Genomic DNA, 72,089 nt, shown 5'->3' on the forward strand with positions numbered 1-72,089 from the left:
TTTAAGTAATTGCAGTCAACCCCGTGTTCTTTTTAAAACAATTGGTTCTGTTCTGAACCCTAATCCATCCACTACACTGGAGATGACGCGGGACACTTGTGAGAAATTCCTATCTTTTTTTAATAGTAAGGTTGAGGATATTAGAGCTAATTTATCTACTCTGTCTCTTTCTTCTAACCTCACCATAACAACTCAGTGCTCAAATGTTTTTAGTCAGTTTGAGCCTGTGTCTTTGTCTGTGCTTACAGGGATAGTGAATAAACTTAAACCATCCTCCTGTCCCACAGACCCAGTCCCACCTCGGTTCTTTAAAGAGGTTTGGGGAACTATTGGAAATTTTGTTAAAGAGATTGTTAACAGCAGTCTGTATTCTGGTGTTGTTCCTTCTTTTTGTAAAAAAGCTGTTGTTGAGCCTTTGATCAAAAAACCTGGTCTTGACCCTACAATTTTATCTAATTATCGACCAATTTCTAAACTCCCTTTAGTGTCGAAAATTTTAGAAAAAACTGTCATTGCACAGCTGCAGCCTTTCCTAGATGCAAACGGAACTTTGGACACTTTCCAGTCAGGCTATAAAGCGTTTCACAGCACAGAGTCTGCACTTTTAAAGGTTTTAAATGACCTGCTTTTAATGACAGACTCTGGTAATTCTGCCATTTTAGTGCTTTTAGACCTGACTGCAGCTTTTGACACAGTTGACCACTCAACTCTTTTAAACCGTCTTGAATATTGTGTGGGTGTCAGGGGGACTGCCCTGGACTGGTTTAGGTCGTACCTAACAGGGCGGTCCTTCACAGTCAGGCTGGGGGACTCTACCTCATCCTTCACCCCACTTGTGAGCGGAGTCCCCCAAGGTTCAATTCTGGGGCCTATTCTTTTTGCACTTTATCTTCTCCCGCTTGCGGACATTTTTAAAAGACATGGCCTTTTATATCATTTTTACGCAGATGATTGCCAGATTTATTTACCAATTTCTAAAAAAGACTACTGCTCCCTGACACCCCTACTCGACTGTCTATGTGACGTCAAGGCTTGGTTGGCCCAAAACTTTTTAAAATTGAATGAAGCAAAGACCGAGGTTATACTGTTTGGCTCTGGCAGTGCCCTCACGGATGTGGGACCTCTTCAAAATTATGTGCGTCCCACAGTCACCAACCTTGGCGTCACCATAGACAGCGATTTTAAATTTGACAAGCATATTAATGGCGTTTTAAAATCTAGTTTTTATCATCTGCGGCTTTTATCCAAAGTCAAACCATTTTTATCTTTTAAACTTTTTGAACAAGTCGTGCACGCTTTTATTTCTTCGCGCCTGGACTACTGCAATGCACTTTATTCTGGCATTTCGCAAAACTCGCTTTACCGACTGCAGTTAGTCCAAAACTCTGCTGCACGACTTTTAACAGGAACCAAAAAACACGATCATATCTCACCAATTCTTGCGTCTTTGCACTGGCTTCCTGTTAATTTTAGAGTTGATTTTAAGATTTTATTGTTTGTTTTTAAAGCTTTGAATGGTCTGGCCCCAGATTACATCTCGGACCTCATCAAAATTTACATCCCGGTGCGCGCTCTGAGGTCTGAGGGCCAGCTCCAGCTCGTGGTCCCTAAGACCAGACTTAAAACCAGAGGGGACAGGGCCTTTTCTGTGGTTGGACCTAAACTGTGGAACGCCCTGCCCCCCCACGTTCAAACAGCTCCCACTGTAGAGTGTTTTAAGTCTCGTCTTAAGACCCACTTTTATGCTCTGGCTTTTAACACCGCGTGAGTTGTGTGGTCCTCTGTGTTTTTCTTTTCTTTTATTTCTTTTATTTATTTTTATGTGTTTTATTGATTTTATTGATTTTATTTTTTTTATGTCACTTTGTCTCTGTGCAGCACTTTGGAAACAATTTGTTTATGAAATGTGCTATATAAATAAAGTGGATTGGATTGGATTGGTTTGATTGAAAGCGTTGCGAAGCGCCTGTCCCCTGCTAAACCCGTGGTGCAGTGGTGTAATTGTGAATAAAGATTAAAGATTACAGACAGCAGCACGTGTGTTACATTTCAAGGGCGTTTTTCTAGTACTTATATGACCAGTCTTCTATAAATAGTACCTTTCTCGGTGAGCTATAAGGATGTAAACTCATTGTACCTACTGTCCAAACAAGGTCATAAATGGATATACTGTTAACTGTTTACAGGAAGGTAGAATATGTCACTAAAAGATGGTCACAGTCATTGAAAAGACATATTAGAAGACCTCTCGTCAACCTGAACATGAAGAGCTGTGTCATGTGACGAAAGTAACCGGTTCCAGTGTCGATATTTTAAAATAAATGTGTCGCAAGTTCACCTCAATGTTTAAAACACAAGGTTTAAGAGTAAAACAAATAAAACAAAAATCATGCTTTCAGACGGGAAGAGGCGTTACCTTCGACAGCATCACTCCTGATTGGCTCTTTGGTTGCTATGGTACTCACGTTCGGATTTCCAAATATGAAACTCGGCTCCAAATTAGCCGCTATAACTGCTAGCCTTGATGAACGGACGCTGTGGGTGACGTCACACTCACTCAGTCCACTTCTTTACACAGTTTATAATCAGATGAACAGACATTATTTACGGTATATAACAAAGTAAAGTGACTATACCGTAGTCAGTTCACTCAATAAGTCTATATTTTTGTGTTTTTCATCTACAAATGTTCGAGTACTGCACATTACAACCTCTCCGGGGCTAAAAACACTCTGTACCACCTCGTGACATCATCAAAAAGTGTCCACAAACCTTCACAGACTCAGATTTCCTTCACTAAAACACAACTGAAGTTTGCCCACAAGCTGCTTTTGTTTTTCCGCCTTTACCCCAAAACTTTAACAAATTTGTCGCTAAGCCGCTGTGGTTTTCAGACGACTTTGTTCCAAACTCTGAAATGGCTCACAGGCTCGCACTTGAGGATTACACGAGGAGCCATTTTGCGCAGGGCAGCGGGGCACAGTCGCCGCTTCTTTTGGGCCTTTCTGGGTTTGATTTGAGCCAAAGAGCTGCAGGATGTGAGGAAAAGGCATTCGTCTTGTGAGCGGTCAGCAGTTTGAAGTGACAAAGTTCTTTAGTGACAGAGGAAGTTAGGAAACAACAGGCTGAGGCTAACTACAAACACATTATGTAAAACTGCCATGGGATCAAGTGAGAGTTTTCAGTGTTTCTCAGAACTATAGAGTTACACGTTTGGGCTCGGACCGCGCTAACGTCGTCTATGGATGCAGCCACATGCAACTGATTTTATGTGAAGAGGAGCCGTTAACGCAAATACGAGTCCTGTATGTATTTACACATTTATGAAATACACATGTGGAAAGAACAAAACTGCCATAGTGAGTTTGGGAGTGAACTGTGTCTCTGCTAAAGCCACGGAACAAATGTAAAAAGATGAATGTGGTATTTTTAATGGAGACAAATACACTTTTCTGATCTGTTCTAATGTTTCCTCATCACAAACAGACCTGGAGTTGTGTTCGTTTTTGTGTGTTAAACATGTGCGAATGAAAAAAAACGCTCTGTTCCACCTTGTGATGTCATCATGTGGTGATACAGGAAGTGCTTCACCGTGTTTTTAAACCCCACACACCTTCATTTCTAGAATCATTTGGATCATTTCAGCTCCTGGAATTGCCACTTATCTCGACTGAACTAAAGGTAAAACCACCACTTGATGACATCACAAGGTGGAACAGAGCGTTTTGAGCTTTGGAGATGTTACAGACTAATAATAAAGTGTTGACTTAGAACAGGACTTAAAGCTAAAAGAGTTAATTTTGTGTAATATAGGACGTTTAAGACTATTGAAAAGGTAGATTTTACAAATGTTTGCTTTGCACACAGCGAATTGCAAAAGCTAATCACATAAATAGTGTAAAAAGTGCACGTATAACCAGTTTTAAACAGGTTCACAATAATAAGATGAGGGCCATTTTGTTTTATTGTCATTTATGTCATTGTTTTTATTCACTGATCCAATCATTTCTATGACCAATACTGACACTTCAAGTCTCTACGATTCTCACGTAGAGGCTAAAACTGACTTTGATTTCCTTAAAACAACACATGCGAATGAAACAAAACACAACTCCAGTCTGTTTTTGAGGAGGTAACAAGACAAGAGTCCATTTTGCGTAATAAAGGACATTTACGTTGGCTAATTTCATGGATCACTACTTTCTACTTGACTCCAAACTAGGACTTTTGACAATTTCAAGCCAAAAATGCGTTGTCCCACTATTATTCCCATTTTTAAAAGTCCAAAATGTAATAAACCTTCATCAGCTCACAAAAAAACATGCCAAAAACACAGGACTATTGCGGAGAACTCTCCAGGTGCAGCAGCGTGAATGAAACAAAACACAACTCCAGGTTTGTTTTTGAGGAGGAAACAGTGTTAGAACATGGATTAACGCTCACAAGAGTCGGTTTTGTGTAATTTAGGACTTTTAAATCATCACTGTACTCACAAATATGGTTTAAAATGACATGTAGACAAAAATTCAAAAATGAAATAAAGCCCAATTTCTGCAGTTTTGAAAAGGATGTGAAAAGTCCCATTTTTATGATCAGAAACGCTCTCGATCAGCGGCAAACGTGTTTATATCATAATTTGGTTCATAATTTGGTTCAAAGGCTTCATTTGGGGCGCACTTCCTGTTTGCGCTCCTCTGACGGACTCCATGTACGTCCTAATGTGATGTAATTGTGCTGCGGGTGAAACCTTTGAAGGCTCAGTTTGCGTTGCGACTGAAGTAATGAAGATTAGAGCTTGTTCACGTGTCAAGAGAGTTTAAGTGAACGGCCATTTTGAAAAACAGACACGGATTTAGATGAATTCTTTCACTTTTTTGGAGAGTACGCCCAAGAGCAGCAACCCATGACGAGGATTTAAGCTCGTACGAGGAACTCAATGTGCGGACGTATTTCAGGATTTCTCCCGAGGTGACAGAAATATCCCCAAACCCGACTGGACTGGTGTGAGCCCCGGGCGTGAGAGGCAGGGCACTCCGCCACATGATATACATTAGCAGTGTTAATGAGCGCACACATTTCTTCTGCCGTTTGATCTCCACGGCACAAATGGATCCAAGGTGAAGAATACGGCGTAATTATGATTGATGATGACAGGAAGAGGAAGTGATTTGTGCCTTGGGTCAGTAGAAAACTTCAAACTGTGGACTCAAACTGTGGACTTGTGAGTACAGTAGTCAGTGGAAAAGGGAAGTAGCAGATTGTTTTATTTGTGAGTTGGGCTGAGTGTGAGCCGCAATATCACATTTATCAAATTTGTATGTGAACAAACTATAAGCTACTGTTTATTTTTACTGTTTTATGCAGATGTGAGACAGGCCTCTCCTCTGATAATGTTTAAATTCAGGCTCAAACGGTTCTGTTTAGCTTAAATTTATGATTATTATTTAAGTTCTGACTTGCTGTATTGTGTTTTTAACGTCTTTCTTATTCTGTAAAACACTTAAAATTACTTTGAGTACCAATTGTGTCATATAAATAAACTTGCCTTGCCACTGTAGACGTATAATTGTCTATAAGGAGCTTTATCTAAGACGCATGATCCATCCATTTTCTTTTGTTTATCAGGGACTTTTATCAGACTTCCCTCACCCCAGACGCTCCCTCCAGCTTCTCCCGTGGGACCCCAAAACGTTCCCAGGCCAGACGAGAGACACAGTCCCTCCAGTGTGTCCTAGGTGAGGGTAGGAACGTAGATTGATCCGTAAATTGAGAGCATTGCCTTTTGACGCAACTCTTTCTTTACCAAAACCATCTGAGACACGTGAAAACAAAATAAAACATACTATTATACACATATACACTATTAAAATGTGTTTGGTACGAGTGTAATGTGCTCTGTTGACCTATTTATATGATGTTTATTGTTTTTTTTTACTTGTTTTTAATGTTGTAAAGCCCTTTGGTCGGCTTTGATTGTTGGAAGGTGCTATAGAAATAAAGTTTGATTGATTGATTGATGGTTCCACCCACTTCAAAGATCCAGACGTTCTTTTTCCAGTAATTTTCCAATTTGTCCAGTTGACAGATTTAAACATCGTCTTTTGCTACGGATCAGACCTGGACGACTGAGGGATTACGCAGGTTTCCCTTTAGTTTTTACTTTTATAAAATCTAATATTAACACTTTAAAGACACAACGGAGCTAAACAGTTCTGTGGATACTAATGTTTAACCTATGTGCTCTGATTTAAGTGCATGTCTTTGTGAATAGTCATGGTCATATTTTTATATTTAGCGCTAAAAATTGCACCGCCAACCTGTGGGTCAGTGGACACTCTACCAACTGAGCCACCGTCACCCCGACTTTGTACCTTTTATATCGTTTTTAATATTTTATTGAGCATGTTAATACCTTTGGGCCTCTAACAACACACTATAAATATTCATAATCTTGTGTTTATAGTTGTATACTGTATAAAGACGCCACCGAACATCAGATATTTCTAAAAACAAATTTGAAAATATTACAGAACTTGTACATAAACTATAAAACTTACTTTAAAAAGGTTCGCAGGGGACGCAAACTGACTCTTGTGAGGTTTAAGTCATGTTTTAATGCTGCTAACATGTCAAAAACAGACCTGGAGTTGTGTTTGTTTCATTCACACATGTTTGAGTGACACTTTATTAGATCTGTCTACATCTACAAATCTCAAAACGCTCTGTTCCACCTTGTGATGTCATCAAGTGGTAGTTTTCAAGTTAACAGCTCCTTTTAGCTTTAGTTCAGTAAAGATAAGTGACAATTCTAGAGCTGTAATGATTCTAGAAATGAAGGTGTGTGGAGTACTTCCGGTATTGCCACATGATGACATCACAAGGTGGAACAGAGTGTTTTGAGCTTTGGAGATGTAGACACATAGGTAAATTGACTGACAGGAGCAGACGTCGACATCGCCTCAGCCTGTTCAGTGAATCCCCACAGACGACAGTGTCAGCTTGTTCCACCATCGGCCTCGATTGAGCCGAAGGATTGTGAAGCGGCGGCGCATCTGTGACCTCGTCTACAACAGCTCGTTAAATTAAGTATAAAACCAATCTGCTCTGGTTTCACTCAGCGCACTTTTCCCTCTGTGCAGTCGCCGCGGCAACGCTCAATGCATTTCACATGAAGGCTCCACGCCCCACTGCCTCCGGAGCGCTCGACCGAAACGTGTTCCACTTGAAAAACGTGAATTTTGTATTTTTAATGAGCGGCTGATGACTGGGGCCTGAGGAGCACTTACAGAGAGATGTGATGGTCTGGAAAAGACCCATGAATTTGATCAACGTCAGAACGAACGGTCCTAAAAAGAGAAAAAAAAACGATAATTTTTTTAGCAGTTCTGTGTTGGTTCAGCTGAATGGTGTAAAATACAACAATAAAAATGAAATGAGATCTGGTTGTGCTAAATTTTATGATGAGAAAACTGCTCTATGGTCAGGCACACTCACTTTTCCCCGCCCACTTCTACTGGACGTGGTCTGAGTGAGTGACCTGACCATGGCAAGAGACAAGATTCAGATAAGATAAGATTCCATTGAATGAGAGGATGTGTACGCACTTTAGACTGGAAGTGTGTGTTAATTAAATCATTTCTTGCCATTTTTGAACTTTTAAATGTTGATTTCAATTACAATTTCTCTTGTTTTTAACCACGTGCCTCCATTTTGGTTCTATCTGCCAATGTAAACTAACGTAAACTCCAAAGGAAACATGCAACTGCCCAAATATCAGTATTAAATCAGTTTTAGGTCATTTTGAGCTTTCAATTCTTCCATTAATAAGCGTCTTTTCCTGAGATAGACTGACAGAGGTTGACCGATATTTGCCCTTTTAAGTGAATGGGCTATCAGCCTTAAATCTTGATATTTAGTTTTGGTCGAGCTGCTGCCTAAAGAGTACACACAAAGCTTCATTTGAACACCTCAGTGCAAAGAGATAACTGCACAAAACAGAACTACACAGCTCTCTCATTGGTCTGTAGGAAAAACAAGGACTGTGGAGGAGTTGAGTAAATTTGAATGACGTAATTTGGGGAAAATAATAAAAATTTGTCCATAAATATCGGCAGAGTTTATCGGCAATTAGTTTCTCTGGAGTCTAAAGAATCAGTATCGGCATCAACCATGGAAAAACTCGGTCAATCTCTAATCTCTTCTTGTTAAAGTCTGTGAAAAGCCATAGAAAAAATATTTGATGGAACCAATATGGCTCCAACTGCCCCGATGTGAAGGAATGAACACGTTTTTTTAAATATACAGTGGTCCCTCGTTTATCTCGGGGGTTACGTTCTAAAAAAACCCCGCAACAGGCGAAATTCGTGAAGTATCAACTTTATTTTTTACATTATTCTCTATATTTTTTGCTGTAAAACCCCTCACCACACACTTTATACACTTTTCTCACACAGGCCTTAACATTTTCTCACATTTCTCTCTCGTTTAAACTCTCTCAAAGTTCAAACCTTCGTAGGCGTCTTTGTCGGTGCAGAACGTTTCATCGACATTGTGGGTTTTGTCGGGGAGAAAACAAATTGCAAACGTACAGCACTTCAGAGTCACACTGAGATCCAACGTTTATGTAAATTTGTCTGAACACATTCTGTACTGGACAGGAGACACGGCACGGAGGAGACTGATGGACAATGGTCTACAGTCCAACAGCCAATCAGGACGCACAACACAATGGTCTACAGTCCAACAGCCAATCAGGACGCACAACACAATGCACGCTCATACACTGTAAAAAAAAACTACAAAAAATGCAATATTGCACACAAAAAAAAAAAATCTACGAAGCAGCGAGACCACAAAACCACAAAAAAACACATTAACCTGGACTTTAAAAACTCATATTACAAACTAGTGTTGTCACATTTCAAAAACCTAAATTTCTATACAAAGGAATAGACTTGATGCTTGATACTGATATCACTATAATAATAAAAACACTTTATAGACAATATACTGTGATTTTCCACCTTAAATGTTCGTACTTTGTCTCTGCCCGTGTGTTATGTGTGTGTAATCCCTCAGTCGTCCAGTAGGTTCATAGTGGTCCATGAGTGTGTACTAGCCTATATGTTTTAAACTTGTTCTGATACAGCTCAAGATCATTCTAAAGCTTCAGAAAAAGTTCATTTCTGTCCTGTAGATGTGACTTTTTAGTATCGATACCTGCTCAAAACGAGTATCTGATTTCGCTAGTTTTATCATCGATTAATGTCTGATTTCCCCATACTTCTGGACCAGGTCTAAACTTGAACCCTTCCTGAAACTTTAGAATGATCTTGAGACCTGGTTTAGTTCATTTCTGTCCCGTAGATGTCACTTTTTAGTATCGGTACCTGCTCAAACGAGTATCTGATTTCGATACTAGTTTCATCATCGCTTAGTGGCTGATTTCCGATACTTCTGACAGCCCTACATCAGACGGAAACGGCTCTAAAATCATCTCAAAAACAAATATACCAGCGTTTCACGGCAGCACGCTCACGCTAACGAGTTAATTACGCATAGTGATGTGCATCTGATCTGTGAGCGTTTATTCTTATCCAAAGAGATCTGCCGTGAACAGAGCTAATTATGTGATGATGAATGGTTTATGGCGTGGGCCCATTCCTCCGCGCTCTTTAAACACAGTACAGATACGGCAGATAAACGCTCCGAGCTCTTGCTAACCGGCCGTGGCTATGCTAAATTTGGCAGCAAGTGTCAGGCCAAATCAATACACGCTTCCCAGAATTCCTTTGGCTCCATAATCCGGTCTGTGGTGGGCACTGACCCCGGGGAGGCCGTAGTAGTCCCTGTTTTTTCAAGTGTTTTCTCCAGATCCGTGCACTTATCAATATGACAGCTCTGAACCCAAGCTAATTACTTTAAAAATGGTGAGTTTGTGCCGTAATCCTCTTAATCCACGTCTGAACTAACACTGGACCGCCCTTTTGACCTTTGGGGAGAGAAAAGTGAAGTGAAATTTGAGATGACCTGCAGCTCAAATGCTTTGCTCGGTTAGAGTCTGAGGTGGATGTGAGATTTATGTGTCAAACGCTCCCTTTAGACGCACACGTTTGGTCAACTGTATCAGCTCACAGTTCACTGGGAAATTTGTGTGTGAGCCCCCTGGTGTTTTGTGGCTGATTACACACGTCAGGGAAGCTATTTTACAAAAAAAAAAAAAAAATCTTATACTAAGAGGGTGTGAAAGTGGAATATTTAAATCCCAGTTTTCTTTGAGCCTTTTAATTTAACCATAATTAATGTAAAAATATATCTTTTAAGATTAGAATTAGTGAATGTTTTTGTCAGACAAGACTGATTCACATGTCTCACTAGCCTTTTTAACAAGCATCATGTGATGGCGTAGAGATGGCGTAGTGATGGTGTAGTGATGGCGTAGTGATGGCATAGAGTAGTCATGGTGTTGTGATGGTGCAGTAGTGATTAGTGTTGTGATGGTGTAGTGATGGTGTAGTAGTGATTAGTGTTGTGATGGTGTAGTGATGGTGCAGTGTTGTGATGGTGTAGTGATGGTGCAGTAGTCATGGTGTAGTAGTCATGGTGTAGTGATGGTGCAGTGTTGTGATGGTGTAGTGATGGTGCAGTAGTGATGGTGTAGTAGTCATGGTGCAGTAGTCATGGTGTAGTAGTCATGGTGTAGTGATGGTGCAGTGTTGTGATGGTGTTGTGATGGTGCAGTAGTGATTAGTGTTGTGATGGTGCAGTAGTGATTAGTGTTGTGATGGTGCAGTAGTGATTAGTGTTGTGATGGTGTAGTGATGGTGTAGTGATGGTGTAGTGATGGTGTAGTAGTGATTAGTGTTGTGATGGTGTAGTGATGGTGCAGTAGTCATGGTGTAGTAGTCATGGTGTAGTGATGGTGCAGTGTTGTGATGGTGTAGTGATGGTGCAGTAGTCATGGTGTGGTAGTCATGGTGTAGTGATTAGTGTTGTGATGGTGTAGTGTTGTTGTAGTGATGGTGTAGTGTTGTTGTAGTGACGGTGCAGTGTTGTTGTAGTGACGGTGCAGTGTTGTGATGATGTAGTGACTGTGTAGTGTAGCAACAGTGTAGTGATGGTGCAGTGATGTGATGATGGTGTAGTAGTGATTAGTGTAGTGATGGTGCAGTGATGTGATGATGTAGTGACGGTGTAGCGTAGCAACAGTGTAGTGATGATGCAGTGACTGTGCTGTGATGTAGTGACAGTGAAGCTTACGCCCCCTAGTGTCTGACATCTTCTCCAGGACTGTATCCATGTGTGTGATCAGGTGTATGCTCCCTCGTCCCGGTTCATGCTCTGTGGACCTCGGTGGCCTCTCTGATCGAGTGTTGGTGTTTGTTCCCTTCAGCACAGATGACCCTGGCCTTGGAGGTGCTTTTGTCAGGTTTGGGTGATTTCAGATTTTCCTGCTCCGTTTGTTCTTTTATTGCTCTTGTTTGTCTGGTGTTAGACAGTAGGGGGCGTACATTAACCCTACTGTGTGGAAAAAAGTAAAGCAGCTTATAAGATATGTCAAAACACCATCACTACAACACATCAGTATCACTACACCATCATGTGACGCGTGTTTTGGCTACTTCCTGTATCTTCTTCACATGTACAGCAGGTAAACAAACATGTCTGACAAAAAGTTTAAAACTCAAGACAGAATGAACCTTCACCAAAGATCTGCCATTGTGTTTTGTCAGTATGAAAACTACACCAGTAAAACATGGATTTTCCTGAAAAGAGCATAAAATATTATTCCAGTTGTCAAGCGAAGTGCTACTAATTTGATCTATTTTTTAAAAGCGTTTGTTTGACCAGTTTGTCTAGAAGGTCAAATGTTTTTTTCTGTAGTCTCCTGAAGAAGAACACCATCTCATCATTACAGATAAACTCAAAACTGGTATGGGATGTCGGCATTGATACTGAAAAATTTGCTGGATCTGATATCAGCTTCCAAATATTGGTTCGATCGATATCCTGTTTGGACGTATAAACTGACGTAATAAGACTGGTTATATTTTTCTGATCGTAGTCGCTCAAAAAGTCTCATAATGTTTGAACATTTATTCATACAAAGCTGTTCTGTCGTTACTTCACAATAAAAACAGCTACATAACACATTTAGGTCAGTTTTGTCTTATTTTAAGGAAATAAATGCTGTTTTCGGTTATCCGCAGATACTTAAAGCTACAGTATCGTATCAGAACTTAAAGAGCTGAACTGGTGCATCTATAGTCCTCAGACAAACTGTGTATTTATGTTTAATCCAGCTGTAAAATAGATCGTAACAGTTTAGGTCACTGCACCACTTCACTGGGCAAAGACCAACTCCAAATATGAGCGAGGAGTCACCCCACACTTTAGCCACAAGCCTCCGTCGCCTCTGAGTGGGCAAATGCCGTCTTACTGCCCCTCTGCCCTCTTCACCCTTCGGTCTGACTCTTTCTGCAGCAAATATCAAAGTCTTGCCCCTTTCACAACACTCGACTGCATCAAGCGTCTTCTCTTGTGTTCTGATTCCTTGGGCATGAGTTGTGGCTTCATAACGCATCATCATCTGCATTTGTGTCAGCTACAAGTGCATTCTGGGAAATACAGAGTGCAAAATGTGCGTGGACAGCTTCACAGTCGCCAGGGGTGTTTTTCTAAGATCAGGCTTGAATCAGAAGTTTTGTCGGTTTCAGTTAACCAGGGCGCTGCTAAAAGGCTTAAGCCAAGCATCAGTGCACCCAGAGCCGGCTCACACAGATACAGAGCCTGACAGCTAAAGTACCCCAGTGCATCATGGGCGTGTTCTCAGCTCCAAGGCCGCGGGCTTTTCACTTCTTCATGACTGACTTTTAAGTGTTTTATCCCCGGGACACGGCAGTAATGTGCATTAAGATCAAGAACACTTATTCGCTCAATGTTTTATTCTGACCTTAAATTTGGCTCCGTCTAGACTCGGATGAGAACTGGTCACACGGGACGAAACCTGAGACACAGACTTAAAAAACGATAAAAAAAACTCATCTCAAAACAATATTAAAATGGTAAATAGTCACATTTTAGCATAGCGCTTTTCCAGCTTCAAGGCTCAAAACGGTTTACGTCAAAAAAATAACTCACCCATTCAAATGCACATTCATACACCGGGTTAAGTGTCTTGCCCAAGGACACAACCACAGCATTCATCTGTAGGAGCTGGAATCACACCGCCAACCTGTGGGTCAGTGGATCAGGCCGCGCTACCAATGATATTTTTCTGATTTGTTTTGTTTTTTTAAGTCAAGAGTGGGATTCAAACCTTCTGATCTGTGGACAAACGCTCTACCAACAGAGATAGAATCATGGAGCACAAATAATAAATAAATAAATGGATAAAAAAATTAATGAATTAATTAATTAAATGAATAAATAAATAAATTGATTAATAAAAGAATAAATAAATTGATAAATAAATACATGAATGAATAAATATATACATACACACACAACGGTCCAGGCCTTCTAAAATGTAGCACAACCCAATCTATTGCAAAACGTTTGTGTATTTTTTTATTTTTTTTTAACAGTTGCTGCCATATTAATAACTTGTTCCATAAAACACATTTATATTATTTTGTATCCTAAAATAATAAACACCAGCAGCTTAAGTGTGAGTTTTTTGTTACTCTATAAGAAAAAGAGCGTGTCTCGCGCACACTGTGGCGTACCTTGATCACGTGGTCTGTCCCCCGTGGGCGCGTGCACTTTCACCGCGTGCGTCCAGAACAGGTGCGTCACAGCTGCACGTGACCGGAAGAATCAAGCACTGTAAACAAATAACTTCTCAGCACATTTATGAAGGTACGTTTTACATAAATTTACAATTACAAATATCCTTTTACGCTTAAAACTTTGTAATTTTACACGTACAAATCTGAATATTACCCTCTCATGAGTTTTGACACATTCGTTGCGCAGAGTTTGTCTCAAAAAGATCCATGAGCAGCAGGGGGCGGGGCTAGAGGGGCCGGGGTTACTGTGGCAACGGCTAATCTGGTTTTTATACTGTAAACTGTACAGATTTACTAGTTTACAAATCAACATTTACGCGGTCAACTTTTTGGAACAATTGTACTTTCAAAAGGTCGAAAAGGTGCATCTGCGCATGTGCAGCTAATGCAGGCTACGTGACCAAAACAGGAGGATGCTAACAGCTAGCATCTCCGTTAATATTTATGTTAATGAGGCTGCAGTAAACGAGAATGATGGTTTGACGTTGATGCTACAGAAAATGTTTATACTATTATTATTAGTAGTAGTAGTAGTATCATCATTATCATTATTATTATTTTTATTATTCAGAAATTGAAAACGTACCTTTCCGCTTCTGTCTCTACTTCCTGGATTGAAGGAGCCCGCCAAAGCTTCAACCAATCAGAACGCACTATTTATTCTAAAGGCCCGCCTACCGGAAATCGAGGTTGTATCGTTCTCAAAACGCTTTTTATTTTATTATTCATGTGTTGAATATTAATGCCACTTGTAAATTGTTAATAACTTTTCTTGTTCTTCAACTTTTCTTGTCATTTAAATATTCTAGTTGTACAGTTAAATGCACTCGAGCGCTTACAGTAGGAGGATGTTTGAGGCGGGATTGAAAGTTTTACAGTTAATGTGATTTTGACTGTGGTTAGAGCTCCTCATGAGCAGAATGTAATTTATGACTCCAGCCTCAACCAGCCTCATCCATCAGAGCTGACATTAACAAGCAAACACTGGACACGGCTGTGGACTGGACACAGATGAACAACACGATACAGTACTGCATTCTGAATACTCTGAATACTTTTACATTGAGTCACATTCAATTTATAGAGTAAAAACACAACATAGGATTACAAACAGCTTTATTTTTGTTTCACTGTTTGTTCTGTTTCCATCACTTTAACAATGTGCTGCTATATTCCTTTGATTTCAGATAATTAACTGTAATCTGAATACCACCAAATGAAAGAGTAACTGTACCAGATTACAATTACTCATAATGTGTATTTTGAACACATATTCTTGGTGCATCTGTTCAGTTACTTCCCAAAACTGAGGACACTACGGCCGTGTCCCAGTTCGACGGTTTCACACTTCATCGGCTGCATTTGAAGGGCGCGAACGCCACTTCCGGCGCAACAAGGCCTGTCTCATTAATGTAACCAAAAAACGTGCCCTGCGTTACCAGTGTTTCCATGGAGATCGGCCATGAGTGAAGCGTCCATCCGAGCAGACTTCGCACACCGCTATATCCCATCATGCACCACGCGTCACTTCTTCTACAGGAGAAACAAGGTATATTTTCTTAAAGTTATGTAATACTCTCTACAATTGGGAAAAAATCACCTTGAACGTTATATTTGTCTGTTGATATTCAAAGGGAAAGATTAATTCCTCACTTCATTCAATCTAAACAGAAATAAACGGCTGCGATGACAACACCTTGACTCTTCTTCTATGAAATAATAAAGAATTAAAAATAAAACTGTAATTATCTCGGTGCCATTTTACACATTTAGCTCATTAGTCAGCGGTCGTCACTGTTGCAAGGCGATGTAACGTAAGCGCACAGACATCGGTTGACGTACAGTCCATGGTGTAGGCCTGTCCCATTTCAGCACGGCCTTTGCGGTCGATGGAGCACCCTTCGTCGGCTGGGTACTTTGAACTGTACATCGAAGTGTGCAACCATCAAATTGAGTCAAAAGTTTGGACACACCCTCTCATTCAGTGTTTTTTACTCTTTACTTTATACATTTTATTTACAAACAGCAGACACCAAATATATGAAGTAAGATCTATGGAAATCTTATATATTTTATAATCAAATCCTCAAAATGGCCGTCGTTTGTTGAAAAATATTTAGTATTAGAGTTATTTCACTTTTTTCCTTACTACATAATTCTGTGTATATCTTGCTTCATATATCTGATGTGTTCTGTGTGTAAATAAAATGTAGAAAGTAGTAAAAAAAAATAAAAAAAAACATTGAATGAAAGGGCATGTCTGTATAACGCTGTGTGAAATAAACATATGACTAATTTGGCTAACGTTTTTTTGTCATGTGTCTTTTTCCTCCACAGTAAACTCTACAAAAGCCGAGCTGAAGCCTTCACTGTTTATATTTGAGCCACAGGAGTTACCAACCATGTCCCGTGCCCTTCTGACCCGGGGGAAGCGGATGCCCCCCGCTGGTCGCCCTCTGTAAACGCGCATCAGAGCATTTCCGAGGTGAGTCCAAACAAACGAACACAGCTAAAGTTCAGACGACAGGTGTCAGCAAACATCTCATGTGGATCTTATTCCTCTTTATGTGTCCCCCCTGTTCGCCCGGTGACCCCTGCCCGTTCTGCAGCCTGAGAAACCCCAAATAAACCAACAAAGAGAGCGCCCCAATCCCAAAATGCCCCATAAACAGCAGAAGTGAAGCGAGCAGTGACTTTATCAAAGAGCTGCCGGTTCGTCCATTGTTTCGTCCGTGTTGTGATTACAGATCTGCCACACTAGTGAAGCCGGTCCACCTTGACCCACTTGGGCCGGCTCTGGTCACAGCTGAGGGGGTTTCTACAGCCTCGTGCGGGGCGGGGGGTTGTGTACGCTCGCGCTCCACTGCAACGATTATCTCCGCTCCACGTGCTCCTTCCCAAGTTTGTCCAGGCTCCGTCACAAAGGCCAAAGTGGTTTATTATCGGTGAGAAAAACTGACGTGAGGTTCGTGAACGAGCCGGCTCTTTTGAATGGCTCTTTAACGTGAATTTTTTAAAAGAACCTAATCTTTTTCTTTCTAATTTTTATGCATTTTTATCCCGATTAAAGCTGAATTAACACAAGAATCAGAACAGAAGCAGAGGAAGTGACACGAGTGAGACATTTGTGCAAAAAAACCCAGCCTATAACACTTTTATTATTATTATTATTGTCGTATTTTCCGCACTTTTTTGTCTTTTCATAGTTTGTCCATGGGTGCGACTTATACTCAGATGCGACTTACATGTGAAATATAAGTCGCATGTAGAATATATAATTTCACATCTTCATTACGGTCGCACTGAAAACCTGACAACCGCGTTTTTTCTTCATTATTATGCAACAGTTGTACTTTTCCTTTGGACCCTGGGCCTTTTGTGTCATCAGATTCTCAGAGAACTTTAAACTGACTCACTCTTCACATCAGTAATGTCTCCGTGCAGGATCAGAACATCCAGAGTTACATATACATATAGTTTGCAGATAGTTTTGGGAAATAACTAAACACATGAACATACTCAGAATACTAACTATGAGTAACTCTATTGTGGCACAGTTACTTTTTCATTTAGTATATAAACCAAAGGAGTACGCTGTAGTATTTGACGATGTGATTTAGGCTCAAACTGCTCAGAATCAGTGTTAAAAATATAAACTGAGCTGTTGTGGTGAGGCAGGTGTGATTTGAACTTCTGTCGTTAAAGTGAAACAAACATGAAGCAGTTTTATTTAATCCTATGTCGTTTTTGTCGCTTAAATGTAACTCAATGTAAAAGTATTCAGAGTATTCAGAATGTAGTACTCTGACTGGAACATGTACCAGAACACACAACAAAACACATTTTAATGCAGTATTCAGAGTTCAATATTCTTCCCGTCGCTGTAAACAGAACAAAAATACAAAAATACAAAACACCATTTCCTTTTTAGGGTTTGTGAAGTTTGGACTCATCCTTTTATTCAATGTTTTTTCTTAGTTTTTTCTACTTTCTACATTTTATACACACAGAGAACGCATCAGATATATGAAGTCAGATATATGGAATTATGTAGTAAAGGAAAAAAAAGTGAAATAACTCTACTAAATATTTTTCGGCGAAGCAAAGAGCAGATACTGTGAGGATTTGAATATAAAATGAGTTACTTACCTTTTTCTCTGCTACATAACCACATACACACTAAATTTTGTTACTTAAAAGCACAGTTACCAGGGCAAAAAATACTAAATAGTAAAAGTAAAAGTATCACAGAAAAAAGCAACTTCAGTAAAAGTATTAAAGAACCTGTTTAAAAATGTGCATAAAGAGTAAAAAGATAAAGTATTTTGTGTTTATTTTGAGTCTATAAAAAGCTTCAAATGTGGATTTTGATAAAGATTTGAGCTGAATTTTGTTTTCTATCTGTTTTTATTTGTATTTTTTTATTAGTTTTTTTAAATTATGAACATGTTAAAATAAACCCTCAGCCTTTTCAGCAGGTCTCAGGCAATAATAAAAAATACTTTTACTTTTCAGTCCTTTTCAAAAATGTAGTGGAGTAGAAAGAACGGATACTGCTCTCAAATGTACTGACGTAAAAGTTAAAAGTACACACTGTAAAATGTACTAAAGTAAAACATTTTAGGTATATTTTTTCCAGCACTTCTTCTGTGTCTTTAAAATGTAGAAAGTAGGAAAAATAAACAAAAAAACCTTTGTCTGGAGGTGTGTTGTGTCATAGTGAAGTGAAAACTGTTGTGTTACGAAAAAAATTGACACGAAAAATCTGAAGCAAGATTCCTCCAAAAACGGTTATATATTTACAGTTTAATATACAGTTTTATTAACGAACCTGAGCTGCAAGAAATAAACAAAACACTCAGCTCTCTACAGCTCAGGTCTGATCATAAAACTGAAAAAAAATCATCGACTTCCTCCTGGTGCAAAGTAAAATCCCCTCGATAAAACAGAGACTGCTCCACGTGTCACGTCCAGAACATCACGTCCACTCCACCTTTTATGTGACAGGCCTCGTTTCAAGATCCACAAATGTTTCCGTTTACAAACTGAGGCGGAGGAGCGGCTCTGTGGAGCTGTGAGCCCTCTGCTCACAGCTCCACAGAGCCGCTCCCTGCTCCTCGTCAGCCTCGTGATGATGCTGATCCAAGATGGCAGCTCGGGGCGGCTCTCTGGCTCTTTCTCAGCCTCGGAGAGTAATTGGTGACCGGTTGTTGGGTCACAGATTATTCTCAGAGAGCACCTGACGCTAAAGAGAACGGGCCCAAGCGGAACTAAGACACACGAGGCTCCAACCGTCTGTATAAAAGATGTTTGTATAAAAATAGTGCAGGGGACTCGTTTGGTTGTTATTTATGGATAATGAATCGTCTGCATTGATCTGAAGGTTGGTGGTTCGATTCTGTGTCATCTGGTGTATGAATGTGTGAGTGGTTCCTTCATATAAAGCGTTTTGAGTGACTTGAAGGTGGAAAAGCGCTTTATGAAATGTGTGTGATTGGCCGACGCAACAGACAAAGTGTTAAAATAATTCGATGGTAAATACGACATAAGTTTTGTCGAAAGTCTCTGGTCTGTGTGAAGTTTTCCTTTTACAAACTCGTAATGTGCATCTTTTACTTATTTTGTGTAGAATTATGATATATTTCCTCACTGTGGGGGCAGTTAAAGTCGGGCTGGGAGCAGGGGAGTCGAGAAGAAAAGGGTAAAGGGTCTGATGTCTCGGGGCCCAGGGTTTTAGGGGCCAGAAGTGGAATTAGAGCAGGGCCCATATGTAAGTCTGTCACTATAATGACCATATCAACAAATCATTCATTATATTATAAATGGAACAAACATTTGTGGGGGTTAGTATTTATCATGGGACTTTTTCTTTGTGGTAGTGAAATCTTTTGGTTATTTTTTCTTCAGTATGATCAGATTTGAGCTGGAGAAGGTTATTAACTAAACTTACTCAAACTAATGCCTTCCGTGTTGCTGTTCATTTATGCAGCTCAACAATATATCGCACTTCAAACTGTGTTATCATGACAAAAACACAACACATAAACATATGAGCCTTTCTGCCAACGGCCCTGGCTGTGAGATACGCCACATATTTACATTTTTTTTCCTATTGATGAATCTCGATTTTTTTAAAAAACATTTTATTACTTCTTGTTTGAATAAATGTGACTTTTAATGTGAACATAGAAAACAGAGACTTTTAAATGCATCAAGTGAAATTTAACACATAAAACTATCAAGACTTAAGACAGAACAGAACATCCAGAACACTGCTGCTCGAGTCAGGACTAGAACCAGGAAGTACTTCACACATGTGTCCTGTGGCTCAGGTCTGTGGCTCCTGTGGCTCAGAGACTTTAAAGCAGCTCAGTGTGAACAAGTCTCTCCATGGACCAGCACCAAAGAGCACCACATGTTAGAACCAGTCCTGGTTTAGTTCTGCTTTAGTTCTGCTTTAGTCCCAGCCCCCTGCTGGAGTCCAGAGTCTAAACTAAACCAGGACTAAACTCAGGCCTCGACTTTGACTATGTTTAAATCCAGACTTAGTTCTGTTTATCTGCTGTGACAGAAAAAGAGTTTTATTCTGCCTCTTCTCTTTATGTTTAATAATTATTAATATTTTTGATTTGTGATTTTTATGTTTTATGTTCTTATTCTGTAAAACACTTTGAATTACTTCGATAATGTCTCTGCTCAAAAGAACCTGTTTTTGTGTCTGGAGACCTGCCCGTTTGAAACACTGGGCCAAAATCCCAGTCTGTGAGTGATAAAGTGTAAATGCCCCAGTTCTGTTCCTCGTCCAGTTTTTTTTTTTGAGTGTTTTGTTGTTTGACGATGAGCAGCTCTGTGTAATGGCTCCTCTGTGTCACTGTTCACTGTTTTACTCCACATGTTTGTGTTTTGTAAATCCTGAGATCTACAAGTCTGGTACTTTTATACTTTATACTTGGACAGTGATGGATGAAGTACAACATTGTGTTACTTAAGTAAAAGTACAGATCCACAGGTAAAAATTACTGAAGTAAAAGTATCACATGAAAAAATCTACTTAAGTAAAAGTATTGTTTATTTGTTTGTAAGTGTGAATGTAAAGCTATTGATTCAAAAAGACACAACAATACCAACCAGTTTCATAATTTTTCTGATGAATTTTGTGTATTTATTTTTGCTCAAATCTGAAGCTCAAACTCTTAAACTTTAATCAGGATGTTTGCACGAACACGGTAAAAATAACCCCTCAAATCATATGAAAAGTACTTTTTACTTTCAGTCCTGTTCAAAAATGTAGTGCAGTAGAAAGTACAGATACTGCTCTCAAATGTACTGAAGTAAAAGTAAAAAGTACACACTGTAAAATATACTTAAGTAAAGTACAGATACATGGTCCTTTGTTCTTATGGCAGACTCGATTTTGGAGTTTACTTCATGATTTTTTTTTCAAATTGTAATTATATATATGTTGTCGTTGGTGTTGTTGTTGTAGGTAGCGTTGTTGGTGTTGTTGTAGTTGGTGTTGTTGTATTTGGTGGTGTTGTAGTTGGTGTTGTTGTTGTAGTTAGTGTTGTTGGCGTTGTAGATAGTGTTGGCGTTGTTGTTCTGGTTGTAGTTAGTGTTGTTGGTGTTCTTGTTGGTATTGTTAGTGTTGTTGGTGTTGTTGTTGTATTTAGTGTTGTTGCCGTTGTAGTTAGTGTTGTTGTAGTTGTTGTTCTGGTTGTAGTTAGTGTTGTTGGTGTTGTTGTTGTAGTTAGTGTTGTTGGTGTTGTTGTTCTGGTTGTAGTTAGTGTTGTTGTTGGTGTTGTTCTTGTTGTAGTTAGTGTTGTTGTTCTTGTCAGGGTTGTTAGTGTTAGTGTTGTCTGCCCTCTAGTGACAGCCCTGACACATTGCACCTCATAAATGTTTAAATTCATCTCAAAATCACGTCCTCACGCTCTCAGCTCATATAAAAGCTCTTTAATAAAACATAACAGTAAAATACTTTAAAAATATTTATGTCACAATACTGGATCATAGGCCTGTCACGATAATCACTATATCCAACTATTTTTTTGATCATTTTTTTGTCTGTATGATGATATTTAAGCTGTAAAAAGTTAAATTAATAACATCTAGACGCAAACTATTGACTTAAGTGTTTCATTTATTGCAGCTCATGATTTTTAACAATATTTTAGATGCAGAAGTGTAGTTTTTGTGGTTTAAATCTGCTCTCGGGTTTCAATATGATAATTTATCATGTATATTTACTTCAGCGATCTACGGTACTTCAAACTGCGTTATCGTGACAGGCCTTCTCGATTATACTTTTGGTCGTGTACAGTAAAAACGCCGCTCCTCGTCTTGTGTACTGGTTTAAAAAGCTGTGTGGATACCGCTCTCCCTCTGCGGGTCTATAGTTTGAGTAGCCACGTCGGAGGAGGTCCACCTGGCATCGTGAAGTAGCTCCACCACCAGGGCTTGTCCACTCTCTCCTCCCGCGCCTGCGCTGCCTCCGCTGGCCTGGAGGTGTAGCGCTGGTACTGGTTGTAGGGGTCAAAGCGCTCGTACGTGCCCATCGAGGGGAGAGAGTCGTCGTCCTCCGGCGCGCTCGTCTCGGGTCCCGACCGCTGCAGAGTGAAGTCCACGCGTCCGGCCGTGTGCATGTTCGGGGGCAGGTGGACTTTCTTCAGGGAGCGGGCAAAACCGGGAGCGTGGGCCGAGACGATGTGGATCCCCGGGGTCAGGAGGCGCCAGTAATCTCCATCTTCAGCTGAAACGTTTGGCAAAAAGTGAAGTTTAAAAGATTAATTCAGGAGTCAGAGTCATAAAAAAACAAGTGGATAATAACGTCCAGCTTGACCTTGTTCATTTATCTTAGTATTTGTTTTCAGGATAATAAAAAAACAGTTTTATTTAAAGTGATTTTAGTTTTTTTATGTAGAGTATTTGCACATTTGCTCCACATCATGATGCTCATCTGTGATCTGACTCTGGCCTCATGTGGAACTGTTTTATTTAGTTTAAAAAAAATAAAATAAAACGTTCAAGCCATAAAAAAAAGATTTGGAAAAAAAATAAATAAATCTTCATCTAAAAATCTAAAATCTTGTTCCACAGCATTTTGAATTTGAATAATATTTGTTTAGGTCATAATTGAAAAGACTTTTAAATCCAACGATAAACACGACCGGACAGTTTGACACACTGCTCATTCTGGGTTTTGTTTTTTTGTTGTTTTTTTTATTTTTACAACTTTCTACATTTTATAAACACAGAAGACATCAGATATATTAAATAAGATATATGGAATTATGTAGCAAAGAAAAAAAAACAACTACTAAATAAAAAATAAAAAAATAAAAAAAACAATTATATTCAAATCCTCAAAGTGTCTCGTTTTTGCTTCTCTCAAAAAATGTTTGGTTGACTAATTTAACTTTTTTTCTTTGCTACATAATTCCATATATGTTACTTCATATATCTGACGTGTGTAAGTAAAATGTAAAAAGTAGTAAAAAAAAAAAAAAAAAAAACATGAATGAGGGTCGTTCCTCGTTCAGTGATGTTCATCTGGTCTGAAACTGTTTGAACTGATGATAAAAAAAACTCACGTCTGGAAAAAAGAATCTTTAAAATAAATATAAAGTTCATGTCTTATATTTTTATTTAAATCTTAATTTCTTAAATGTATAATCTTCATTTTTGGCACATTATACGTCTGTTTTTATAGCAAAGACCTGACAAAAACTGGTTATTCTGATGTGATTTTTACATCATTAAATATATTAAACTGACAGAGAAATGTGTCCTGACTCTGAAATAAAACACGTCTAGAGTCTGTAGATCTGTCACATGATCAGTGTGAGGAAGAAACTGAGACATGAGCCGAGAAAACACACTCTGAATACTCTGAATACTCACTATGTGTAACTGTAATCTGGTACAGTTACTCTTTCAGATTACAGTTACTTTACTAAACCAAAGGAGCAGAAGTGATTTAAGCTCAAACTCAACAGAATCAGTGAGAAATAAACAAAAATGAAACAAACATGAAGCTGTTTTTAATCCTATGTTCAGTGTTTTTACTTAAAATTTAAATGTGACTCAAAATAAAAGTATTCAGAGTATTTAGAATGTAGTACTCTGACTGGAACATGTAAGAGAATGAAGTAGCTCATAGTCATAGTATTGTAGTTTAAAGAAGTCCACAGTAGTAGTACTGCAGTGAAAGTACCTGTCGTGACGTCATGCCTGATTCCTCGCACTGAAATCCGAGCTCCTTTGACGGCGTTTCCCTCCTCGTCTGTGACGGTGCCTTTGATCCCACGATGGGCCTGAAAAACAAAGAGTTTAGAGTCGACGAAGCAACGAGTAAAACACCAACGAGCAAAACGCCAATGAGCAAAACACCAACGAGCGAAACGCCAACGAATAAAACGCCAATGAGTAAAACACCAACGAGTAAAACATGTAAAACTCAAAACACACAGCAAAGAATCGATTCCCTGGCCCACGCTGCCTCTGGAGTCATTTCACACATATGGAGTTTATGTGTAAATTCTGATAAAATGAGTAAAATAAATAAAATTAAATAGTTTCACTGCGACATGAACCTGTCTCTGTTACATCATAAGATCCACTGCAGTAAATGAGACGGAAATGTGGATCTGGAGACATTTGTCAGGGCCAGAGGTGGAAAAAATATTCAAGTAAAAGTAAAAATATCAGATGAATAAAAGTATTAAATAAAAAAAATTATTACCTGTTTAAAAATGTAATTAAAGAGTAAAAAGCAGAAGTATTTTACGCAGATTTTGAGTCTTATAAATCTTCAAATGTCATGATTTTGATAAAGATTTTAGTTGAAATTTGTTCAACAGAAACAAATGAATCTATATTTTTTCTCTCTGTTTTTATTTGTATATTTTTGTTTTGATCAAATTATGTTAAAAATAAACCCTCAGTCATTTCAGCAGGTAATATAATAAATAATATAAATAAATAATATAAATAAATAAAATTAATAATAATAATAATAATAATAATAATAATAATAATGCATACATACTTTTACTTTTCAGTCCTGTTCATAAATGTAGTGGAGTAGAAAGTACAGATACTGCTCTCAATTGTACTGAAGTAAAAGTATTAAGTTTAAAATGTACTTAAGCAAAGTACAGATATCTAAAATTTATACTTAAGGACATTACTTCATTACTTTTACTTCATTATGCTCCACTTCTGATCTTTCTTTGCAGTAATTGTCGTTATTATAGTTTCAATATTAACATTTCTCTCCTGTATTTTCTTTTTCTTTCAAACTGTTTATTGTGACAGAAACACAAAACTAAACTAACACTTGGATATCAGGGACTTACTGCTTCTACAAACGCGAGTAAAGCCTCTGCGTTTTCGTGCCAGACGTTAAAAAGTTCCTCTTCAGGTGGAAACTTGTCACAGCCGAGCGACACCTTCACCTCAAAGCAGTTTGTGTGGAGATAGTTAAAGTCCTGCATCCCTGAACACAACAAAACACAAAACACACAGTCAGAGCTGAAGTGTGAGGCTGTACTGCCCTCTAGTGGTTACAGCTCATATCACACTCTCAGTCAATAGTGTTTCTAAACAAAAAACTCACTGGAAAATGTTTAATATGACATAATAATAATAATAGTTCTAGTTTAGTCCTGGTTTAGTTCAAATTTTGGTTAGTAATTAATGCCAGTTTACTCCCAGTTTTGATGTAATGAGGTTTTATCTGTATACACCATAGACTGTTTATATAAATGGACATAGTTAACCTGCTCCATCGACTTTGGCTCTAGTTCACTTTCTATTGAAAAACTGTGTCCTCTCTCTGTCTCTGCTGCTGTCAGACTCATTCTGGTCTTAAATGTTCATATTAACCCGCTCTACATGATTCTGGGGTTCATTTTTTTTTAGTTATTTTGTGTTGTTTTTGTTTGTTTGTTTTGTTTTTTGGTTTTTTTTTTGTTTTGTTTTTTGTTTGTTTGTTTTTTTAGTTTTTAGGGGGGGGGTTTAGTGTTTTTTTTTTTTTGTTATTGGGGTTTTTTTTAAGTTATTTTTTATTTATTTTTTTGTTGTTTTGAGAGTTTTTTTTTGTTTATTTTATTTATTTATTTATTTATTTTTAGGGTTTTTTTGTTTTTTTTGCTATTTTGAGTTTTTTTGTTATTTTTATTATAGCTTTTTTATTATTTTAAGTTTTTTTGAAAATTTATTTTCTTAAATTTTATTTATTTTGAGGGTTTTTTTGTTTTAGTTTTTTTTGTTATTTTGAGGGGGTTTTTTTGTTGTTGTTTTTTTTGTTATTTTGAGTTTATTTTTCTTTTTTTTTTCTAAACCTGTATCGGATCAAAAACACGTCGTTACGCTCTTACCTCCTGCTGAACTGGACCACTGCGCTCCGTTTATCGTCCCCGCTTTACTTCCCGATCGAGAGGACCCACACTGCGCGTTCTCGTTGGACATGCTTTCGTGAGACGTGGCGTAGATTTTAGAAATAAACTTAAAAACCTGGACGCAAACACACGATTATCACGTTAGTTTTGTTATTAGTATCGTGTTTGCGTGATGTTTTTAGACCCACCTTGTCGTCAGGCGTGGGGGAGAGCATGTTGACCTCCAGGGGGTGTTTGGAGAGGTCGTAGGGGTATGAAACCACCAGGTCGCCGCTGTGGAAGCTCGCAGAAAGAACGAACGGGATGGAGCGGACCCACTTCATGACGGCGTAGGTCTCCGGCGCCACCTGAGTTTGCGACGATCCAAACGTTAAAGATCGCAAAACGAAAACCTGTGGAGAATTCGATTTGTCTACAAGCATGTACAAGGTGTCATACTGTACCTTACCAAACCAGTAAAAGTCTGGGATAGGGATGTGGTCAGTGCGGTATCTCTTGTTTCTACGGCGACGGTACGCGATGGACGTCAGGTCGGGGAAGTTTCGGTTGAGGTCGACGTTTTGGGCGTTGGTTCGACCCACGTTCCAGTTTTCACTCGCGACCTGGTCCTAAGAGAAACAAACAGCAGAGTTAGACGAACGCAGACGGAGCTGTTCCCGCGCGCACCTCCAGAGGGCAGCGTCTCGGCGAAACAACGGGCGGCCATGTTGGAATCGGTTTGGAAATGTCAGGATTCGAAGCGACAATCTTCAGATCGGTGGACAAACACAAACTGTTTTTAAGAGACTCATTCGATCTAAAGAGGCGTAAGACTTTGACCGTCTCGCTCGTCGTTTTCGCCGTGTTTCGGAAAGCGCGGGTTGTTTTATTTTGTACGGAGCTGCCGATCTTGGGACTACAGAGCCGTTTTGAAGCTTCCAGAGAATCGGTGCAGTGTCGACTTGTTGTTGCACAGAAACATTGAACATTTGACACAAACTAAACAACTTTATATCATATTTTAGCGACGAAACTTTTCCCAAATTCTCTATAGAAAGGAACGGGATTTCCACTTAAAAGGAAGTGCTGCTACAAAGAAAGAGTTTTTCAGTTGCAATTACGGAAAAAGAAGTGGGCGGGGCGGAATAAGGCCATTAGAAACCTCTTTAACGTTCTTCTTTCACATGAATTTGTTTCCTTGGTCGATCTCAGTCAAAACTCCTGAAAATGCTGCAAATATCTGACTGACCAGTGGGTTTAGTGTTCGTCCAGTTCTTAATGTTCTCGTAAAAACAAACGTAAATGGAAGTCGCCGTTATAAGTCGCCGTTTCTATTTCTGCTAATGCAAACGTCGGTCCAGTGTTGACTCTTTATCCATTTGGAAACCCACGTAATTTCTTCTTTTTTTGTTTGGAAACTGAAACTCTAAATTAGTATCATATTAGCATTAGTATTTTCTGGACATATCTTTAGTCACTTCCAAATTCTACGCATCTTTTCATTGGTTTCAGAGTCAAAACATTCACATCGTTGCGAAATTAATCAACGATTCAACAAAAAAAAGATGTTAAATGGTGAAAAGTTCTCAAAATGGCGCCTATAAACAGAAATGTATTTGCCTGAGAACACACACTTCTTCAACACTTTACAAAGATGTGAGCCTAATGATTGACAGGTGGATTAGCCAATCAGGGACAGGCACGGTCTGTCCTAATTGGAAATAAAAAAGTAAAAAAAATATCACAAAAACATGGTGGATTTCTGTAGAAACGAACAGCGAAACACTAAACACACGGGTGACCAATGAGCTGCTTCGTTTCACACGTGTCACTCAAATAATGGATCTGATTGGACGATCACGTTTGACCGGGGCTTGAGACGCAGTAGATGTGTCGGTCATTCATAACACAACAGTGAACATTGTACCTCATCATCGTCATAGCGACTGTCCTGCCGGCCCGCGGCGGCGGCCTCGTACCCGTCGGGGTTGAGTGACGGCAGGATGTGGATGCGCGTGCTGTTGACCAGGGCCTGGACGCGCTGGTTTCCCTGGAGATACTCGGAACACAAGGACTGGGCCAAGTAGATGAGCAGCTGTCGTCCCGTCGCCTCGTCGCCGTGAATGTTCCCCACGTACTTCACCTCGGGCTCCACTGCAAACAAAACACACAGGACTTTTTATATCAAACATGTGGCCGCTCTGTGAACTTTGATCAGAGCTGCAGAGAATATTTACTTCAGACGCTTTGGAAACACAGAGTAGTTTTCAAACGGCACTACAGTACTTAACTAGAGGGTAAAAGTACTCTTACTCGAGTAAAAGTTTAGGTTCCTCTTCCCACCGTGAGTAAATCTACAACGGACAAAAGCATCATGTAACGGAACATTTAACACCAGGTCACATGACTGTATGAGTCTAAGAACGAGCTGCAACAAAGAGATGAGAAAGAAGGATTTTTTTAACTGTTCTGCTTCACAAAAATGAAACAGACTCCAATGAAAAGCAAAACTGGAGACTTTGGAGACGCAATCGGAATTTAATAATCTGATAATGAACTTTTGTACCCACACCTGCTCCTGTTTTTAATGTTTTATATGGACTTGTTTGTTTTGTTTTTTCTGTTTGTGTTGTATTTTAAACAGGGCCCCATGAAAAAGAGTCCAAGTGTCTCATCGGGCTCCTCTGGATAAATAAAGTTAAATAAATAAATGTCGACGGTTTGATCATCTGTTTTCCTGCACTGCTCCTTTTCCTGTTTTTGTGTTTTTTTTCTTGTTTTTTTTTTTTTTCTTGTTTTCTGATCTATCTTTTAAACGGTTTTCTGCATTATTTTGTGTCCTATCTGTGCATCATCTTCTTCCACTTATCCCAGACTTCCCTCACCCCAGACACTTCCTCAGCTCCTCCAGTGGGACCCTAAGGTGTTCCCAATCCCTCCAGCGTGTCCAAGGTCTTCCCTGGACAGTGGGACATACACGGGACACCTCTCCAGGGAGTCTGACCCTCCTCAGCTGCTCCTCACGACATGGAGGAGCAGCGGCTCTACTCCAAGCTCTTGCCATGTGACTGAGCTATTTTATGTTCTGTCTGTTAAATTATAAATCCGATGTTACGTCCAGACAGCACCACTACTTTATACTTCTACTTGAGTAATATTTTAACTCGTCTGTCTGGAATTCTGACCGTGAGTGTCATAGCAACCAAAGAGCCAATGAGGAGCGAGGCTGTTGAAGGTCACGCCCCTTCCTGCCCACACCGCTTAGCAACACTGTCGATCAAACCTGGGGGAAAGAAATTGTCTGATTCGTGTCTTTTAGACGTTCTTATCTTGATTTACAGACAAAATAGTGAAATAAAAAATAAAAACCACAGGTTTAAGAAAATAAACTTTAAAAAACTCAAAATAATAAAAAAAAACTATAATAAAAATTACAAAAAAAACTCAAAATAACAAAAAAAAACTCAAAATAGCTGGGCATGTCCCACTGGGAGGAGGCCCCGGGGAAGTCCCAGGACACGCTGGAGGGACTATGTCTCTCAGTTGGCCTGGGAACGCCTTGGGGTCCCACCGGAGGAGCTGGAGGACGTGTCTGGGGTGTGGGAAGTCTGGGAGTCCCTGCTTAGACTGCTGCCCCCGCGACCCGGCCCCGGATAAGCGGAAGAAAATGGATGGATGGATGGAATTAAAAAAAATAAACAAAAAAACCCTCAAAATAATAAAAAAAAAAAAAAAAAAAAAAACTCAAAATAAATAAAGAAAATACATTTTTAAAAAACTCAAAATAACAAAAAAAATATATATATTTACAGACAAAATAGTGGGGAAAAAAAGCCCACAGAGAGAGGGGACACACTCAAAAAAAAAAAAAAAAAAAAAAAACACTAAAAAAAACCAACCCTCAAAATAACAAAAAAAATTAAGAAAAGAAACAAAAAAACTCAAAATAATAAAAAAGCTATAATAGAAATAACAAAAAAAAAAAGATTTACAGACAAAATAGTGAAATAAAAACAGGATCATGTAGAGCGGGTTAATACGCGCAGAGTTGATGGAACAGGAAGTGCGCCCATGATCACTTCCTGTTTCCCAGGTTAACTCCATGTCCATTTATATAAACAGTATTATCTGTACTTACGCAGCTCATGTCGTCCCGGGTTGTTTGAGAACTCGATGACCAGCAGCTCCCGTCCCTCTGTGCTCTGTCCGATGCTGTACGTCTTGGCGATGTCGGGACACCGCTCCTCAGTTCTCTTTAAGATGTTGTTCATTTGTGTGTAGGACTGATACAAGAACTGCATCTTTGTGGACGGGTCTTCGGACAGAGCCATCTCCACGCTGTCGTTCTGGGCCTCGAGCTGCTGCTGGCCTGTAAACGAGGAAACATTTGTAAACGGGGCAGACTGGAGCGTTATTCATCAGAGATATGAGCCTCAGATCTGCGCGCCGGGCTTTAAATAGGAGTGTAGAGTTGTGTTTACAGCAGCGTGCGCGCGGAGTGAGACATCCATCACGGAGAAAATATGTTAGAGTCACTGTGAATCTGCTGAGGTCGGCTCCTGCAATAAAACACACGGCTCACGCTGTTTATAGAGACGCACAGACAAAAGGAGCACAGATATCTGCAGTGGAACAAGACACTGAACGTTTATGTATCTGTGTTTTACTCTAGTACATTTTACAGCGTGTACTTTTTACCTCTGTACATTTGAGAGCAGTATCTGTACTTTCTACTCCACTGCATTTTCGAGCAGGACTGAAAAGTAAAAAGTACTTTTCTTATGATTTGACTGGTTATTTTTACCGTGTTCATGGAAACATCCTGACTAAAGTTTAAGAGTTCAAGCTCTGGATTTGAGCAAAACAAAAATAAAAACAAAAAATTCATGAGAAAAATGAAGAAACAATGAACAAAATGAACAAAATATGTCATTTTGAATCAGTATCACTACATTTTACACTTAATGAACAAAACGTGTGAAATACTTCTACTTTTTACTCTGAAAGTACATTTTTAAACAGGTACTTAAATACTTTTACGTAAGCAGATTTTTTCATGTGATACTTTTACCTGAGAAACTTTTTAATTCTGTATCTGTACTTTTACTTAAGTAACACTGAACCTGATGTGATTATACTAAATAAACGTGATGCAATGGTTTAGAAATCAGACTTTTTAAAAAAAAAAAGTAAACAAAATGAAATTAAAATAAATAAATATCACATTCAAAGAAATCTGACAACAATCTGTTATTAATGTTCTTGAGATGATAAAATATGAATGTGGCTCATAATTAAAGCTCCTATATTACGCAAAAATGACTCCACTGAGGTTTAAGTCATGATCTACTGCTGTTTCCTCCGCAAAAAACAGACCCGGAGTTGCTCAAAACGCGCTGTTCCACCTTGTGATGTCATCAAGTGGTAGTTTTTTCAAGTGAACAGCTCCTTTTACCTTTAGTTCAGTCGAGATAAGTGACAATTCCAGAGCTGAAATGATCTAAATGATTCTAGAAATGAAGTTGTGTGGAGTTTAAAAACACAGTGGAGCACTTCCTGTATCACCACATGATGACATCACAAGGTGGAACAGAGTGTTTTCAGTTTGAGAGAAGAACTCAGCCTAAATCTGCAGGGTTTTTTGTGTGTTAAACATGTGCGAATGAAACAAAACAAAACATCCAGGAAACATTTGCCACATATTCATAGCTGAGAGAGTTTGAGAAGACGGAAAAGTTTGACCTTTTTATGTCAAAAGACGACAAACCGAGAGAAAAATGTTGAACTTAAAACTGCATAAATATGGAAAAACACCTCGAGCCAAGGCATTTTTGATACTGCTGCAGATTTGAATAGAGCTCGTCTTTTCAGTTTGACATTTACGACGAGAATCAAACACAAAACCCCCACTGTTTACATCTGCGTCTTTTTTTAAACCCTCCGTCTCTTTTTTAAAGCCTCCGTTTACATCTCCGTCTCTTTTAAAGCCCCTGTTTACATCTCCGTCTCTTTTTAAAGCCTCCGTTTACATCTGTCTCTTATTAAAGCCCCCATTTATATCTCTGTCTTTCTTTAAAGTCCCCGTTTACATCTCCGTCTCTTTTTTAAAGCCCTAGTTTACGCCTCTGTCTTTGTTTAAGGCCCCATTTACATCTATCTCTTTTTAAAGCCTCCGTCTCTTTTAAAGCCTCTGTTTACATCTCCGTCTCTTTTTAAAGCCTCCGTCTCTTTTAAAGCCTCTGTTTACATCTCCGTCTCTTTTTAAAGCCTCTGTTTACATCTCCGTCTCTTTTTAAAGCCTCTGTTTACATCTCCATCTCTTTTTAAAGCCTCTGTTTACATCTCCGTCTCTTTTTAAAGCCTCCGTCTCTTTTAAAGCCTCTGTTTACATCTCCGTCTCTTTTTAAAGCCTCTGTTTACATCTCCGTCTCTTTTTAAAGCCTCCGTCTCTTTTAAAGCCTCTGTTTACATCTCAGTCTCTTTTAAAGCCTCTGTTTACATCTCCGTCTCTTTTAAAGCCTCTGTTTACATCTCCGTCTCTTTTAAAGCCTCTGTTTACATCTCCATCTCTTTTTAAAGCCTCTGTTTACATCTCCGTCTCTTTTTAAAGCCTCCGTCTCTTTTAAAGCCTCTGTTTACATCTCCGCCTCTTTTAAAGCCTCCGTCTCTTTTAAAGCCTCTGTTTACATCTCCGTCTCTTTTAAAGCCTCTGTTTACATCTCCGTCTCTTTTTAAAGCCTCTGTTTACATCTCCGTCTCTTTTAAAGCCTCTGTTTACATCTCCGTCTCTTTTAAAGCCTCTGTTTACATCTCCGTCTCTTTTTAAAGCCTCCGTCTCTTTTTAAAGCCTCTGTTTACATCTCCGTTTCTCTTTCCAGCCTGTTCCGGAGCTTCCTGATGTTCTTCAGATCATATGGTTCACACATGAGGCGCCTGGAACACGTTGGCTTTTGTTTTTTCCACTATCGTAATCTTCACTTGAGGAATTCACAGTTGTTTTTACAAAATACTTGCAGACATCAGTGGCTCGTCTGCGGTTTACTTTACGAGTCGGTTTTAAGACGGGCTCCCGCTGAAACGGCCCGAGGAGCGAGCGTGAGGATGGACTCGCTCGGATAAGGCCTGATCCGTGTTGTCTCGAGGGGAACCACATGTGTAAAACAAAAACTGCAAGAAAGTTTAAGGATTAGAGCTGCTGTCGGTCTCACGTCATTAGAAACATTCACAATTTACAGTGCGAGCGTTTTCCCAGATTTCCTGAGACGTTGGTCAGACTGACGCTCGGAAATATTTATGGAATGGCACCAACTCCTGCGGCAACGGTCAAGTTTTTATCACCGACTGAGTGTGACAAGGCGAGCGGTTATAGAGGACGATTTAGGGCCGATTTACGTATTTGGAATTTCTACCACGAGTGTCATAGCAACCAAAGAGCCAATCAGGAGCGAGGCTGTTGAAGGTAACGACCCTTCCCGTCCACAATAACGAAATAAAAACCACAGGATCATGTAGAGCGGGTTAATATGAACATTTAAGACCAAAATGACGAGTCTGACAGCAGCAGGTACAGAGAGAGGAGACAGTTTTTCAATAGAAAGTGAATTGGAGCCAGAATCGATGGAGCAGGAAGTGCGCTCATGATCACTTCCTGTTTGGAACGCGGTGGCTATAAACAGTCTATGGTTTTTACACAGCACTTTTCCACCTTCAGGGCTCAAAGTGCTTTACATCAAGAAACTGCTTCACACACACACATTCATACACACATATACCACGGGGCGAGGTGCGTTAAGTGTCTTGCCCAAGGACACAACAACAGCGTTCGTCTGTCGGAGCTGGAATTGCACCGACAACCTGTGCGTAAGTAAATCTGACCGCTCGACCAATCATGTTTTTTTATGTTGAGAACTGTATGTACTGTCACTCATTAGAGGTTATTTGTTTATATAAATGGACATAGCTAACCTGCTAGCCGCCGCCGCGTTACAAACAGGAAGTGAGCATGGGCGCACTTCCTGTTCCATCGGCTCCATTTCACTTTCTATTGAAAATCTGTGTCCTCTCTCTGTACCTGCTGCTGTCAGACTCATTTTGGTCTTAAATGTTCGTATTAACCCTCTACATGATCCTGGGGTTCTTTTTTTTTTTTTTTTTTTTTTTTTTTTTTTTATGAGTTTTTTTGGGGGGGTTTGGGTTTTGTTTTTTTGGGTTTAGTTTTTTTGTTAATTCGATTTTTTGTGGGGGGGTTTTTTGTTGGGGTTTTTTTTAGTTTTTTTTTTTTTAGGTGTTTTTTTTCTTATTTCTATTTTCTTTTTTGTTATTTTGAGTTTTTTTGTGTTTTTTTTTTTTTTTTTTTTTTTGTTATTTTGAGTTTATTTTTTGTCGCTTGATGAACAGGACAACATCCCGTCTCTGGTGTTTTATTATCATCCTTAAACTCACAACCTGCAAACTCTAAACTTCTACAAAAATCTGAAATATGTGTGATTCTTACTTTATTTAACTGTTGATAAATCCTTTTTTAGCATCTACAGACCTGGCAGAAGAATAAACAGCTGACTGACCATGTACACAGTGGTGCAGAGGTAAAGCCGCCTCACAACAGGAGGCTCTCAGGTTTGATTCAGTGTCTGTGATTTACATGTGGTTTATTTAATCCAGTAGAGCTCAGTCTGTTATTTCACTGCCGAAAAACACCAAAACGTAACATCACAAGTGTAAAATCCTCAAAGTTAAAGCAACGCGTGGATTTGAACTTGTTTGTCTCGAGTTACAGGTCAGATCTGTGGAGAGGTGACCCTGCTCACAGCAAAAGTGCAAGTTTATTTTAATAGATTCTTTGTCCAGATTAAGGTTTTGTTTGTTTTCATCCCTCACAGTTTGTTCTGCTCTCTAGCGCCTCACAGTGGTCACGTGACGCTGCTGCGACAGGTTTGGGCGCTGTCTTTCTATCAGTGGAGGCAGGACGACAGCGCCACCTACAGTCCGACTTCTCCAGGACCATATCTCGGGTGTGTGCGAGTAGAAACGCCCCCTCGTCCCGGTTTGTCGTCCTTTGTCCTGATGTTTTTTGCTCCGTCCCGGGTCATAATGTGGTTCTCTCTTTTACAGCGATCAGAAACATTTTACGGTCACACACCTGAAGAAGTCGGACTGCAGATGGCGCTGTCGTCCCGCCTTTAACGGTAGAAAGACAGCAGCATCATGTGACCACTGTGAGGCGCTAGAGAGAAAAACAAACTAAACCTTTGACTGAAAAATAAATCTATTAAAATAAATGATCAGGAAAAAGAGACGAACCTCACTGGATTTTTAATGAACTGACCCTTTTTTTTAACTGATTAACTGTAATAATCGTGGCTCAGTTGGTAGAGCGTTTGCCCATTGATCTGCAGGTTGGTGTCTGGTGCGTAAATGTGTGGAAAGTTTCTTGCTGTAAAACTCTTTGAGCCTTGAAGGTGAAAATCGCTGTATAAAAATGTGACCGTTTACCATTTTTATGAAACTAAACCTTTAGTCTGGAAATAGAATCTATTAAAATCCATTATCAGACGAGCAGATGGACCTCGTTGGACTAAGAATGTTTCTGAGGTTTTCTCCCGCAAGATAAAACATCTGTGGTTCATTAAATACTAGACAGATCAGTTTAATGCCATACTGTAGAACATTCCAGGCAGAGCAGCACCAGCGTCATTAGAGAAGTGCAAAACATCCATTTAATGATGCAGTATCGATATCATGAGCTGCCGTATCGATATATCGTGAGTCGAGAGGTTTATTTTTTGTATATTTTACCAAATTATTACGTCAGAGCTACAATTATGTGGTTTGTTTAGAGGAAAAAGACTCATTTATGCAGAACATTTGACATTTTCTTCAGCGCTTTGTTGATTAAAACAGGTGTATCTCATATTATTTTGCACAGATACTCATTTAACAAAGTCTTTTAGTATCACAGTTGTGTTTTAGTCGATATGTTTGATCCTTCAGAGACATTAAACTGCACATGACTCTGTGTAAATGTAAATGTGGAGCTCGTACAAACTGTGAATGAATCATATGGATCGATGAAACAGCCTGATGTGTTTTTGTAGATCAGAGGGGCCCAAACTTTTTTTTTTAATCAAGGGCCAAATCTCACAACATGTTCGAAACAGAGAGCCACATACGGTGATCAGTGCGGAGCTTTGACTGAGCCGCTGTGTGTTAAGTCTTAAAACACATTCATTTTAGGTCTGTATCACACTGCAATGTCATATTTAAGGTTGTAGTGGTAGAAATAGTCTAATTTGCTGTTAAAAGTTCTGCTCATGATCAATTGGGCCGGTTCAGCAGGAGGCCTGAGGACCGATAAAAACTGGTCTGAGGGCCACATTTAGCCCCCCCAGGCCTGAGTTTGGACAGCCCTGTTCTAGTGAGTCACATGCACAAAACAAAATGCACTTTATGTTCATTCATCTTCAAAAAATGGAAGATAAATTTCTTAAAATGCATAAAATTAATGTTCATTTTTTGTGAAAACGAGGTTGATCATTAAGTGTCTCAGGAGTCTTTATTTTTCATGGAATCGATTTGAAATATCATACCGTATTGTAACAAATCGACAAATTTATATCCTATGTATTGAGGTTTGTATCGTATCAGCAATTTCGTAATGAAACTCGGGCTTAATCGTCATGGAGACAAGCAGGTGGTAGATCCCAAACAGAGAAGTTACATAGTGCACCTTTATATCGCGGTTCACCTTTCATGGTCTCGCTGTTTCGCAGATTTTTTGTGTGTCCATGTCCTATGTCCATTTATATATAGTTGAGCGTGCATTGTGTCGTGCGTCCTGATTGGCTGTTGGACTGTAGACCATTGTCCATCAGTCTCCTCCGTGCCGTGTCTCCTGTCCAGTACAGAATGTGTTCAGACAAATTTACATAAACGTTGGATCTCAGTGTGACTCTGAAGTGCTGTACGTTTGCAATTTGTTTTCTCCCCGACAAAACCCACAATGTCGATGAAACGTTCTGCACCGACAAAGACGCCGACGAAGGTTTGAACTTTGAGAGAGTTTAAACGAGAGAGAAATGTGAGAAAATGTTAACGCCTGTGTGAGAAAAGTGTATAAAGTGTGTGGTGAGGGGTTTACAGACAAAAACAGAGAGAATAATGTAAAAAATAAAGCTGATACTTCGCGGATTTCACTTATTGTGAGTTAGTTTTAGAACGTGACCCCCGCGATGAACCAGGGACATATACACTTACCTGCGAGTCCTTCCAGCGGGTTGTAGCATCCCTCTTCTTCACTGGTGAAGTAGCGGTCACAGTCGAGGAAGTAGGGCCAGGCCATGCGGATGTCGTCGAAGGCGGGCGTGCACCTGGACCGCACCGCCTCGCACGTGGACCTGCAGGGCCTCAGGACGTTTCCACCGTCGCAGCGGGGGGCCACCACGGAACAGCCCAGCATCCGGATCTCCGGGTTGCACTCCCCCCCGAGCAGAGACTCCACCACGCTCATGAGGAGGTACTCCGCCCCGGACTCGGCGTCGTGTCGGGTTTTGTGGCCGAGGAGATTGGGGAACATGGTTTTGGTGTAGGACATATCGTCGCAATAAGACAGTAACACATCTGTGCATTTGGCTGAAGAAAACACAAATCATTTTCAGGCTGGAAGTCAAAACGTGATGATTCCCAGGACCAGGATCGAGTCGACTTATCTGTTTGGAGACGTACAATTTCCTTTTGTCGAGCGTTTTAAAAATGAGCATGCCGCGTCTATTATCTCAGGAAATTAGAATTTGAATATTTTATAAAGTCATTGATCATCTAAAAATACAGGATGGTTTTAGGGCAGATTTTTCATTAAGAACGTCTGCTCTAAATCATGAGCTCATGCACTTGGCCAGAAGTACAAACCCTCAAATGAAACTGATCCTCAAACCAAATCCAACTATTAAAACTATTACTACAGACAGGCGCGATGATGGGGATTTGGGGGCCCAGGGCAGGAAGGTTCACATGGGCCCCCCTCGAATGTAAATTTATAGGTAGAGGTTTGGATTCTGGGTTTTTAAGACGCTGGGGCCCGGGATAAAAGACCCTCCCCCTGTTTACTCAAATGATTATAGAAACAAAAGACTGAATCTGTGAGAGTCAAGAGCTGAAAACATGTTTTTCCCGTTCGTTGGGCTGTAAAAAGTGAGTGTCTTGGCTTTTATTTTGATCAAAGTCAGTGGTGGAAGGTAATGAAGTACACGCAGTAAAGTCCTGTACTTAAGTAGTATTTTTAGGTATCTGTACTCAAGTACATTTTACAGTGGATTTTTTTTACTTTTACTTCACTACATTTGAGCGCAGTATCTTCTTATGAACAGGACTGAAAAGTAAAAGTACTTTTCAGATGATTTGAGTTGTTATTTTTACCGTGTTTGTGGAAAAACCTGACTAAAGTTTAAGAGTTCAAGCTTCAACTTTGAGCAAAACACAAATAAACACACAAAATTCAGAAAAAAAACAAAAAAACATTGATTCATTTTGTTCCTGTGACCAAAATATGTCACATTTTTTATCAATATCACTACATTTACACTTTATCTCAGGCTTCAGGGTCTTAAAAGCTCAGAATCCAAACCTCTACTTATTAATTTATATTCTAGGGGGGGCCCACGTGAAACTTTTTGCCCCGGGCCCCCAAATTCCTGTGACCGCACCTGTTCATAGTAATAGTTTTAACAGCACTTTTACTTTTTACTCTTTCTTTATTTCTTTATTATTTATTTGTCAGGAACCACGTACAAAAACATTAATCTTACAAAAGGAGAGGTGATACTTAAATACTTTTACTTAAGTCTATTTTTTCACGTGCTACTTTTACTTTTGAGTAACTTTTTACTGCTGTATCTGTACTTTTACTTAACTAACAAAGATGGATACTTCTTCCACCACTGATCAAATCCAAAATCACACATAAACCTGGATTATTATTTTGCGAGGAGCCGAATGTTTGTGTTTTTTGGGGCGTCACAAAGGTCAAAGGTTTTTATTCATCCTGGTTCTTCTCGGTTCAGTCCAGATCAGTTTAATTCTGGGAGTGACACTGTTCTAGATTACACAACAGCTCTAAAAAGTTTGAAAACAATACTCACGTTTATCCTCCACTATGATCGGCCTGCAGTGCCCTGGAAACACAACACAGTCCCTTTTACAGCCGCTAGAGGGCAGAGTGGCTGCACTAAACCCCCATTGAGCCATGTAGTACAATCCCCTCACTTTAAAATGTTTATTCTACACAATCTAACCATTATACCACGTTCAAATGTTTATAATCTTTATTTAAACTTATGTGTACAGCTCTTTAGTTTATCCAGAGCGAAGGGAAAGACTCTGACACTTAAAAACATCATGTAAAGTTTGTTTTATAGTTATTTTTTTTATAAGTAGCACATTCTTCCTGCACAGCACAGTTAAAAGTGTGTCATAGGCAAGTTCAGAGTTGGTAAAGTCACGTTTCTTGCAGGTAAAACATAAATAAAACGTGTCGAATCAGGTGTTAATAAAAGTTTACCTCGGACTTGTGGGTCGCAGCGCGGAGAGCCCAGAACCAGAGCCCAAAAAGAGACTAAAACCAGCAGCGCGGAGCTCATCTCTGTGTCTCTGCGATGTGGCACGTCCTGCGCGCGTCTTCAGAGTCCTGCGCTTCAAGGAAAACTGTGGGATTATTCCAAACACCCCGCTCAAATATCAGATTACGCACGAGGACGGTTTGGATGAGCGGCTCCAGGCTCGTGCGTAAAAACGTCACAAATGGAGAGTTTTACGCGCGGACCTGTGGCTTCTCCAGGAAACTGCAGGGGTTATTTGTGATTAGGCCAAGTTAAAGTGTCTAAAGTACAACAAGAAAAACGCACGAAGGTCACGTGAGGGGGGTCTGAGGAGTGACATCACTAATTAAAGCTTTAATCAGGTCTTTACATGGATCCACTTTAACTCAGCACATTATAGACCATTTTAACTCGCTTTTTCTTATTTTTAAGCCATAAAAGTCATGTTAAAGGAGGTATCAGCCTGTTCTTTTGCACTTTTTTACTTTTTTCACACAAGTACCTCTATTTTACACCTCTATCCATCCTTATTTTAGCTTTAATGCCTCAGATAAGTGCGTAATATCAGTTTAACCCTTGTGTCGTCCTGGGGTAATTTATGACCCCCAAAAAATAACTCACTCACAGCGGAACTTGGACATTTCTTCATCAAATAGGCTGAAAATTGGGCCACTTGAAAAAATGTCGATTGTATAATAAGAAATGTCTGAAAAACAAGTTACGTTAAAGTTCAATTTGACCCCAATTTGTTTCTCTTATACCTCAGATCAACTTAATTTCCACCTCTGCACTCGACAAACACAGGACAGTGATGGAAATGAAGAGTTGCAGGAGATTTTGACGTCCAAAAATGCACGATCTTTACTAAAATACGGCCTATTAACCCAAAAAAAAAAGAAAAGAAAAGTATGTTATTTTATGGCTGAGTTATAAGACAAATAAATTGGGGTCAAACTGATCTCAGAGGAACTTCAATGTAACTTTACTGGGAGGAACACACAAGGATTAAACGTGCACTTTATAGGTTTATGTGACTTTCCTGTGTCCACCACCTGTTTGTCTCAGTGGAGAATGTCCCACAGTTTGGCATTAAGCCTCAACATCATTCTCTGGGCCAGTCATGTTTAACACACATGGGGCAGATACACTGATGCTGTTAAAAGTCAGATTTTTGTTGTTGTAAAGCCACTTCTGGAGTTTAGATGGGAATAAAAATGTTTGTGAATTTACCTTTTGGATGTTTCAGGATAAAGTGCAGCGTCATCATGAGGAAAAACTGGCTCTTGGCTCCGTCCGAGAGTCTGACATCATGTATCTCAGCGGTGAAAAGGCCAAGTTACAAGTCAAAACTGTGGAGAGGCGAGATACTGACAGTAAGAATGAAGGTGTAAAGGAAATGAAAATGTTGTGTGATTATTTTATCTTTTAAAAATCACTTGGTCTGTAACTAAAACTCATTTGGTTTGGTTTTAAAGACAGTGTTTGGAGAACCTTTCATGTAAAACCTTTTGTTCCTTTTGGTTGTTACGATGTGTTTGAAATGTAAGTGAAGACAGACGCAATCAGACCAAACTGCTGCTTTCAGATCTCTCTCCTTTGACTTTGTATCACACCTTGTATTGTTTTACCTCCACATGTTACATCCTGAGGTCATCCAGCTCATGAACATCTCCAGGAGCCTCCAGGAACCACCAGGAACCACCAGGAGCTCGTCTGACCACACTTCAGTCGGAGCGTCACATCTGTACATCCTCAAGTTCATCTCAAACCACATAAACTTGGTGATTTTCATTATTCGGGGTCTAATTTTGGGGGAAATGCTGTTAGCAACTCGGTTTGACCTGTTTTTTTGTGAGAAATAAACTCTTCGTCTTTGCTTCAACGTTCATCCGAGCCAAGAAAAGGAGTCTTAGTTCCACAACAGCAGGTTTTTTTGACCATTAAAACCTTGTAATGGAAAAAAAAGACAAAACTGGAGAAGTATAAATTCTGGATTCCTGGCGAGTTTAATGCTACAGCACCAGGAAGTACCACGAGAAAAGTTCCACAGTGCACCTGAGACCTGTTAAATAGGCCTCGGGTTGTGGTGTAAATATTGTTTTTGTGTTCCTGTGCTCTCGCTCTGCCCTCGCGAGCCTTAGCTGAGGTGTTCACTTTGCGTCTAACTCCACTAATGTCTGCGGACGCTGTAGTAAATCTTGTCACGGCCGCCTGACTCTGCTGGTGTTGTACCTTTTGAACTCATTACTGCGCCCTCTGCTTCTACGAGCTGTTCAAATTAAAATTAGCACGAGGCTGTGAATATTCATCATGGCGCCGGGCAGCAGCCTCGGGTCCTCAGAGGGAAAGCGGACTGTGCCAGCGCTTAAGGCACAACGAAGAGGAACTACAGGCAGAACACAGAAGAACTACAGGCAGAACAGAGAAGAACTACAGGCAGAAGAACTATGATCAGAACAGAGTAGAACTACAGGCAGAACAGAGAAGAACTACAGGCAGAACACAGAAGAACCACAGGCAGAAGAACTACAGGCAGAACAGAGAAGAACTACAGGCAGAATAACTACGATCAGAACAGAGTAGAACTACAGGCAGAAGAACTACAGGCAGAACACAGAAGAACCACAGGCAGAACAGAGAAGAACTACAGGCAGAAGAACTACAGGCAGAACAGAGAAGAACTACAGGCAGAAGTACAGTCAGAAAACAGAAGAACCACAGGCAGAAGAACTACAGGCAGAACACAGAAGTACTACAGGAAGAAGAACTACAGGCAGAACACAGAAGAACTACAGTCGGAACAGAGAAGAACTACAGGCAGAACACAGAAGAACTACAGGCAGAAGAACTACGGTCAGAACACAGAAGAACTACGGTCAGAACAGAGAAGAACTACAGTCAGAAGAACTACGGTCAGAACACAGAAGAACTACAGGCAGAATAGAGAAGAACTACAGTCAGAAGAATCTGTTCTTTTTTCTTCCATCTGTGGCTGATTTAGTGAAATAATTCGCTCTGTGTTTTTGTTACAGATCCAGGTTACACAGTTCAAAGTTCTTGTGTCTGTCCCAAACCTGGATAAACAACAGAAGGAGCCTCAGTTGTGGAATTTGACCCCAAACGAATTTCAAATCAATAAATCCCAAATCAATGAGGTGAATGATTCTCTGCAGTCGTCCCTGAACATGAAAACCTCAGTGTGATAAAAGCTCAGCCTCTGTTGTTCTTATATAATCCTGTTTACCTGCTTCAGACGCTCTCATTAAATCCTTGTAACGATGCCATAATTACAACTGTGTGTAGAGGCGTCGGGAAAAAAGCTGCATTCTAGAGCAGGTCAGGGCCTCCGCACATGTGTCAGTTTGATCTGGATTTGAAGAGTCCAGGGGTTCGGCCATTTTGGAACTTTTGAAATCGACTTTTACTCTGCCGCGCAGTTTAATGTGACGCTCAACCAATGATGTTTATGTCGATTTGAGCCGTTCACCTTCAGAATAAACACCATGGACTGTTTATATAAAGGGAAATAGCTAACCTGCTAGCATCGACTCTGGCTCCAATTCACTTTCTATTGAAAATCTGTGTCCTCTCTCTGTCTCTGCTGCTTCAGACATTTTGGTCTTAAATGTTCAGATTAACTTTCTACATGATCCTGGGTTAATTTTTTTGAGTTATGTTGAGTTTATTTTATTTTTTATTTAGTTGTTTTGAGGTTGTTGGGGGTTTTTTTGTTGTTGTTTTTTTTTAGTTATTTTTATTATAATTTTTTTTTTTTTAGGTGTTTTTTTATTTTCTTTATTTTTTTGTATTTATTTTGAGGTGTTTTTTGTTTTGTTTTGTTATTTTGAGGGTTTTTGTTTTTGTTTTTTGGAGGTTTTTTTTGTTATTTTGAGTTTTTTTAAAGTTATTTTTATTGTAATTTTTTGTTATCTTGATGTGTTTTTTAGTTCATTTTCTTTATTTGTTATTTTGAGGGGTTTTTTTGTGTTTTTTGTGTGTGTTTTTTTTCTTTTTGTTATTTTGTTTTGTTTTTAAATCTCTGTCCTCTCTCTGTCTCTGCTGCTTCAGACTCATTTTGGTCTTAAATGTTCGTATTAACCCTCTACATGATCCTGGGGTTTTTATTTCACCATTTTGTCCATAAATCAAGATATAAACATTAATAACAGACAAAGCTAGCATTAGCAACACCATTTTTCCCTGCTAAACCAGCGGTGTGGGCGGGAAGAGGCGTTATCTTCACCAACCTCGCTCCTGATTGGCTGTTTGGTTGCTATGATATGATTTACACAGTCTGTGCCAAACGCTCTACCAACTGAGCCACTGTCATAATGAATAAATATGTGCTTCATGAATCATTAATCATGATCTAAGTGAATCGTTTACATAAAAAAGAACATGAAACATGAAAATTCCGACACTTGTGGTTGGATTTAATTACAAAGTTATGGATATTAAAGTGTGAGGATGAATGGTATAACTAATTGGTAAGAATGACCTTTGACCTGTCTGTAATTAAGCTCGGTAATAACAGACGCCGCTCTCCTCACTGTGGTCGTGCGGCGCCGCGTGTTTCATTTGCAGTTTAATTAAAAATGTGACGTTTGATGCAGTGATCCCCAAAGACGAGCAGAAAACGAAACATCGTTTTATAAAAAGGAGCAAAAACAAAACCAGAAGTGACGCGGAAAAGAGATTCAGTCGATCACAACAACTGATTTAAAATTCATTATAGTGACCGACAATCATCTGTTTTTTCATCTTTGGTTAAAAAAAATACTTAAATCAGCCCTTTGTGCTTGAGTCTCTATGGTTCTCATCTCTGTTATAATTTACACATTTAAATCACAATATTTATCTAAAACGACTTCAGAAAAGAAACAGTTCAAGCCGAGTTCAAGTTAGAAAACTGTTGTGTCCACTGGAGCAGACGTCGCCGTAAACGTCGTCACCACAGAGAGACGTGTAGCTGCAGCGCCCCCTGTGGACAGAGGCACATCGCACTAGAGCAGAGCGTTTTTAAAAATCTGCACCAAAATGACGACGCGACGCTGCAGAATCCCACGAGTATCAGCGATTAAGAAAATAAAACTGGACAAGGAAGAGCGAGAGAGTACGTCAGAGTCACAAGAGAGGAGACGAGAAGAAGGAGACAAGAAGGAGGAGACGAGAGGAGACGAGAAGAAGGAGACGAGAGGAGACGAGAGAGGAGACGAGAAGAAGGAGACGAGAAGAAGGAGACGAGAGGAGACGAGAGAGGAGACGAGAAGAAGGAGACGAGAGGAGATGAGAGAGGAGACGAGAAGAAGGAGACGAGAGGAGACGAGAGAGGAGACGAGAAGAAGGAGACGAGAGGAGATGAGAACGAGGAGGCGAGAGAAGAGACAAGAGGAGAAGAGAGAGGAGATGAGAAGAAGGAGACGAGAGGAGACAAGAAGAGGGGAGAGGAGAGAGGAGAAGAGAACGAGGAGACAAGAGGAGATGAGAGGAGACGAGAATGAGGGGACGAGAGAGGAGACGAGAACGAGAAGAGGGGAGAGGAGAGAGGAGACGAAACAAGAGAAGAGACGAGAGGAGATGAGAACGAGAAGAGGGGAGAGGAGAGAGGAGACGAAACAAGAGAAGAGACGAGAACGAGGAGATGAGAAGAGGGCGTGTACATCACAGTGGGCGTGTACATCACAGTGGGCGTGTCACAGTGGGCGTGTCACAGGTGGAGGTTAAACGGGGGTAAATCCACAAAATGGCGTCTTGAAAATAGTGGATTAAAGATTAAACTCAAACATGAATCAGTCCAAATAAAACTTCAGAGACTCAACTAGAAGAAACGAGCAGAACATGGAGAAACATCTGAACAGTTTGGAGAATAACTCTGATTTAAATAAAACTTTCTCATTAAAATCAGCCGACACTTCACACGGAGCAGTGTCTAACAGCGTTTATTGCACATTTTAAACTATCAGAGAACGGTCAGAGGCTCACACTAGAGAAACACATGTGGATTAAGATTATGTCATTTAAATCTATTCCAAAAGTAAAGCTGCTTCTGAGTCAAGAGGAGCAGCTCAACAGTCACATTCAGACCTGGCACATACACACCTCAGACTGTTTACACGAGCGGACAGAGCTAACGTGCTAGCCACCGCGTTTCTGTGTCTGTAAATCAAGATACGAACATTAAAAACAGACAAATCAGGCGCGTTCTTTCCCTTCTTTCGGCTCCAGATTAGCCGCTATAACCGTTAGCCTCGATGAGCTCCTGTGGTGGCGTCGCACTCGCTCGGTCCACGTCTTTCCGCAGTCTGAGGCGCTCACAGTTAAAGCACTTACAGCGGACCTTTGCTACATCACACTGCTCCCCTCGCAATATATAAGTCTATAAAAGTATTTCCCTGTACAGTGCAAATATAGAACATCATGTAAATATTCATACAAACTACGCAAACACGGCTCTGCAAAAGTGGACTGGTACATTCAAGCTCACGGTGTGTGTGTGTGTGTGTGTGTGTGTGTGTGTGTTACCTGCCTTTGGCTCCTGTCACTAAAAACTCAAAGTCGACAAAATGCTCGAATATTTAGTGACACTGGAAATAAATAAATAAATAAACAAAGAAACAAACATGGCGGTTCTGAGCTGCAGCTGAGACTGGACCTAAACCATAGACTGTATATGTAAATGGACAGAGCTAACGTGCTAGCCGCAAACAGGACGTGATCATGTGCGCACTCCAACTCTGGCTTCAGTTCACTTTCTATTGAAAAACTGTGACTCGGACTTATCATTTTGGTCGTATTAACCCTCTACATGATCCTGGGGTTTTTATTTCACTATTGTGTCTGTAAATCAAGATATGAACATTAATAACAGACAAATCAGGTCCTTCTTTCCCTCGAGGTCGCTCCCGTTAGCCGCTAAAGCTGCTAGCCTCGATGAGCTTCGTTTGCCTGGGAGACGTCGCACTTGTTTATACAGTCTATGGTCCAAACTGTCCTCCGTTTGTCCCTGAAGTTTGGCAGTGGGCAGAAGGTGGACTGGCTGTGGTCTTCACATTGGTCCAGTCTTTTACTCTCCTGCGTTTGCTTCGGTGCGATGGATTTATTGGTTCGTTGTGAGACTGATCTGTATTTACCCATAGTGACGGAGACTCCTGCCGTCCATCCTCCTCCTCATTACTGTCACTTCTGTCTTCTCCGCCCACATCCTGTTCTTTCCACTCGCCTGGCGCCCCCCGCCCACACACACAGTCCCTGCGCCGTCCCCCCGGTGCTCTGCTAACAATATCTTTTTCTGAGAGTCTCCTCCCACAATGCACCAGGGGCACCTGTGTTAGAGGTCTGCAGACGGGGCCCGTGCGGCTCTAGCTGATCCTCTGCAGACAGTAGTCGTTCTCCGTGTCCAGGGAGCTGTTGTGTCCAGATGAAGGGTAGAGGTCGCGGCGCAGGAGCCTGTTGACCGCGGTGACCAGGACTTTTCTGTACTGTTGCCGTAGGAGCGAGTAAGCGAACGGGTCGGACGCGGCCTTGCTGTAGGTCAGGCACTTACTCAGAATTCCCCAGTGTCGGTTTATGTCGACGAAGGGGAGAAGCTCGGCCAGTCTGTGGAGGCAGCGCAAACAAAAGCATTTTTAGTTTTTAGAAATACGACACAAACAGCCAGGAAACGAGCGCAGAGCCGTGTGTGGGAATAACGAGGGATTTACAGCTCTACTTTTGGTTCCATGGTTCATTTATTATGTGTGTGTGAGACATGTGGACTCCTCACTGCAACATGGAGCCTTTGTGAGTCCAGACAGATGTGTACGATACAAAACACACACACACTCTGTCCTCTGTTTAAGTGTTCACACAAATGTCACACTGATGGATGAGCGCAGCATATGTGACCACAGCACTGAGCCTCAGGTCACACACCAGGCGCTCACTCCCTGTGTTCTCTGCTTTATATTTGATGTGTTTCAAAGGGAGTGTGTGTTGTGTGTTTGCAGCAGTGGAGACATTTCACAGGTTCACAGATATGAGCAGAATAAAACAGGTAAAGTGTGAGCCCAGTCTGTGCTTATGTAAAACAGCTCCATCTGAACCACTCCTGTGACAGAAGTGAATGTGCTGATAATGAGAGTGATACGAGAGTGATATGAGAGGTGAGAGTGATATGAGAGTGATACGAGAGTGATGGAGGCTGCTTTTATTTGATCACTATCTGCTCTTGTTAACTGTGTCATTATGAGCTGTTTATCAGAGGAGTGAGGCACAGAGTGACTCTGTTTCGTCTTTTACCTTGTGATGACATAAGGAGCGAAGCAAACGATGAACGACCCGATGAAGATACTGATCTTTTTCGTGGCTCTCTGTTTCCTCCTCTTCTGCTCTGATAAGCATCTCTGCTTCACACTGAAAGTGAACATGAGTCAGAGGTCAGAGGTCAGAGGTCAGAGGTCAGCCGCCCAACAGGAACATTATAAAAGTGTAATATTAACATTATAAAAGTGTAATTTTAACATTATAAAAGTGTATTATATTATCCTTAAGGTAAAGGTCTATTATCCTTAAAGTACCTGGGGTGGATGTCCACCAGCAGGAACAGAGTTTGCATTGTGATGATGTCGATTCTCTTGCAGTGGAAGCGCGCCACTTTGAGCACCTTTAAGTAGGTGAAACACAGGATGAGCAGCGACAGCATGAAGCTCGTGGCGTGGAAAACCACAGTAAAGATTGTAAACTTGACCCTGTCACTGGCCCCGGGCCCGGGCTGCAGCGTGCACGACGCGTACACGTGGCTGTAGTCCGCCCAGGAGAAGAGCAGAGCCGTGAGGGAGAAGGTCAGAGAGTGGAGCCAGGCGTAGCTCACCATCACCAGCGCGTCTCTGTAGCGCATCTTAGACGAGTAACTGAGCGGGAAGACCACGGCGATCCAGCGGTCGATGCTGAGCGCGGCCATGCTCAGCATCGTGTTCGCGGTGAGAAAAGTCTCCAGGAAGCTGACGGTGTGGCACGCGCAGTCCCCAAACGGCTGCTGCCTCCACACGACGCCCAGCGCCGTGGCGGGCATGTTGAGCACCGTGATGAGAATGTTGCACAGGGACAGGTTCATGGTGAACACCCCGGGCACCTGCCGCCGGATCTCTGAGCTGTGCACGAAGCATAACAGCACCAACAAGTTAGACAACAGAGACACCACAGCCACCACCAGGATGAACAGCGTGAAAAACACTTCAGCAAAGTCCATGTCTCACTCCAGAAAGTCCATGTCTCACTCCAGACTGTCCTGTGTCCGGTCTCCGGGTCCAGACATGGTTTCTGGGGCAGAGTCTTAGTTGATCCTTTGCGCGCGCCGCTCCGTCCGCTCCAACTTCCCTGAGCGCTGTCCAGAGTGCTGAACCCGCGCTCTGCTCCCCGCACACATACTGCGACAGTCCACCTGTCCCCAGAGCCACACTTTGAGTCAGAAGATCAGTGTAAAGATCCACAGAGTCCCGGAGCGTCCACAGCGCGGCGGGTCTGAGTGTGAGTGTGAGCAGCTGCGCAGTGGTGAGGAGCACGCACCAGGCGTAACGTCAAATATCTGCCCCTGTGCGTAAAACCTCAGCGCGATGACAAAGAGGCACATTTAAAGATGCGTTTAGTCCGGGCTTGTGTTTCTAAAGGAGAAGACAAAACCTCTCAGTCCCTGCGCCGTGAGGATCCAGACTCTGTCCTAAATCAATGCACCTTTGGAGTCAAACTCAGGGGCGCGCGCGGATGTGGTCTGGATGGCACCAGGTGCGCACGTGCGCAGCAGAGACAGGGGCAAACTGATCCTATTCCACCAGCTGCATTATTCATGGGCCCCTGGCCTCAGAGTTACCGTGGGCTCGTGCTTTATACTTAGTGAGCATTAGTTTGGTAAACGCAGACACAACACGCGTCATTTATTTATCACGACGCGTCTGTTTTTCACAGTTTGGATCAAAAGAATCAAAGAGTTTCACCGATAAAACACAAGGTCCATGTGAGATCAAATATAAACCTGCTGTTTGTGTTTTGTGTTTTTGTTCTTACACATTTGCACATTTCCACGGCTCCTTCCTGCGGCTCCCGCTTCAGTCTGCGTCACTTCAGCATCCGGATGTTTTTACACATTTATTCAGAAAGTCTTTTAGCGTTTGTGCCACTTTTAGCAAAGTTTCTATTTAAAACGCGTCAATCTAATTCTGCCTCATGATAATTAACAGCTGCTTCTCCAAACCTGAAGCACCACGGCTCCTCCGCGGCTCCTCCGCGGCTCCTCCGCGGCTCCTCTCTGCACTTTTAACACTTCAACTAATAATAAAACACCAGTCCAAACCGCACTGGGGATTTTACACTGATCAACACAAAATAGAGTGAACCAGTGTGTGTGTGTGTGGCTCTTGTGTGTGTGGCTCCTGTGTGTGCGTGGCTCCTGTGTGTGTGTGGCTCCTGTGTGTGTGGCTCCTGTGTGTGTGGCTCTTGTGTGTGTGGCTCTTGTGTGTGTGGCTCCTGTGTGTGTGTGGCTCCTGTGTGTGTGGCTCTTGTGTGTGTGGCTCTTGTGTGTGTGGCTCTTGTGTGTGTGTGGCTCTTGTGTGTGTGGCTCTTGTGTGTGTGTGGCTCTTGTGTGTGTGTGGCTCTTGTGTGTGTGGCTCTGGTGCAGACAGTGACTCAGGAGGTCAGACGGAGCTCGGGGTGTTTGGGGTGCTCGGGGTGCTCTGTATCACCTCACACTCGGCTCTCACTCGTTGTCGGTTTGTTTTTGGCTCAAGTTTTTGCGTCTCTTCTGTGATTGACTTTGTTTATTTAGAAGGAAATAGTCTGAGAGAAAACGCTCCACCCACAGCTCCACCCACAGCTCCACCCACAGCTCCACCCTCAGCCCTGATGATACTTTTACTACTACTTGAGTTTAACAAAGTAACAGTCATTTTACTCGAGTACCCCTGACATTTCTGAGTAATCTTTCTTTCACCACAAACTGTACTTCTACTTGAGTACTATTACTCTAAAGTAATACTTTTACTCGAGTACAGTTGTTTGGCGGATCACCTCTGATTGTATTAGCTTGAAAACATTATTAGTATTAGAGCTGTATCCTGTTTGTGTGTAACGACTGTGTAATTACTATGTAACAACAACTGTGTAATTACTGCGTAATGACTAATTACTGTGTAACAACTGTGTAATTACTGTGTAATTACTGTGTAACGACTGTGTAATTACTGTGTAACTACTGTGTAATTACTGTGTAACTACTGTGTAACTACTGTGTAATTACTGTGTAATTACTGTGTAATTACTATGTAACGACTAATTTCTGTAACGACTATGTAATTACTGTGTAACGACTGTGTAATTACTGTGTAACAACTATGTAATTACTGTGTAATTACTGCGTAATGACTAATTACTGTGTAACGACTATGTAATTACTGTGTAATTACTGTGTAATTACTATGTAACGACTAATTACTGTAATGATTATGTAATGACTGTGTAATTACTATGTAATTACTGTGTAATTACTGTGTAATAACTATGTAATGACTATGTAATGACCATGTAACGACCGTGTAAGTTCTGTGTAACAACTGTAATTACTGCAACTAATTACTGTAATGACTAATTACAGTGTAACGACTGTGTAACAACTGTGTAATTACTGTGTAATTACTGTGTAATTACTGTGTAACTACTCCCGGATCGCCCAGGCCTTTCTGTGTGGAGTTTGCATGTTCTCTCTGTGTCTCAGCTCAGACATTCAGTGGGTCAAATCCTCAGCTCATATCGTCCTGAGCACCACACTGTAGAGTTGGGTCGTGTTCTGTCAGGTTTAACCCAGCAGAGTTGAAGAATGGGTCAAATGCAGAGGACACATTTCTTCACAGGGACAGGTGTAATGTCCCCACGGCTGAGACGGCCGTGAGACAAAGCACCTACGGGCGACGTCAGCGCCTTAAAAACCCTGATGAAACGCCGGGGAGAGGCTCCACTGAGGCTCCTGGGGAAAGTGCAGGTCTATTTATAGAAGAGATAAGGTGTGTGAGCAGCTTTATTACACAACAGAACACACACCAGAACACACACAAGAACACACACCACAGAACACACACCAGAACACACACCACAGAGAACACACATCACAGAGAACACACCACAGAACACACACCACAGAGCACACACACCTGGGGTAACAGCTTCTTTACAAACAGCTTCAATGTGCAGCTTTGACTTTGACTTTCACCAGAACAAGGCAAATTGCAATTGATTGTGAGTCAGTTCAACACAAAGAGGAAAAGGAGAAGGAGACAGGCCTCACTTCAGACACAAGAGGAGGCTCAATCAGGAGAGACGGAGCACTGGAGCAAACAGAGACACTGAAGACACAACGGTGATGTTTCCTGCAGTTTTATTCTTAAAGGTCCAATGTTACACAAAACTGACTCTTGTAGCTTTAACCCATGTTCTAAAGTTATCACCTCCTCAAACACAGACCTGGAGTTGTGTTTTGTTTCATTCACACATGTTTGAGTCACACTTTATTATCAGTCTGTAACATCTCCAAAGCTCAAAATGCTCTATTCCACCTTGTGATGTCATCAAGTGGTAGTTTCCAAGTACAGATTGGACATTCTACACGTTCTGGCCAGAGCATTAGACCCAGGAGCAGCTTTTGACCTTCACATGTCAAACTTTTGACTGTTTTTACTGTATAATTGTGTCAGACGGGGCTGTGTGTGTGAGGTCCCTCTTGATCCTGAAGTGTTCGTTCTGACGAGCTCTTTGATCGTTCTTCACGCCGCTCTTACATCGTGCGTCTTACATCGTGCGTCTTACATCGTGCGTCTTACATCGTGCGTCTTACATAAGGCTCTGACCTTCGGTGTGTTCACCTTTAGACACAGAAGTGCCTCTGATCTGGAAACACGACCAACGAAGTGGGATCTCAGCTCATCATGAATCTCCCCCAGGATTTACCAGAGCAGGGAACGCCACTTCTGTGAGGGGAGTCCGACGGAGGAGGAGGGGGGGGGCTAGAGGGGGAGGAGAGAGGAGGAGAGAGGAGGAGGGGGAGGAGGAGGGGGAGGAGGAGGGGAGGGGAGGGGGAGGAGGAGGGGAAGAGAGGGGGAGGAGGTGAGAGGAGGAGACAAGGTGAGGAGGGGGAGAGAAGGGGAGAGGGGGAGGAGGAGAAGTAGGAAGAGGAGAGAGGAGGAAGAGGAGGGGGAGGAATGAAAGGGAGGAAGAAAGTGGGGGAGGAGGAAGAGAGAGGGGGAGGAGAAATGGGGAGGAGGAGAGAAGGGAAGGAGGAGGGGGAGAGAGGAGGAGGGGGGGGCGGGGGGATAGGGTGAGAAGGAGGAGGAGGAGAGAAGGGAAGGAGAGAGGAAAGGAGGGGCAGGAGGAGAGAGGAGGAGAACATCAGGTAAGGTGTTGGGTAACTGTCCTGTCCCAGTGTCCCATCACCAGATACAGTAAAGAAATGTGACGCCTTTAGACAAAGACGAGCAAAGATCAAAACCAAGCACCGTCTGTGTATTTATATTTATGTGTGTTTCTCTTTATGTAACGATAATTAAAAGTACAGTCAAATACTTCGTTACGTCACAAACATCAGCTGCTCTTTTTATTTTCGCTCATATTTTGGTCTAATTTGTTTTAAACTGTGGCTAAAGTCCCAAAAGTGAACGTCATCAAATCCTGTGTCCACTCAGCACAGCGCCCCCTGCCTCCTGGTCACATATTAACACATAAAGGTTAAACACATCGATATGTGACCTTTGACCCCACGACCTCTGGGTTATACTTTCACAAACTGCATGAATTTACACAAAACAAAGGAATATTTCTAATAATCATCTGTATTTTTGTTTTTGTCGACTTTTGTGTGAAATACTTTGGTTCAGCTAAAGTTGTTTTAAATGAGCGATATAAAAAAAACTTTAACTGAACAGAAAAAAACATGAAAATACAGTAAAAGTCTGAAGTAGCTGGTTGCAAATTGCGGCGTAATTGGTTATTAACTTCATACGACGCTGAGCTGCTCTGGATCTGTTCTTATTAGGGTCAAGTTTGTATCGAGTGCTCGTCTCTGAACAGGCACAAGGTCGAAAGCCACTCGCCTCTAGAGGGAGCTGTGACTCGTACTCACATGAGTCATTATAAAACAATCAATCCATGATCTCGAGGTCACGTGTGAACATGTTTTTCAGCGTGTGCGGACTCACGGTGTGTAAAGACGTCACTACAGCGTCCAGCTCCAAATGAGGCTAATCGAGGCTAGCAGTTATAGCGGCTAATCTTAAGAGTTACATATTTGGAATTCCGATTGTGAGTATCATAGCAACCAAAGAGCCAATCAGGAGCAAGGCTGTTGATGGTAACGCCTCTTCTCGCTCGTATCATTGGTTAAGCAGGGAACAGGCCCTTAGCAACGCTGTCAATCAAACCTGTTGCTAACGCTATCAGGAGCGACCTCGGGGAAAGAAGGACCTGATTTGTCTGTTATTAATGTTCAGATCTTGATTTACAGACACAATAGTGAAATAAAAACCCCAGGATCATGTAGAGGGTTAATACGAACATTTAAGACTAAAATGAGTCTGAAGCAGCAGAGACAGAGAGAGAGACACATTTATTTAATTTTATTTTTTATTTATTTATTTTTATTTATTTTATTTCCTTTACTTTCAATGTATTTATTTATTTTATTTTTTATTTATCATTCTTTTTTATTTATTTTATTTCATTTAATTTCAATGTATTTATTTTGTTTTTAATTTTTATTTATTTTATTTCATTTAATTTCAATGTATTTATTTATTTTATTTATTTATCATTCTTTTTTATTTATTTTATTTCATTTAATTTCAATGTATTTATGTATTTATTTTATTTTTAATTTTTATTTATTTTATTTCAATATATTTATTTATTTATTCATTTATTTGTCTTGTTACAATTTATTTATTTATTTCATTTATTTTTTATTTATTCATTTTTATTTATTTTATTTCATTTAATTTCAATGTATTTATTTATTTTATTTATTTATCATTCTTTTTTATTTATTTTATTTCATTTAATTTCAATGTATTTATGTATTTATTTTATTTTTTATTTTAATTTATTTTATTTCAATATATTTATTTATTTATTCATTTATTTGTCTTGTTACAATTTATTTATTTCATTTATTTTTTATTTATTCATTTTTATTTATTTTATTTCATTTAATTTCAATGTATTTATTGATTTATTTTATTTTCAATTTTTATTTTATTTTATTTATTTTTTTATTTTATTTTATTTTCCCCTGATTTGTCTGTTATTAATGTTCATATCTCAATTTACAGACACAATAGTGAAATAAAAACAGAGAGGGGCCAGAGTGGATGGAGCTGACGTGCGCACATGATCACTTCCTGTTTGGAGCGCGGTGGCTAGCAGGTTAGCTATGTCCATGTGTATACACAGTGTTTGAGAGCACTACGCGGAGTCGGGGCCTGATAAGCAGCCGCCCGTCGTGAATGACAGCTGAGGATTGTGTTTACAGAGGCCGGACAGATGGACGTCCTCCACACGACTCAAAGTGTGACAACAAATCTACAGCAGCACAGCCACAAAACAGTCCTGCAGCTGCCGCACGTCCACAGACCGTAAAGACCGGACGGAGAGTGTGACGTCACCACAGCGTCAGCCCCAAATGAAGCTCGTCGAGGCCGGAGCGGGATTTACAGCGACGATTTAGAGACGAGTTTCATATTTGGAAACACGACCTCGAGTATCATAGCAACCAAAGAGCCAATCAGGAGAGACATAACAGCGACATGACACACTTCCATCAGTTTTGGCTTATTTTATTTTTGTTTGAAGGAAATAAATGTTGTTTTTAAAAGAGATCGACTCAAGTTTTTTTCTTCATGACCGATATTCTTGTTTATAATATGAATAAACTGTTGGCTAATGAGTTTGCCGATATTTTTGGGTCGATATTTTGACCGTTTTCTCTAAATTATGTCATTTTTATACAACAAGCTCAGTGCAGTTCCTTTTTACCACAGATCTATAAGAGATCAATGGACAGAAATGATCTTTTGGCTTTAATCTGGTTTGTTTACGTTCGTGTTCAATAAGATGCACTGTCCCAATCAAATAAACAAAGAAAAAAAGGAAAAAAAAGAGAGAGAGAGAGAGAGAGGGCTGTAGTCAGACTTTGAGCAGTGATCGTCCTGTTCAAATAAAGCTTTGTGTGTTTGCGCTTTAGGCGGCGACCAAAACAAAACATCGGCCTGTGCTGGAGATTTAAGGCCGATATTCCATCAGCTAAAAAGGGCAAATATCGGCTCGATATCTCAGCCAACTGACAGACTGATCTAGCTCTAGTTCGGTCGATATCGGTATCAGCAGATTCTTAAAGCACGAGCAGAACAGAAAGCAACATCTGAACTAAAAAGATGGACAGGAGCGTCTCTAAAACAAATGTCAACTCAAAATAAAAATCTGAAAAAGTAAAAAAAGTAAAAATGCAGCGATACCAGGAAACGTGAGGTCTACGATTTAAAACAAACCTACAGACGTGAGGTCAAAGTGCTCACCGTCTCCTCGCTCAGTGTTACTCCATCCATCCATGTTCTTCCTCTTATCCGGGGCCAGCAGTCTAAGCCGGGACTTGCAGACTTCCCTCACCCCAGACGTGTCCTCCAGCTCCTCCTCCAGTCCCTTCAGTGTCCTGGGTCTTCCCCGGGTCCCGTGTTTCTCCCACAGACACGTCCTGACCACGACACGACTGTGACATGAACGTGAAGAGAATCTGACCTCATGTTTACACTGTGGACTCATTTGTTATTAATGTTTATATCTTGATTTACAGACACAATAGTGAAATAAAAACCCCAGGATCATGTAGAGGGTTAATACGAACATTTAAGACCAGAATGAGTCTGAAGCAGCAGAGACAGAGAGAGACACAGTTTTTCAATAGAAAGTGAATTGGACCCAGAGTATTTCAACATAGACTTAGCATTAGCATCATGGTCTTCTTCTAAAATATAATGAACATTTCAGAGGAGCAAAACATCATGAGAAGACACTTTACACCACCCAGAAAGGATCTCTTTGTATTTTATTGTTTTACACTTTTCATGTACAATTTTTACTTAAACGTCAAAACCTCGTCCGACCCGACACTGATCCAAACTCGCACTGAAGCGTCTCCAATCACATTTCACTGTGTTTTTGGTGTGCAAACAAAAACAGCACGAGGTGACTCTGAGCGCTCTGCAGCTGCCACAGGTAAAGGCTCGAGATGAGTCACGCTCCCATGGCAACAGCAGCGCGGTATCTCACCATCATCTCCGCGGCCGACGGGCTCCACGTGGATGTAAATAACGCTGACACGGAGAGAGCTTTTATCTACGGACGATATTACGCAGCACATTTTGAACAGCGCATTTGAAATAAAGGTATTACTGTAGAGCGACGGAGGGAGGCGTGGACGGGTTTGTGTTTGAGGCGCCGCGATGAGGTCAAAGGGCGTCTCCCGGTCTTTATCGAGCGGGTCCTCAGCAGGTGGCACTGCCAGAGCTTTGTTCCCATCAGGGCCTTTTATGTGGAGAGTGAGAGGAGCAGACAGGGAGATAGCAGGGGCGAGCACAGAGCAGAAATAACCCACTCTGACCCACAGACGAGGACGGACCCTGGAAAGACGTCTTCACCGGTTTATTAAAGACTCAGCGCTGGTTCGGGATCGTTTCCTCATTTTGCGCGTTCATGCGTTCACTCTCAACGTTTGTTTTTCATTTTAAACACAGAAAAGAGAGACGTCGTCACAGCGTTCAGCTCCACATGAAGCTCATCGAGGCTCGATGTTAATTTAGAGAAAGTTCCATATTAGGAATTCCACCCACGAGTATCATAGCAACCAAAGAGCCAATCCAGAGTGAGGCTGTTGAAGGTAACGCCTCTTAACACTTGCATCGCTGGTTTAGCAACGAGCGGACGCTTAGTAACGCTGTCAATCAAACCTGTTGCTAACGCTAACAGGAGCGACCTCGGGGAAAGAAGGACCTGATTTGTCTGTTATTAATGTTCATATCTTGATTTACAGACACAATAGTGAAATAAAAACCCCAGGATCATGTAGCTCAGGGGTGTACATTACGTCGAGGCGTTTTGTGTAGATCACGTCCTGTCATCCATCCAGTCACATGACTAATACACAGGACAGTCAGATTACACCTGACCCTGGGTCACATCATGGACGCTGCATAAACAAACACAAGTTAGTTTAACCCTGTAGCGTCGGATCCTATCGTCGCAGATAGAGCGGGTTGTGGACTTTCCAGCAGCTTAACTCCGCCCAGTTGTGCTCTCATGTAAATTCAAACGGCGTCTCCAAGTGGAGACATGGGGCTATTTAAATATTTTACCATCATTACGGTAAATCTGCCTCTGTTGTCCCTGGTGACGAATGAGAGCGCGGGGCTGTGCGGATTTTCACTCATTTATTCGATGCGTAAAAGAAAAAATACAGATGGATGTGTAAAATAGAAGTAGTTGTGTGAAAAAATGCAGTAAATTCTGATACTTCGTTTAACATGATTTTTATGGCTATAAAAAAAGACAAAACCGTAATCAACATGATTAGCCCTGTCACTTTCAAACGAAAAATGCAGTTTTACTCGTGTCTGTCAGAAGCTTCTGCCTGAACTCTGACCTCACTGATTCTGTTCAGTGTCAGAGCAGAAATCATCATTCAAGTCATTATGAACATGTCAGAAGTTCAGTTGTTGTGCAGTTTTATCTCATGTTCATCAAAATACACTGTACATGTAAGAATTCATAAAACATTTACAAATAAATATATGTTTAACATTTTTGTATTAGGTGGTAGATCTTTCAGGCACGATCATTTTAAAAGTAGCTCACATACTGAAAAAGTCTGAGCACCCCTGATGTAAAGGGTTAATACGAACATTTAGACCAAAATGAGTCTGACAGCAGCAGGTACAGAGACAGTTTTATTTATTTACTATTATTTTATTTTATTTCACTTATTTATTTAAATATATTTTATTTCATTTATTTATTTTATTCATTTATTTCATTTTATTTTATTGCATTTCATTTCAATTTATTTATTTCATCGTATTTTATTTTAATTCATTTATTTATTTCATTTTATTTTATTTATTTATTTCATTTTATTTATTTATCATTTTATTTTATTTTATTGCATTTCAATTTCTTTATTTTATTGTATTTAATTTAATTTATTTCATTTTATTTATTTATTTTATTTTATTTCATTTCATTTCACTGTATGTATTTATTTATTTGTCTTGTTACAAACCGCCTCCATATGTCTTCTGTCTTGTCTTTAATATCTTGAACCTGGACTTAAATGCTTAAATTGTGTGTTTGTCTTGTCTTTAAATAAATAAATAAATATAAAAACAGGATTTGGATTGATGGATACTGATGTTGTGTAGATATATGTGTGTAGATATAAGCGTAAATGATATAAAAAGGTGAATAAAAGGTCATTTGTGGTCGTTTACGTTCACATCGAGCTCTGTCGGCGCTCACGACTCACGACTCAAACTCAGTGAGGTACAAAGTGCAGTAGCAGCAGTAAACAGCCAGTAAAAGTATTTATTTTGGATTTTAGAGACATTCCAGGGATTTGGAGCTGCGGCTCATAAACATGTCTTTATAGCAGGAGTCTGAAGGTCCCGTCTGGGCAGAGCGTCCCGTCACCTGAGCGTGTGAGACTGACAGCCACAGACACATGTTCATTATCATTAGACACGAGCGCTTTGAAGCCAAACCAGAGAAAGAGACCTGGCCCGGTGCAAACGTGATCCACAGCGAGCGTCTGGAAAAGGATCCCAGAAAAAACAACAGCGCAAAGGAAACACGAGCTGACCTCACACAACCTCGCTCCAGGCTGCGTGTGTCTTAAGGCCTCTTCCTCATATTTGTCATGTTTTACTCCGCGTTTCCAAAAACACTTTCAAACACAGCGTAGTTCTGTTATCACCGCTTAAAAACTCAATTCATCCAAAAGTTTCCAGACAAGGCCGAAGCGAATGGCAAAAACAGAAGCGTCTGGCGGAGTTTAGCCAAAAAAACGTCTCCTCGGTCTCGATCAGGAGTCCCACGCACGTCCAGAGCCACGATCTGGACGACAAACTGTTTCTAGAAGAGACTCTGAGTCACACGGGTCACAGTGGACCAAATAACAGAGGTGTCGATCAGGAAAGTCAACAGACAGAAGTGGTTTTGGTAACGCAGTGTTCTGAGCGTCGAACATGGATGATCCGGGGTCGATCGCTTCTCGTGTTCGTTGAAAAGTTCAGATATATTTTCGTTCTCAGATGTGACGCTCCTGTAGATGAACTTTGACCTGAATCCTGGTTTTTACAGCGTTTTACACATGACCTGTATAAAAAATCAGATTACAGGAGTGTGAGTGTGAGCTTAGCAACGCTGTCAATCAAACCTGTCGCTAACGTAACCTTTGATTTATTTGACTTATATTATTTTATCTATTAACATTTATTTGGGTCTATTAGAATTTTGTTTATCACTTTGTACTTATTTTTTTTTACAATTATTATTTATTTATTATATTATAGGAGCCAGAGTCGATGGAGCAGGAAGTGCACCTATGATCACTTCCTGTTTGGAACGCAGCAGCTAGCGTGTTAGCCATATTTTTTATAATAACATTGGTTCCTATTATTGTTGCAGTACGGCGCATTTGAGGAGCGCACCGATAAAAATGTAATGAGAGAAAGAGAGAGTGGAGATGAGTGAAGTTGTTGGATAAAAAGCCGAGCTGTAACTGTCCTGTCGTTTATTTAAGCAAAGAAAACAGTAAGAAAATACATTATATTAAGTCTGTGACCGACAAATATATTAGGATTAAACTAAAGCGACTAAAGCACCGCGGGGAAAGAAGGACCTGATGTGTCTGTTATTAATGTTCAGATCTTGATTTAAAGACACAATAGTGAAATAAAAACCCCAGGATCATGTAGAGGGTTAATACGAACATTTAAGACCAGAATGATGAGAGACACATTTACAAAGGAAACAAAAGCAACAAAAACAACTCAAAATAACTAAAAAAAAACACCCTCAAAATAACAAAAAGATTATAATAAAAAAAAACCTTTTAAAAATTCAAAATAACAAAAAATAAACAAAAAAAAACCAAACCTCAAAATAACTACAAAAAATTAAGAAAAGTAAAAAAAAAAAAAAAGCAGGTCAGGTCCAGTTTCCAGGTCCAAGTCCAGTCTCCAGGTTCGGGTCCAAGTCTCCAGGTCCAGGTCTCCAGGTCCAGGTCTCCAGGTTCAGGTCTCCAGGTTCAGGTCCAGGCCCAAGTCCAGTCTCCAGGTTTAGGCCGAGGTCCAGTTTACAGGTCCAGATCCTGGTCCAAGTCCAGATCTCCAGGTCCAAGTCCAGGTCTTCAGGTCCAGTCTCCAGGTCTAAGTCCTTGTCCAGGCCCAGGTCCAAGTCCTGGTCCAATTCCAGGTCCTTGTCCAGGTACATCCGAAGCAGGCGACGCCCCCTCTCTGTCCTGAAAAAGTTCCGCAGTGGAGCTTTAACGTGGACGTGTCCTTTACAAAGAGCTGTCTGTGCTTTTTACATAATCTGAATGTGATTGTGTGGGAACAGAGGATGTGTGAGGTTTTGGCGTGCCTCTGCTGCCGGTGAACAGATTATATCATCATTGTGAGGCCGTCCATGTGTGTCTATGGTAAAATATGCAGCGTAAGCGTTGACTCACTCCTGGAGCTAAGCACACACGATTTTTCAGGACGATTCCCTCGAGTTAGCGACTTTATCCGGTCTCATCCTCGTCTAACCTTTACACAGAGCGGGGAAAGGTTGTAGTAAAAACAAAAGAAGCTCCCGGCGCAAACGTGGAACAAAAATATCTACGACGAGACTTTAACCGTTTCAGAAAAGAACCTCGTGTTTCACAAAAGTCCACATTATGAAACTGCACATCTAAATTATAAATACATAAGTGGTTTGAGCTCACATCAGTCGTCCTTGTACTAAAACTGTCAAATAATAAATACACACACTGACGTAGTAAAGTACTGTACTTTTTAGGTATCTGGACTTTACTTAAGTGCATTTTACAGTGTGTACTTTTTAGTTTTACTGTAGTATATTCGAGAGAAGTATCTGTACTTTCTACTCCACTACATTTTCGAACAGGACTGAAAACTAAAAAGTACTTTTCTTATGATTTGAGGGGTTATTTTTCGAGTTCAAGCTTCGACTTTGAGCAAAACAAAAATAAAAACACAAAATTTATAAGAAAAGTTCAGGAATTGATTTGTTTTGTTTCGGCTGAACAAAAAAACGTCTCATTTTGAATCAATATTTCCACATTTACACTTTAATTTTAACACTTATTTTTACTTTTTACTCTTTAAGTACATTTAAACAGGTACTTTAATACTTTTACTTGAGTAGATTTTTCTTGTGACACTTCTACTTGAGTATTTTTTGACCTCTGTATCTGTACTTTTACTTCCATCCCTGATACTTTTACTTATTACACAACAGTGACTTTTACAGTGATGGAGGAAACGTGTTTGTTTTGTGGAGGATTCTTACATCAGACTTTGGCAGAATCCTTCGGCAAAACTTCTCCTGAATCGGAACGTCGGCCTGTTGGTGGTTTTCCGATCGTAGAATGAGGTGATGTCATACTCCCAGGTGGGCGGGGCTACACACAGTTTTTCCGACTGATTACATCGAACTTTGTCATGAAATATGCAAAAAGTAAAGTCACAGAAGTTGGACCTGATCATTTCTGTCAGTGATTTGATCCAGAAAACACATTTCTCAGTTTAGGATGTGAGTCGGATCATCGGGAATCTCTCTGTTTTTAAATGGACGTGATTGACAGGTGGATGAGCCAATCAGGGACAGGCTTGGTCCATCTGTATGTGAAAAAATAAAGGAAAAAAATGTCACAGGGGCTGATTTCTGCAGAATCAGTGAGTGAATCTGAGGTGAGATAAGTTTGATTTTATTTGTAAATCTTGTAAATCGTAGCAGTAGTAGTAGTAGCAGTAGTACTATTAAAAGTGGCAGTAGTACAGCATTAGACTTTAGACACAGGCGTCTTGTTTTTTAGTCCAGTTCGAACAGTAAAATTCTTCATTATTAGGTTTTTATTGCACATTACGTGAGTGTGACGTGATGAACTTTGGCTTAAAAATCTATTTGAAAAAGGCGTTTGTGTCATGAGGGCGTGGCCTCACTGACTCACAACATGAGTCACAGAGTCACAGAGTCCAGGTTTAAGTCGAGGTCCAGTCTCCAGGTTTAAGTCCAGGTCCAGTCTCCAGGTTTAAGTCCAGGTCCAGTCTCCAGGTTTAAGTCCAGGTCCAGGTCTAAAGGTCCAAGTTCAAGTCCAGGCACGGGGTCCAGTTTCCAGGTCCAAGTCCAGTCTCCAGGCCTGGGTTCAGGTCCAGGTCTACAGGTTCAGGTCCAGGTCCAAGTTCAGTTTCCTGGTCCAGGTCCAGCTCCTGGTCCAAGTCCAGGTCTCCAAGTTCAAGTCCAGGTCTCCAGGTCTAGGTCTCTAGGCCCAGGTCTCCAGGTCCAAGTCCAGGTCCAATCCCAGAGCCAGGTCAAGGTCCAGTCTCCAGGTCCAGGTCCGGTCCTTGTCCATGTCCAGGTCCTTGTCCAGTCTCCAGGTGAAGTCCAGGTCCAGTCTCTAGGTCCAGGCCCAGATCTAGTCTCCAGGTTCAGTCTCCATGTCCAGGTCCAGGTCCAGGTCCTTGTCCAGTCCAGGTTCAAACACGTCTGTGGAGTCAGGAGCACGAGGGAGTTTCACGGTCCAGTTCCCTAAAGTATGAGAGCTGTGTTTTTTGTACCAGTCAGTCCCAGCGGCTCCTCTAGAACGGCTCCCTCGGCTCGAGCAGCAAAAACAACTATTTGTGTTTGGTAGAAAATCTGCAGCCGCCCTGGAAAAAGATGAGGTATGGAACGATTACACAACCAAAACAGAAATGACATCACACATTCTTCAGGGGTCAGTGCAGGGCCGAGGATCTGATTCACTATGTGCTGTTTCTACGGCGACATGGGAAGTACTCTGATGCCATACTTTTACTCGAGTAATATATTTGACAGAGTAAAAGAGCTCAGAGTGAGTCTGCACCTTCAAGGAAACACTTCTATTGACACACAGCTCATTCATACACCAGTGAAGACAGACACTGGAGGCGAGGGAGGTGAAGTGTCTTGCTCAAGGACACAACAGCAACAACAACAGCAACAACAACAACATCTGTGTTCATCTGTACGAACTTTTTCAAGATATTTGCAGAAATAAAACACCTGACAACAACTGAACAAGCACGAGGTGGATATGTTAATGCAACATGGAACATTCTAGGTGAAGTAATAACATCTCCATGGAGACAAGCAGGGGGCGGATCCTCCACCTGGAATGTGGCGCAGTGCATCTTTAAAACTGCAGTAGGAGTAGTAGTACTAGTAAAAGTGGTAGTACAGCTACATTAGACACAGAAATCGTGTTTTTTTAGCCCAGTTTGAGCAATAGAATTCTTGAATATTAGATTTAAAACTGCAGTAGTAGTAGTAGTAGTAGCTGTAGTAGCTGTAGTAGTAGTAGCAGTAGCAGTAGTACTAGTAGCAGTAACAGCAGTACTAGTAAAAGTGGTAGTACACCTACATTAGACACAGTTGTTTTTAGCGAAGTTTGAACAATAAAATTCTTCAATATTAGATTTAAAACTGCAGTAGGGGAAGTAATAGTAGTAACAGTAGTAGTACTAGTAGCAGTAGCAGTAGTACTAGTAAAAGTGGTAGTAGTACAGCTACATCAGACACAGACATGTTTTTTTTATGTATAACCAGAAAGAAAGAAAATATACAAACTGACATCAGGGTTTATTTCAAATACAAAGTTGGTTTTGTCTTTGGAGATGTGTAGAAATAAAGAACAAAGACACTGAGGGTGAAGTGTCCTGCTCAAGGGCACAATGACAGTGTTCACCTGGATTTGAACCAACAACCTTCTGATCAGTGGACAACTGCTCGACCAACTGAGCCACTGTCGTCCCAAATATGTGGTTTGTTTTCATTGTTTCAGTGTCCGGTTTGTGTCCAGTTTCAGTCCAGTTTGTGTCCAGTTTATGTGTCCAGTTTGTGTCCAGTTTCAGTCCAGTTTGTGTCCAATTTGTGTCCAGTTTCTGTCCAGTTTCTGTCCATTTTGTGTCCAGTTTGTGTCCAGTTTCAGTCCAATTTGTGTCCAGTTTGTGTCCCGTTTGTGTCCAATTTGTGTCCCGTTTGTGTCCAGTTTGTGTCCAGTTTCAGTCCAGTTTGTGTCCAATTTGTGTCCAGTTTCTGTCCAGTTTCTGTCCATTTTGTGTCCAGTTTGTGTCCAGTTTCAGTCCATTTTGTGTCCAGTTTGTGTCCAGTTTGTGTCCAGTTTCAGTCCAGTTTGTGTCCAGTTTGTGTCCATTTTGTGTCCATTTTGTGTCCAGTTTGTGTCCAGTTTGTGTCCAGTTTGTGTCCAGTTTGTGTCCAGTTTCAGTCCAGTTTGTGTCCAGTTTGTGTCCAGTTTGTGTCCAGTTTCAGTCCAGTTTGTGTCCAGTTTGTGTCCAGTTTCTGTCCAGTTTCTGTCCAGTTTCTGTCCATTTTGTGTCCAGTTTGTGTCCAGTTTCTGTCCAGTTTCTGTCCAGTTTCTGTCCATTTTGTGTCCAGTTTCTGTCCAGTTTCTGTCCATTTTGTGTCCAGTTTGTGTCCAGTTTCTCTCTGTTTCTTCATGTTTTATTCTTTTGCATGAACTTGTATAAATCATGAATGAGATTTGAAATTCTTTTTCTGTCCAGACGGTAAAATAAAAACTCTGTGGTCAAACACACGACTCAACAGTTTGGAGACTGAAGGCGTCTGGTTTATCGCTTTAAATTTAAAACACGGACGCAGAGCTCAGAGGAGAAGTACTCTGCAAGTAAAACAACTGATACTAGAGCAAAGAAATACTCAAAAATGTACTTAAGTAAAAGTATTAAAGTACCCATTTAAAAATTTAAAAGTAAAAGTATTTTGTGCAGGTTTTAAGACTTACTTTTCAGTCCTGTTCAAAACGTAGCATAATCTTTCAGCTCTGAATGGCCCTACTGTCTTGTTCTCTTTGTTTCCTTTGTTTGCTTTGGGTCTGAGGATGGCGTTTTCGATGGCGGAAAGATGAAGTCTAAGGCCCCAATTCTGGTTCAAGGACGGATCGTCTTAGCGGAGTAGAAAGTACAGATACTCCTCTCCAGTGTACTGAAGTAAAAGTAAAAAGTGTTCGTTCAAGACAGTACTTTATTATTTGTACTTCACCTGTGAGTTCTGAGCGTCTTAGAGCCGGCGCTGACCTCAGACCCCCCCGCACAGCCTCCTCGCTCGCCGCAGTCTTCCCCGGCGACCACGCGCTGTCTGGGCGTTGCTATGCAGTATTAAGCAGCGTTACATAAGACTAATCAAAGTAAAGTAGAGTGAGGCTTTGAGGAGCCTCCACGCCACTGACCCATTCCTCGTTAATCTTTAATTAACACGAAGGTGCAGTGTTGATTCCTGCTCCTTGAGTCGCCGGGGCTGTTTCCGACCCTCCAGAGAGACGGACATCCTCACACGCAAAGAAAAGAGCCACCGCCGCCACCGCCGCCGCCGTCTGTTAAAAATACCGTTTAACTGTTCAAGGCGTTTATGTTTTAAGGCCGTCAAAGCACTTTACATCAAGAACCACACACAAACATTCACACCAGTGTACACAGACATTGTACTTTACTTAAGTACATTTCACAGTGGATACTTTTTACTTTTACTTCAGTACATTTGAGAGCAGTATCTGTACTTTTTACTTCACTCCACTAAGACGATCCTTCCTTGAACAGCACTGGGGGCCTCAGACTTCATCTTTCCTCCATCTATAACTCCATCATCAGACCCAAAGCAAACAAAGGAAACAAAGAGCTGAATGATTACGCTCAGAATACTTTTTTCTACTCCACTATGTTTTGAACTTGACTGAAAAGTAAAAGTATTTTTTATTATACTTTGAGACCTGCTGGGTTTATTTTTAACACGTTCATAATTTGAGCAAAACAAAAATAAACAAATAAAAACAGATAGAAAAAAAACCAAATCGGTTCAGTTGTTTCTGCTGAACAAAATTCAGCTCTAATCTTTATCAAAATCACCACATTTGAAGCTTTAAAGACTCAAAATCAACGTGAAATACTTTTACTTTTTATTCTTTAAGTACATTTTTAAACAGGTACTTGTGCACTCGTGTTAAACTTTTACTTTTACTTGAGTATTTTTCTGCTCTGGTATCTGTACTTTTACTTAAATAACCAAACTGAGACTGACAACAGAAAGTCCTCTGCAAACAACACGATATACCGACTTTAAACTCTTGTTCTTTGTGTAGTTTAGTTGTTTAGACGAGCACAAATCTGTTCTGAGGTGTGTGTACTTTCTAGGTGTTTGAAATGTAATGTCTGAACAAAATAATGGGATTTTTTTTTAAAACAGAAATCGAAAATCTAACTCCAAAACGTAAAGGTCCCTGTACTAAACTACTCTCTAATCTGTTCTAATGTCATTTCCTCGTCACAAACAGACCTGGAGTTGTGTTTTTATTGCTTCACTCACACAAACCCTGCAGATTTAGGCTTCTGTCAAACTGAAAACACTCTGTTCCACCTTGTGATGTCATCATGTGATACAGGAAGTGCTCCGCTGTGTTTTTAAACTCCACACACCTTCATTTATAGAACCATTTGGATCATTTCAGCTAATCTGGATTTGCCACTTATCTCAACTGAACTAAAGGTAAAAGGAGGAGGAGTTAACTTGAATAACTAAAACTTGATGACATCACAAGGTGGAACAGAGCGTTTAGGGTTAGTCAGACGTGTGTGAATGAAACAAAACACAACTCCAGGTCTGTTTTTGAGGAGGAAACAGCAGTAGAACATGGATTAAACCTCAGAGTTAAATGGTCCTGATGATGGGGGTCAGTGTGGGGTCAGTGTGGGGTCAGTGTGGGGTCAGTGTGGGGTCAGTGTGGGGTCAGTGTGGGGTCAGTGTGGGGTCAGTGTGGGGTCAGTGTGGGGTCAGTGTGTCTCTGTGTCTCTTCATACACAGGGGACAGTGTGTGGAGAGGACAGAGGACATGCGTGTGCCGTGAGCAGGACTCGTATGATAAAAAGCACACAGTAAAGTGGACCGAGCAGCTGCCATCTGGGTCAGATCGGCCGTCGCCCACGGTAACGACACCCGCCGGCTTTGCCTCTATGGAAACCCCACATTCGCAGAGGCAGCCGGGCTCTTATGTCGCTCGCATGTAGTCTCTTTTATCACTTTATCACGGGCTTACTCCGGGAGCCAGGTGCATGCTGGGACGTGGGTCTGGAGCAGTTCTCCTGTGATTATCGGCCCTGGGTGTGATGTCACGGTAAAGGGACGAGAGCGGCGGAGTTTGGTCGTGTTAGACGGTGGTGTTAAGGTGGAAAAGGGAACGTTTACAGGTCAGAGGTTTAAATCAGACTCAGATAAAACTAATAAAATGGTTAAAACACAAGAGCAGTTCAAACTCATTTATTTCTTGGACTTTAAACTGACAAAATAGTTTATTCTGCAGATCTAAAGTCGTTTTTTTAGATCTCCAGGTGACAGATGTGGTGTTTTGTGGAGGACACTTTAGACCAACAGCTCATGAAAAGGTAATTAGTGGATTAGCTCTAAGTGATGATGATGAAGATGAGGAGGAGGAGGAGCAGGAGGAGGAGGTGGGCAGGCGTCGCTGTGACAAAAACTCTGAAACTCCTGCAGAGAAACGGTGTGTTTTAAATGTAAATGCGGCAGGTGGACGCGCTCAAGTTTAATCCACGTTTCATCAAGTTTGAGCCGAGATGATGAAATGTCAAAGGAAAAACTGAAAATAGACGTCTGCCCATTGTGTTTGTGTCGCTCACACAGCAGGAGGTGGGAGGAGGGGGGAGGAGAGGAGGGAGGAGGGAGGAGGCAGGAGAGAGGAAGGAGGGAGGAGAGAGGAAGGAGGAGACAGGAGTGAGGAGGGAGGAGAGAGGAGAGAGAAGAGAGGAGAGAGGAGGGAGGAGGGAATACAAAGGAGGCAGGAGAGAGGAGCGAGGAAGGAGGGAGGTGGAAGGAGGAAGGAGAGAGGAGGGAGGACAAAGGAGGAGGAGCGAGGAAGAGGGGAGGAGGCAGGAGAAAGGAGAGAGGACAGAGGAGGGAGGAGAGAGGAGGCAGGAGGGAGGAGCGAGAAGGAAGGGGGGAGGAAAGGAGCAGCAGAGTGAGGGAGGAGAGAGGAGGGAGAGTGAAGAGCAGGAGCAGACAGAGAACAGAGAGAGGAGAGAAGCAGCAGAGAGAAGGAGGAGCAGGAGTAGAGGGAGAAGAGCAGAGGAAAAAGAACAGAGGGAGGAGAGGAGGAGGACAGGAGCATAGGAGGTGAGGAGAGTAGCAGGAATAGAGAGAGAGGAGCAGGGGACAGACAGGAACAGCCCAGAGAAAGCACTAACACACAGGGAGATCTGTGGCCCTGCTCCTGTGTGCTCCTTTCTGCTCCTGTGTGCTCCTCCTGCTCCTCTGTGCTCCTGTGTGCTCCTTTCTGCTCCTGTGTGCTCCTCTCTGCTCCTTTCTGCTCCTGTGTGCTCCTCTCTGCTCCTCTGTGCTCCTTTCTGCTCCTGTGTGCTCCTCTCTGCTCCTCCCTGCTCCTCTCTGCTCCTCCCTGCTCCTCTCTGCTCCTGTGTGCTCCTCCCTGCTCCTCTCTGCTCCTCCCTGCTCCTCTCTGCTCCTCCCTGCTCCTCTCTGCTCCTGCTGCTCTTTGACACAGACTCATAAATCTCAGTGAAGCCTGAAGTTTGAGGGTCAGTTTGATCCAGTCTCTGTAAAATTCTCCATGTTCATATAAAACTCATCACATTTTTAAATACATTGATTTAAGTTTCTATAGATTGTGATTTGTCTGAAACAATCGTCCCACATTGCGCCTCCTCTGTGGACGTGACTCACTCATATCTGTTTAATTTATAAATGCAGGTGAGCGTCACAGACTGACTAAGCCTCTAAGCTACAGGGAGATTAGAGTCAGACGCTTTTTTAACACGGAACAGTGACGAGCTCCAGAGACGGAACACGCTCACGCCAAACGTCCGCACGACCCGCCAAACGTCCGCACGACCCGCCAAACGTCCGCACAACGAGGCAACGAGGAGACAAGAACAAGGAGACGAGAGAGGAGAGGAGACGAGAGGGGGCGTGTCACAGTGGGCGTGTCACAGTGGGCGTGTCACAGTGGAGGTGAAAACGGGGATAAATCGACAAAATGGCGTCTTGAAAATAGTCGATTAAAGATTAAACTCAAACATGAATCACTCCAAATACAACGTCAGAAGAAAAATGAGAAGAAATGAGTAGAACATGGAGAAAAACTCTGAAAAGTCCATTTTGTAGAACAGATCTGATTTAAGACACAGATTATGTAAGACGTCTGGGGCCACGCGACTATTTTTAGACGCAGAAAACGCTAAAGAAGGAATATGTTCTGAGTCAATCTGAAGACGTGGCGGCGATGACAGCTGTCAGCCTCGGCGTCCCACCCGGCTCACTCTTCACACACTTCTTCTGTACATCCAAAATAACGTGTCTGCTTTACGAGGCTCCCCCTGGTGGCAGCATGAATAACACAGAGCACGGACACGAGACGAGACCGAGCCGCTTCTCTGTGACCCACATTTCAGACCCGGGCCGCCGTTTTGGCCGGTCTTTAACTCCGTTCTGCTTCGGGCGGCAGTAACTCCTTTCCCCCGGGCAACCGCTACCTTCGCGTACGTGGTAATATGCAGTTTATATGCACGTAAATCCGTCCAAAAAGCACTAAAAGCAAACTCATAAACGTGTAATGGGCTCGTCACTGTAAACATCTGGAGCCCTGCGTAATATCGGCCTGGAGAGTTTAAAGTGGAGCGTGTGCAGTTGACATGGTTTACATAGCTCCCACTGAGGAAAGAAACTGCTATTTTTGGCCGATCCGCATCATGTTGTGTGGCGCCCGGGCCAGACCAAGCGCGACCAGATGGTTTTCTTTAAGATAATAGTTCACTTTTTGTTCCGTTATATCTGCCATTATTAGACAGAAGTAAAAAGGATCTTATTATTCCATGAGCTTATTCTGAACTTCGAAAAAAAATACAGTTGAGAGCATAGATTGTTTATATAAATGGACAGAGCTAACCTGCTAGCCGCCGCGGTCCAAACAGGAAGTGATCACGGGCGCACTTCTGGCTCCAGTTCATTTTACATTGAAAAAACGTGGAGCTGAACTCTGTGGGTGACAAATATTAAAGGTTAAGGTGCTGTACGTGTGACGGTTTGATAAAAAAAGAGACTTTACACACTTTAAACCAGGTGTTATTGATAAAAAACTAGTACAGAGAACATGAAAACAGAGAAATATGACGATAAACGATCATATTAAAACGACTTTAAGCCTTTGACACGACGACAGTTAATCCCAGGAAACCGTTTTTAACCATTAAAAGTCCCGAGATGCAACAAGTAAATAGAAGAACTAAGCCATATTTAGCCATAAAAGTTACATATTTACGTTTTTACAGCTAAAATTTTATCGTATCACAACGAAAATAACAAAAATCTCCTCGTTATTACAAAGAAAATGTCACACGATAAACACTGACCCCAAAAATACACTGCTCCACTTTTCATTATTGTGACAGTTTTTCGTCAAATCGTGATCATTTTTTTAAAAAGTTGGATAAAAATCGAGCGGCTGAATGTCTCTACCATCTCTCTACCCTGTTTTAGTTTATAAAAGAGTGTATTTTTTAGATTATCCAACGGGTTTGCATCTGCGTTTGAGCTCATCGACATCAGAGAATCCTGTCATGATAAAAGTAGTTTGGATAATTGTTTGTAAATGTTTACGGAACGTCTTGGGATCGTTTCGGAAAAGCTGGAGGAGGCATGTGCGGAAATGGACGAGCGCTGCCTCCTCCCAGATAAAAACAAAGAACGCAGAAGGATGTTTATGGTAGAAGTACACATTTAAAGCTGTAATGTTGAAATCAGAACTGAAAAAAACAAAAAAACTGGAGCGGTGCATCTTTGTTTTGTTCCTCTAGATGTTTTTTTTTCGATGCTAAACACTGAAGAGCTCCACAAATAGCAACAGAACGCACTCCCAGCATGCACCTGCACCTCAGCCTTAAAGCAGATCATTATGTTATTTATTATCGGAGCTGGAT

General features: G+C 41.1%; 2 protein-coding genes across 2 annotated transcripts; both read right to left on the minus strand.

The window, feature by feature from the left end:
* Positions 1-19,949: 19,949 nt before the first annotated feature.
* Positions 19,950-40,006, minus strand: LOC117386257 (carboxypeptidase Z-like). The gene is made up of 11 exons (XM_033983593.2): positions 39,723-40,006; positions 39,304-39,336; positions 37,424-37,798; positions 30,309-30,539; positions 28,098-28,324; positions 26,635-26,799; positions 26,380-26,538; positions 26,171-26,306; positions 25,148-25,287; positions 24,004-24,103; positions 19,950-22,539 (listed from the first exon to the last, which is right to left on the minus strand). Exons 1-11 carry the CDS (start codon positions 39,799-39,801, stop codon positions 22,181-22,183), a joined length of 2,004 nt encoding a protein of 667 aa, XP_033839484.1. The 5' UTR covers positions 39,802-40,006; the 3' UTR covers positions 19,950-22,180.
* Positions 40,007-46,979: 6,973 nt separating this feature from the next.
* Positions 46,980-48,985, minus strand: LOC117386457 (G-protein coupled receptor 26-like). The gene is made up of 3 exons (XM_033983814.2): positions 48,315-48,985; positions 48,037-48,150; positions 46,980-47,355 (listed from the first exon to the last, which is right to left on the minus strand). Exons 1-3 carry the CDS (start codon positions 48,983-48,985, stop codon positions 47,118-47,120), a joined length of 1,023 nt encoding a protein of 340 aa, XP_033839705.1. The 3' UTR covers positions 46,980-47,117.
* Between the last annotated feature and the right edge of the window lie 23,104 nt (positions 48,986-72,089).

This window comes from Periophthalmus magnuspinnatus, chromosome 18 (assembly GCF_009829125.3).
Source record: "Periophthalmus magnuspinnatus isolate fPerMag1 chromosome 18, fPerMag1.2.pri, whole genome shotgun sequence".
Classification (NCBI taxonomy): domain Eukaryota; kingdom Metazoa; phylum Chordata; class Actinopteri; order Gobiiformes; family Gobiidae; genus Periophthalmus; species Periophthalmus magnuspinnatus.

Excerpts from the sequence above, each read along its gene's own strand:
- LOC117386257 (XM_033983593.2), bottom strand. The coding sequence starts at position 39,801 with ATGAGCTCCGCGCTGCTGGTTTTAGTCTCTTTTTGGGCTCTGGTTCTG. Across the intron at positions 30,540-37,423 it reads CCCGCTGGAAGGACTCGCAG|GCCAGCAGCAGCTCGAGGCC; the intron begins GTAAGTGTATAT and ends CCTCGTTTACAG. Across the intron at positions 26,800-28,097 it reads GTCGCTATGACGATGATGAG|GACCAGGTCGCGAGTGAAAA; the intron begins GTACAATGTTCA and ends TGTTTCTCTTAG.
- LOC117386457 (XM_033983814.2), bottom strand. The coding sequence starts at position 48,985 with ATGGACTTTGCTGAAGTGTTTTTCACGCTGTTCATCCTGGTGGTGGCT. Across the intron at positions 48,151-48,314 it reads CTGGTGGACATCCACCCCAG|TGTGAAGCAGAGATGCTTAT; the intron begins GTACTTTAAGGA and ends GTTCACTTTCAG. Across the intron at positions 47,356-48,036 it reads GCTCCTTATGTCATCACAAG|ACTGGCCGAGCTTCTCCCCT; the intron begins GTAAAAGACGAA and ends CTGCCTCCACAG.